This window comes from Coregonus clupeaformis, unplaced genomic scaffold (assembly GCF_020615455.1).
Source record: "Coregonus clupeaformis isolate EN_2021a unplaced genomic scaffold, ASM2061545v1 scaf1894, whole genome shotgun sequence".
Classification (NCBI taxonomy): domain Eukaryota; kingdom Metazoa; phylum Chordata; class Actinopteri; order Salmoniformes; family Salmonidae; genus Coregonus; species Coregonus clupeaformis.
The window spans coordinates 16,395-88,483 of record NW_025535348.1 but is presented as its reverse complement, the minus strand read 5'-3'; the positions used below and the strand labels follow the sequence as shown (position 1 = coordinate 88,483).

Below are 72,089 nucleotides of genomic sequence, written 5' to 3'. Positions count from 1 at the left end.
TTAAAGAAGAAGTTACAGGTCTGTGAGAGCCAGAAATCTTGCTTGTTTGTAGGTGACCAAATACTTATTTTCCACCATAATTTGCTAATAAATTCATAAAAAATCCTACAATGTGATTTTCAGGATTTTTTAAAATCAATTTGTCTGTCATAGTTGATGTGTACCTATGATGAAAATTACAGGCCTCTCTCATCTTTTTAAGTGGGAGAACTTGCACAATTGGTGGCTGACTAAAAACTTTTTTCCCCCACTGTATACAGTAGTATATGGTAGAAAGAGTTCTGTATGTGGCCTTTTCTTTAGCCTACAGGCTGGAGATAAAATGTATGACAATGTAATGAGCCTGAAACTTTTTACATCATGCAGGTTTCTCAGATCAAATAGCCTAACCTAAATGTTAACAAACAAAATATCCTAAAAACAGGTCAGGTGAAAGTAAAATTGACAATATGGAATGGACAATCATGCAACTGCTGTCCAGGAGTTTCATCCCATGGGCTAAATTGTCATGATCAGTGGTTTCAAGTTTGTATCCGTAAATATTTTACGAGCTGATCATAGCGAAAAAATAAAATACTTCTGCATGTCCCGCTGTGTAAACACATTGCAAATAGGCTCAGGATAACCTAATAAAGTTGGGTAGCTGATATTCAGAGCTGAAATAGACAAATTGATTAATCTCAGGAATCAGGAAAAATAAAGCCAATGCAACGGCGTGTTTTACAAACGGTGGGCCTACCACATAGATGGGCATTCCCCAAATTGTATTTCAGGCAACGCTGTAGACCAGGGATGGGCAACTACCATGCTCTGGGGCCTGATTTTGCCTCAGAACCCAGCTAACACATCTGACATCAATAATCAACTAATCATGATCTTCAGTTTAGAATGCAATTAGTTTCATCAGCTGTGTTGACTAGGATGGGGGAAAGGTGTGACACCACTCCGGCCCCTGAGGACTGGAATTGCCCATCCCTTTTGTAGGCTATACCTCAGTAAGCATGGACCGATGCTGACGCCTTTTGGAACTCTTTTTTTTGGTGCAGTTCAGACCAGCCTTGATTTCCACGTCCATGGACGTTGTTTTTTGGTCTGGTCCGGACGAAATCTGAAGCAATCATAGACATCTATGTTTGGTTCAGATTTTGTCCGCTCTGGACGAGCCTTGATTTGGCCCAAACATAGACGTCTATTAATTACATATTTTCAACTTTCATTCAGAACCAAAAATGAACCTGATATCAACATCCCGAAAATACGTATTTTCAACGCCAGGAAAATACGTATTTTCAACATCCGGAAAACACATATTTTCAACTTTCATTGAGAACCAAAAATTAACCTGATTTCAACGTCCGGAAAATACGTATTTTCACCTTTCATTCAGAACCTAAATTGAACCTAACTTCAACGTCTGGAAAAAATACCTATTTTAGATGTCTTTTCAACGTCATTTTGCTTACTAGGACTATTCTTGTAGGGGCGGCAATATTTTGGTCTCGCCTAGGGCGGCAGAACAGTCAGGACCGGCCCTGTTACTTAGGAGCCCATTCCCAACAATGCAGAGTTAAAAAGTAAGAAAAATATTTGCTAAATAAAAAAGGAAATAGTAACACAATAAAATAACAATAAGGCTATATACAAGGAGTACCAGTACTGAGTCAATGTGCAGGGCTACGAGGTAGGTGAGGTAATTGAGGTAATACAGTATGTACATGTAGGTAGGGTCAAAAGTGACAAGGCAATCAGGATATATATAATAAACAGAGTAGCAGCAGTGTATGCTAAGAGTTTGAAAGTGTGTCTGTGTGTGTGTGTGTGTGTGTGTGTATTGTGTGTTGGAGTGTCAGTGTAGTATGTGCGAGTGTGTGGATATTGAGTGTGCATAGAGCCAGTGCAAAAAATAAAAAATTAAAATAATATGCCATTTAGCAGACGCTTTTATCCAAAGCGACTTACAGTCATGCGTGCATACATTTTTGTGTATGGGTGGTCCCGGGGATCGAACCCACTACCTTGGCGTTACAAGCGCCGTGCTCTACCAGCTGAGCTACAGAGGACCACAGGGTATTAAGATAAAAAATTATAATAAAGGGGGTAAATGTAAATAGTCCGGGTAGCCATTTGATTAGGTGTTCAGCAGTCTTATGGCTTGGGGGTAGAAGCTGTTCAGGATCCTTTTAGTCCCAGACTTGGCGCTCCGGTACCGCTCGTTGTGCGGTAGCAGAGAGATCAGTCTATGAATTGGGTGGCTGGAGTCTTTGACCATATTTAGGGCCTTCCTCTGACACCGCCTGGTATAGAGGTCCTGGATGGCAGGGAGTTCGGCCCCAGTGATGTACCTGGCCATACGCTCTTGCTGTAGCGCCTTGCTGTCGGATGCCGAGAAGTTACCATACCAAGCGGTGATGCAGCCAGTCAAGATGCTCTCAATGGTGCAGCTGTATAACTTTTTGAGGATCTGAGGGCACATGCCCATTGTACCCCTGCACATCGACTCTGTAATGGTACTCCGTGTGTATAGCCAAGTTATCGTTACCCATTGTGTATTTATATCAAGTTTTTTTAATTTTAATAATTTTTCTGTCTGCATCAATGGGAAGGGCCCGTAAGTAAGCATGTCATTGTTAATCTACACCGGGTGTTTACGAAGCATATGTGACAAATAAAATGTGATGTGATTTGAAGGGAACGTTCTGTAAAGTTGTGGGAACATTTGTTGTTAGCTGGGTAGAGCTTGGCTAGAAATCGGTTGGAGTAAAAGGCTATTGAGCACACTTACTTACTGTCATTGTGGCCTACACAGTGCACAGCCCTGGTAAATGATGACTTTCATTTTGTGTGCAAGGGGAAAGGGCGAGCTTCGGAGGCTCAAGCAAGGATACACATTCACACCAGTCACAGCGCAGAAGACTATTGTTTTCCTCCATATCATACTAACTGTATACAGCAACATAGTCTTCCTCCCTCCAGGCCTGTGGTTGGCCTGAGGCAGCTGTAGGGAGGATAGACGTATGGGATAGACCAGAGAGCCTTGTGCAGATCCTGAGTGGTTATCTCATTCTCAGGCAGTGAGGCGCACGGCCTCTGAGCGAGAGGCCGCATTAAATCCACAGTTTTGTTTAACGAATGTTTATTTCCTGCCCAATCGCTATACGTTAATGAGCCTGGTATGAGTATTCCCCGACCGCTGCTTTCTAGTAAGACAAACACTGTCAACACACAGTAGCTTGCTGCCGGGGAAAATACACAGCTAAAGGGGTGGCTAGCAGCCAGCCAAATGGCCAAGGTCACCATATTCAAATAGATTTAAAAAACGATATACTATATATTATTTGTATTATTATTATTTATTTATTTTGCTATTCTAATGATTATTACGGTGACCACGATCATTTGGCTGGCCAATTACCTTCATCCAAAATTATTTTTTAGAAGCACATTTTCTCTCTCCGACTGCTGCCATAGATAGAATCAATAGAACGGGCATCCCCTTTTAAGGTTGGTTAGTGCTGTCCAGGATCTTTGGGACATCCCTACCCTAAACCCTAACCCTAACCTTAACCTTAACCCATACCCTTAGGAAACCGAACACTCGTTTGCTTCTTTCAGCAAGGAGCAAAAGGAGAAACAAAGTTTAATCCCGTTGTTAAGAGTTCATGATACACTGTATATACAGTGCATTCGGAAAGTATTCAGTCCCTTCACTTTTTCCAAAATATGTTATGTTACAGCCTTTTTCTAAAATTGATTAAATCGTTTTTTTCCGTCATCAATCTACACACAATACCCCATAATGACAAGTCCGGGCTCTGGCTGGGCCACTCAAGGACATTCAGAGACTTGTCCCGAAGCCACTCCTGCATTGTCTCGGCTGTGTGCTTAGGGTGGTTGTGCTGTTGGAAGGTGAATCTTCGCCCCAGTCTGAGGTCCTGAGCGATCTGGAGCAGGTTTTCATCAAGGAGCTCTCTGTACTTTTCTCCTTTCATCTTTCCCTCGATCCTGACTAGTCTCCCAGTCCCTGCCACTGTAAAACATCCCCACAGCATGATGCTGCCATCACCATGCTTCACCGTAGGGATGGTGCCAGGTTTCCTCCAGATGAGACGCTTGGCATTCATGCCAAAGAGTTCAATTTTGGTTTAATCAGACCAGAGAATCTTGTTTCTCATGGTCTGAGTGTCTTTAGGTGCCTTTTGGCAAACTCCAAGCGGGCTGTCATGTGCCTTTTACTGAGGAGTGGCTTCCATCTGGCCACTCTACCATAAAGGCCTGATTGGTGGAGTGCTACAGAGATGGTTGTCCTTCTGGAAAGTTCTCCCATCTCCACAAAGACACTCTGGAGCTCTGTCAGAGTGACCCGATATCGGGTTCTTGGTCACCTCCTTCACCAAGGCCCTTCCCCGCCGATTGCTCAGTTTGGCCGGGCGGCCAGCTCTAGGAAGAGCCTTGGTGGTTCCAAACTTCTTCCATTTAAGAATGATGGAGGCCACTGTATTCTTGGGGACCTTCAATGCTGCAGACATTTTTTGTTACCCTTCTCCAGTTCTGTGCCTCAACACAATCCTGTCTCGGAGCTCTATTGACAATTCCTTCGACCTTATGGCTTGGTTTTTGTTCTGACATGCACTGTAAACTGTGGGACCTTATATAGACAGGTGTGTGCCTTTCCAAATCATGTCCAATCAATTGAATTTACCACAGGTGGACTCCAATCAAGTTGTAGAAACATCTCAAGGATGATCAATGGAAACAGGATGCAATTTCGAGTCTCATAGCAAAGAGTCTGAATACTTATGTAAATAAGGTATTTCTGGGGGGAGAATACCAAGAAGTGTGCAAAGCTGTCATCAAGGCAAAGGGTGGCTATTTGAAGAATCTCAAATATAAAATAGATTTTGATTTGTTTAACACTTTTTTGTTTACTACATAATTCCATATGTGTTATTTCATAGTTTTGATGTCTTCACTATTATACTACAATGTAGAAAATAGTAAAAATAAAGAAAAACCCTGGAATGAGTTGGTGTGTCCACACTTTTGACTGGTAGTGTATATTAAACGGTTATGGCGGTTATTTTATTTTCATGACGGTCTTCATTTACACGGATATAAGGTAATTGTGCCAGCCTATGTAGCAGTACACTGAAGCATGGGAATCAGAAGCAAACCTGTACACCTGAGTAATGATGACAGATAGACTACAGGGATGGATGTTTTCATAGAAATGTCATGCATTAAATCCAAGGCCTCCTTCAATGTTACGTTACATAAAGCCTTGCATCATAGTTAGCCGTATAGCCTGTCAGGCTGTCAACATCATGTTCTGCTGAGGACTTGTTACATGATTATTTTTTTTTTTTTACACATACAGTGACTCTTTGCTGACCTCTTTACACCACACGTGATTTTATCCACAAACTTGTTATGGACATGTTATATAAGATAAGACCTACATAATGTTATCTAGCAAAACTATTGTCAATTCCCAAAGGCCAGGCTTTGAATAAGACAAAGGAGACTGGAATGCAGGACGGATGAAAGAAGACAATCAGGCACTATAGGAAAGGATCAATACCTCTGATATTATCTATCTGCCTCACAATGGTCTTGATCAAGAAATACATAATGGTAGTAGGGAGGGATCACAAACACATCTCATCCCTTCTGTGTGTGTGTGTGTGTGTGTGTGTGAGAGAGAGAGTGTCTGTGTGTGAGAGTGTCTGTGTGTGTGTGTGTGTGTGTGTGTGAGAGAGAGTGTGTCTGTGTGTGAGAGTGTCTGTGTGTGTGTGTGTGCGTGCGTGCGTGCGTGAGTGTGGAGGGATCACAAACACGCGACCATCTGATCGCTTCTCTCCCGGTAACAAATCATGTTAGTGTAATACGCTGCAGGAATTGTATCCTGCTCCATGCAGCCCACGAGACACTGAGAAGGGGGCACAGAGATGAAGCAGTTCATATTTCATCCGTTTTCCTTTGCATGTGTCCCCTCGGAGGTAATATGAAATGGGCTATGAAATAGAATAAAATTAATTATCGTTTGATCAAATGTTAAATGGCTGTGCACATCGGAGCACAATACATCATGTAGAATGAGGAGGTTGGTAGATAAAATGCCACAGATGGTCGGATTGTAAATGTGTTCTGAGTAGCTGGAATAAGGTAACATCTACAGGATTTAGTTAAGTAGCAGTGGTTTCTCTGTTGTGATTTGTAGTGATGGAGTGAAATAAGGGTATTTTACTGAATAGAGGTCTTAGCTACAGTAGGAATCGATCGCCCCAAATAAATCCCATTTCACTTACTGTAGTTCAATAAGCAAAATATATTTTTTCAAACCCAAGGTGTCCTATCATAGCTGACATCCCATTCTTTTTGCAGACATATTTGAATCCCATTCTATCTCTCGAAGCCTTTTAACCCCCATTCATGTAGGATAAAGAGAGATGAGCCCGTGTGTGAGTAAACACAGGTTCCCTGAGTGAGAGAAGAGAGTGATGGAAACAGCCAGGGATGAAGGAGGATTCACTGAGATGGGGGGATGAAGGGAAGGTAGCATGGAGGACAGCTGCACTGATGATGTATGGCGTGGTTTAATCAATAAAGATCTAACGTTAGAGCTTGGTTGGAAATGGGTTGTAGTGAAAGTCTGTTGAGCACACATACTTACTGTCATTGTGGCCTGCACAATGCACAGCCCTGGTAAATGATGACTTTCATTTTGTGTGCAGTGTGTAAAGGGATTGTGGGGGGAAAGGCGAGCATCGGAGGCTCAAGCAAGGATACACATTCATATCAGTCACAGTGCAGAAGATGACTGGTGTTCATTTCCCCCATACCATACTAACTGTATACATCCACATCCTAGAGAGAGAGAGAGCGAGAGAGATAATTCGAAAACAAATCCAATTTTGAGAAACTCCCATATCTATTGGGTGAAATACCACAGTGTGCAATCACATCAGCAAGATTTGTGACCTGTTGCCACAAGAAAAGGGCAACTAGTGAAGAACAAACACCATTGTAAATACAACCCGTATTTATGTTTATTTATTTTCCCTTTTGTACTTTTCTATTTGCACATCGTTACAACACTGTATATATACATAATATGACATTTGAAATGTCTTTATTCTTTTGGAACTTATGTGAGTGTAATATTTACTGTTCACTTTTTATTGTTTATTTCACTTTGTTTATCCATTTCACTTGCTTTGGCAATGTGAACATATGTTTCCCATGCTAATAAAGCCCCTTGAATTGAGAGAGAGAGAGAGAGAGACAGGGATGCAGTTTAAGCCCCACCCTCTTCAACATATATATCAACGAATTGGCGAGGGCACTAGAACAGTCTGCAGCACCCGGCCTCACCCTACTAGAATCTGAAGTCAAATGTCTACTGTTTGCTGATGATCTGGTGCTTCTGTCACCAACCAAGGAGGGCCTACAGCAGCACCTAGATCTTCTGCACAGATTCTGTCAGACCTGGGCCCTGACAGTAATCTCAGTAAGACAAAAATAATGGTGTTCCAAAAAAGGTCCAGTTGCCAGGACCATAAATATTAATTCCATCTAGACACCGTTGCCCTAGAGCACACAAAAAACTATACATACCTCGGCCTAAACATCAGCGCCACAGGTAACTTCCACAAAGCTGTGAACGATCTGAGAGACAAGGCAAGAAGGGCCTTCTATGCTGTTATAGCCAGAGCCCTGAGACTCTGATAAAAGCTATTGAATGGGGATGTGAGGGATCTGTGTTTGCTGTACAGTGGTGTGTTGATATAACCATGTCTATGTTACCTGGTGAATGTGTTGATAAAAACAATTAATAGTCTTATGTTCTCTGTCTCCTCAAAGGTGAATACATACTGTACATTCTCAGTTCTGTATAAAAAAATTGTATGAAGAAAAAAAAACATGTTCTTAGCTTATATCCTGTTGAGGAAGAGGAGCAGGTTTTTCCTGTAGCAAAGAACTGTCCTTTATCAATAGCCAGTGTGTATCTGGGTCAGGGTCGCATTGCCCCTGCCTGTCTCTCCTTCAATGTTGGAAGCAGATTGGAGCACACCTAACACTGTGAGACTAGGCTGCCATAGTGGTGTGCAATTTCCCTGCCTCCTGTCGCCCCATTGAATTCCCCTCTCCTTATTTGTAGGCAGTGAGATTGGCATTGTTGCCGCACTCTTTGTCTGCCTGTTCCTGTGTCTCCAAGTCATCTCTGACTGCTCTTCAACTTCCCCACTCTGCTTTAAACAGTCACTCATTCATCCTTTATCTATCACCTTTGTTCTTCTGAATAAATGCATTGCTGGTCTTGGGATGCACCAGGCGTATCTCCGCTCACGGAATGCTTATTTGGAGAAACATGACAAATTAAATCTCTCAATCGCTCAGTTAAAGAATTCAAATGCACATCATTGTCAATGCACACCATCAGTGTGATTCGTAAGAGCTTTGTAAAGGCCTTGTCTTTTGAGAGTCAGAGTCCTCTTTAAACCCATTTTCTCTTTTCTATGTACTTTTGAAACGGCATACTTACTATCAAAAGAAGGCCCTTGAACATTTCAAAAGGAGTTACGCAATGAAAGGAAGGACACAGTTAGTCAAATGGAAGTGAAATTGTTCTACCTTTTGTATTTATACCTTTTTACCTCTTTCTACCGTTGTATTGTATCAACTGCTGCATAAAGGTTGTGATGGGGATGGTCAGTGTGAGGTCTGTTGTCTCTCTGGTGCTCACTTGGGTCAGTGCTGTGTCATTAGACACAGGGAGGGAAATTAGCGATCTCCCTCTCTTTCTTTCTCTCTCACTCACTCTCTCTCTCTCTCTCTCTCTCACTCTCCCTCTCTCTCTCTCTCTCTCTCTCTCTCTCTGCAAATTTCTTCCCTTAGGCCTAATTTTGCGTGGCTAAACCATGAGATGCACCCTGGCCTTTTCTCTCTGTCTTTTTTATAGCAGGGAAACTTTTTGTTGTTGTTGTTTTTTTACTTTTTATTATCGTCAGGGAAGACCTGTGGTTTATATCGCCATGAATCCTTTATTATAGAAAGGAATAATTAGTTTGATAAATTGCACCTGAACTGATAGTACAGCTTCAAACTCTTTGTTCTGTTTCCTCTGTTTTCCGAGGGTTGTCTTCTCCAGGGCAGGTTAGTCTATCGCTTGTCACCTGGTGACTGTCACACCTGACACACTACCATTGTTTCACTCAGTGCTCAAAGACATTAAAGGCACAGTCTGTGATTTCAATAGCCTGGGCCACTATGTTTGGTAAGCTGAAGGATATGTCACGGTTAATGTAAATACTTTCAAATTCATAGAGCTATGGATGCAAGGACTTGATCCATGAGATCAACATGATCATTTTATTGATTCTTATAAATGATATTCCCCGTCTTAGTACAACTATCTGTTTTACCCTATCATAACCCAGAATCCAAGGTTGTATTATTCCATCCGTTGTTTATCAATCAATCACATTTTATCACTACAACCCTTTTTAAATCAACAGTTGTTCCAAGTTGTTCCAAGTTCTTTACAGTAGGTTTTTGTCATTTTAGTCGTTAAACAATAATTTTTGTTGTTTAAAAATATGTTTAATTAATGACCATTGAACTGCATTAAATATTACAGATTGTGTATTTAAAGAACAAAATAATCAAATGCACCTTATCTCTGATTCTGTCTGACATTTATTGCTAGGAGCGATGAGTTAGTGTGTGGTTTGTTCTTCTTTGGCTTTGAAATAATGTTCTTCATGAGTTTTTAATGTGTTTTTCTTGTTTCCCTCCTTTAGATAACAAATCAACACTATAATCTATCCCACGGCTATATTTTCACTTTACTTCTCCTCTTCTGTGGCCCTCAAGTGTAAAAGCTCCCTCTTAGAACCACATCAGGAGCAGAGTGACTTCTCAAATTATTTGCTCGTTGCTGTGGAAAGTTGCCATATGGCTTCTTTCAGAGTTGGAGGGACTATAGAGAGACTCATAAATAGAGATATGGATGGTTGGATGGCTGAAAGGGTGATCACCTTTAGAGTGTAGAGAAAGGGAATAACAACAGTGGGAAGAGGCAGGATGGTGGAATGAATAAGAGATGGGTAATTTGGCAGCAGATAGAAGAAAGGAGGAGGGGGGGTTGGGAGAGGGAAGGTAAATAAAACAGATGAATGTGTGGAAAACAGGGACAGGTGCCAGAAAGCAGAGCACTCAACGTTTTTACTTTGTTTACCTAAATTTAATTTAGGGGCTGATACTGTACAGAAAGTTCCAGATTGTGCTTCATAGTACTGACTGTGTAGGAGACTTTTCCATTACAAAGTGGACCATTTTCTAGAGCTAATGCTTTGATCTTATCAGCGTTAATGTAGGAGTCAGTACGGACCCAGTTCAAATACACTGCCACAATACCATACCATCTAAACCCCAGCCTGCCTAATGTACCATGGCTTTAGCTCTGTATCTGGTGATAATGAGGTCATTCAATCATTTAAAGTATGGCACACACTGTTCCCAGATAAGCCATATTCTTTAACTGTAATGACCCTGTTACCAATTTACGTATATTGTAGTATAGAAGGCAATTATGTGTACTTTAAGATGTTAATGAAGGGTAGAGCCTACAGTAGGTATGTTATTGGACATGGGTGTTTAATGGTAATGGTTGTCCGCAGATAGGAGTAATCAATCAATCTCTTTAGCCTCCCCTACTGCCACTTTTATGGTAAGTGCATTGCGTAAAGTTTTCTCTGCATTCGGTTGCAAATACGTTTCTTATCCAATGGTGCATTTTACTCTCCTTGGTTTTTTCAGCATTTTATCCAGCATGTTCATGTATACAAAGAGATGGCTGACAGATCTACAGTTCCTACAGTGTATGTGTGTGTGTGTGTGTGTTGTGTGTGTGTGCGTACATGCAAAAATGAGCGTGTGAGAGAGAAATATCGACAGAGAGAAAGATGCTGCGTCACCATAGCAACAAAGAGCAAAGTTTCCCATGTGCTAAGAGTGTGTGGTTGCTATTGGGGTGTGTTTGTGTGTGTGTGTGTGTGTGTGTGTGTGTGTGTGTGTGTGTGTGTGTGTGTGTGTGTGTGTGTGTGTGTGTGTGTGTGTGTGTGTGTGTGTGTGTGTGTGTGTGCGACTGACTGAGGGACCACTATGTGGGGTCCTGGTTTTCAGCTACAGTATTAAAACACTGTGAAGACCCCCACCAGTCAGGAGATTAGATTGTGGCCTTTCAGTTTCATCTGTGTACATGTGACAGAGCACCTGTGTGTGCTGGGCCTCTGTTTTCATCCTGTGTCTGAGTCATCCAGCGCTGCCTCCCTCTACCTCACTTTCTAGAGGATGAAAGAACAGAAGAAGTGGCCAATCTCTAATGACGGGGTCTAGCAGGAAATTAGATTTCTTGAAGACAGTGTGTGTGCGTGCGTGCGTGCGTGCATGCCGGCCTACATGCGTGCGTGTACGAATATGTGTGTGTGTGTGTGTTCGTGTGCATGCATCCGTGTGCACTCGCTACTCTTGTGTTTGTTTTGCATTTTATCTCATGTGACTGAGTTCCTTCCTGTGTCCATGTGTGAATAGTATGTGTGCATATACCAATATAGGATCTTAATGACATATGGAGGTGTGTATTTCAGGCGTTGGCTATGTGTGTAATATGTGGTCTTGTCTGTCTGGCAATAGGGACTGAGGGGGGTGAGGGATGAGAGAGCAGTAATTATGGACTCTTCATATTCAGCAGAACATCAGAGGGAAGTCATTTGTTGCTCTATATTTAATCAGCAGAGATAACGAGGCTGACTGCAGCCGCCATGCAGACTGACTGACTGGGGAAGAGACACAGCAACATAATTTCCTCCCGTCTTTAATATAACCTAACCACACTGTTATTTATTTCCCAACTTATTGCTGCTGTTCATATAACCATTATCACCTCTCTCTATGTTTCTCTCTCTCCACCTCTATTCTCTCCCTCCACTCTCCTCTTTTCCAATCTCGCTCTCTGTTGTCTAATTTCTTTCCTTTTATTTTCTCATATCTATCTACCTCTCCCTCAATCTCCACCACTACCCCTCTCTTCACTTCGGCATTCTTTGGCATTCACCTGTTACCAACTTCCTCTTCTCTGCTCTTTCTCCATCCCTCCCTCTCAGGGTGCAGGTAGAATTCTATGTGAATGAAAACACTTTCAAGGAGCGCCTCAAGCTGTTCTTCATCAAAAACCAAAGATCCAGTGAGTTGTCAATGTTCAGACAGGGAGTTCCTACTCATTGTCCTATTAGTTGGCTGTCATTCCATAATCCTTTCTTTTTGGGTTTTCCTTCACACGTTTGGTTGATTCGTTAGGTGCTCTGTCCTATCAGTGGTGTTCCCTAAGTGGTTTTGACTGTGTGTGACATGTTGTCCCCTTGCTCCTGTATGTCTATATGTTATGTATGTCCCATCAATGTTCACGGTGTCCCATTGATGTTCTCAATAACCTATGGTTGCGTTTACACAGGCAGCCCAATTCTGATCTTTTGCCCAATTATTTGCAAAAGATCTGATCGGATTGGTCAAAAGACCAATTAGTGGCAAAATATCAGAATTGGGTTCCTGATTCATGATAATTCATGATAATGTATTATGTTTAATTGATTAATTTATTGACTTCATTGATTAAGTCATTGACTTGCTGTGGTTGGTTTATGTGCTGCAGGTCTGAGGGTGAGGCTGTTCAACTTCTCTCTGAAGGTGTTGAGCTGTCTCCTCTACATGGTCAGAGTCCTACTGGATGACCCACAGGAGGAGAGACAGGACTGGTGAGGAAGGGGAGGGGGGGGGGGGGGTAGATAAGAGGGGCTTTAGTATTGGAGAGTGAGTGAAGAGCATCAGTGGAGAGGGAGTGAGGAGTATTGGTGGAGAGGGAGTGAGGAGTATCAATGGAGAGTGGTCAGTCAGTACTTACCATGGAGCAAGAGGGATAGGTAAAGACGAGATGTAAGGGTTATGTTTAAGGTAGTCTCGCTTGGCCAGCGGCTGGGAGATGGAGACCAGATGTAGGGAAGGACGGTGGAAAGGGAAAGAGTAGAGGGGAGAGACATGGGTAATGTTGAGAACACTGTGGTTACAATGCTGGAGGTCACACAGAGAGAGACATGGGTAATGTTGAGAACACTGTGGTTACAATGCTGGAGGTCACACAGAGAGAGACATGGGTAATGTTGAGAACACCGGGGTTACAATGCTGGAGGTCACAGAGAGAGAGACATGGGTAATGTTGAGAACACCGGAGTTACAATGTTGGAGGTCACAGAGAGAGAGACATGGGTAATGTTCAGAACACCGGAGTTACAATGCTGGAGGTCACAGAGAGAGAGACATGGGTAATGTTGAGAACACCATTGTTACAATGCTGGAGGTCACAGAGAGAGAGACATGGGTAATGTTGAGAACACCGGCATTACAATGCTGGAGGTCACAGAGAGAGACATGGGTAATGTTGAGAACACCAGAGTTACAATGTTGGAGGTCACAGAGAGAGAGACATGGGTAATGTTGAGAACACCGGAGTTACAATGCTGGAGGTCACAGAGAGAGAGACATGGGTAATGTTGAGAACACCGTTGTTACAATGCTGGAGGTCACAGAGAGAGAGACATGGGTAATGTTGAGAACACCGGGGTTACAATGCTGGAGGTCACAGAGAGAGAGAAATGGGTAATGTTGAGAACACCGGGGTTACAATGCTATAGGTCACAGAGAGAGAGAAATGGGTAATGTTGAGAACACCGTGGTTACAATGCTGGAGGTCACAGAGAGAGAGACATGGGTAATGTTGAAAACACTGGGGTTACAATGCTGGAGGTCACAGAGAGAGAGAGACATGGGTAATGTTGAGATCACCGGGGTTACAATGCTGGAGGTCACAGAGAGAGAGACATGGGTAATGTTGAGAACACCGGGGGTTACAATGCTGGAGGTCATAGAGAGAAAGACATGGGTAATGTTGAGAACACCGGAGTTACAATGCTGGAGGACACAGAGAGAGAGACATGGGTAATGTTGAGAACACCGGAGTTACAATGCTGGAGGTCACAGAGAGAGAGACATGGGTAATGTTGAGAACACTGGGTTACAATGCTGGAGGTCACAGAGAGAGAGACATGGGTAATGTTGAGAACACTGTGGTTACAATGCTGGAGGTCACAGAGAGAGAGACATGGGTAATGTTGAGAACACCAGGGTTACAATGCTGGAGGTCACAGAGAGAGAGACATGGGTAATGTTGAGAACACCGGGGTTACAATGCTGGAGGTCACAGAGAGAGAGAAATGGGTAATGTTGAGAACACTGGGGTTACAATGCTGGAGGTCACAGAGGGAGAGAAATGGGTAATGTTGAGAACACTTGGGTTACAATGCTGGAGGTCACAGAGAGAGAGAAATGGATAATGTTGAGAACACTGGGGTTACAATGCTGGAGGTCACAGAGAGAGAGAAAGTTAAAGTCATATAGGATGTGGTTGAGGAACACAGGAAGCTATAACTCTTTGACTGTTCAAACATGACATGTTTCAGTCCTCTTTTTGTTTATGTTTCCCCCTGTAGTCTGGACTGTTCCAAACAGAATGCATCGGTCCACCCCAACAGGACCCAGTTTGACTGGTAAGTATACTGTACATGACTGTGTCCCATTCATCTTTAATGAGGAGCCATGACTGGCCTGGGAGTCTAACAATAATAATAATAATAATAATACAGAGGGTCACAGCGATGTTAATCCTGTGTCCACCACAGAGCACTGTAATGAGACCATGTACAACAGACAATCAATGATACTTGGAGTAATAGAGAGGTTGGAGATGTAGATATGGAACATTACGCAGCTTGACATTTAATGTCATGAATCTTGCCCTGGAGGGAGAACTGAGCGATTTCCACTAGATGGGCCAACTGCAAAGTCAAAATTGGCTATATCCAAACAATTCATGAAAACAAAAATGTGCTTTTGGTCTTAATTTAAGGTTATGGTTAGGCATTAGGGTTAGCAGTGTGGTTAAGGTTATGGATAAGGTTAGGGTTAGGTTTGTATGACTTTGCGGCTCAATCTGCAGAGCTGGCTCCAGGGCAAAATTCATGACAATAAATGCCAACCTGCAAACATTACAGTATTATAGTAGCACGTTAGTTTGTCTCAATGTTACTTGTATGGATTTCATGCCAACATAATACGTACTGTATGTAGTGTCCATATAACCTAATTAACAGCTGCTGTCTGTAAACAAGTCAAAGACTGATATAAGAAATGTATTGGGGCTGCTGTGAGCGTCTGCACTAGACCAGAGCCTGAAGGGTAAGAAAACAGAAAGTATTGGAATTAGGACTGATGATTTGCACTTATAAGTGAACTTAGTTTTCACTCATCCAAAATGTACTTACTAGGAGTGGAATGTCCAGTAGTGTGGACTGAGAGTCAAAGGCATGAGTGAATGAGTGAGTGAGGGAGTGAGTGAGTAAGTGACCGACAAACCGACCGTCCGACTGACTGAGTCTGTCCCAGATGTGACGGGGTCCTTGGGCTCTGCCTCCAGTCCTGCTCAGGGACATATTTATTTAATTGCCGGCTGGTGACACTGTAAACTCTGGCTCTAAATGAATAAGGAGCATGACAGAGTGAGTTTAATAACGACTTTGGCTGGCTGCTGCTCCAAGCAGCACACTAAGAGGACACACACACACAAACACACACAAAATCACACACACACACACACACACACACACACACACTCCAGGCAGCATACTCAGAAGGCAGCACTCAGGCAGCCATGATAAGCCCCGAGCGGCCTCTGGATAGAGCCTCTTTCTTACAACAAAGCTGTAAATCTGCATTAATGTTATCTGCGAATATTGCTTGTGATGCTTTTTCACAGTAGTCTAATGGCAGCTGTAGTTCAGAACCACTCGCTTGTAAACAACATAATTACAAGAAGTGTTATGTCATTGGATGGATGGTATCTGAAAGGGAGTCCTTTTAATATTTGCCCCTGTTACACCTTTTTATTTTCTTCTCCCTCCCTCTTTCTTTCTTTTTCCCACTCCCTTATTTTCTCTCCTCCCTCTGTGTCATGTATCATGTGCTCTCTTTGTTCTGTGTCTGCAGGTCTCTCATAATCTGGGTGAATAGGCCTCTGCCTCTGTGGGCTCTACAGGTCAGACACAATGTTGAACCCTCATATTAACAAGGCTGTCTGCACACACACACACACACACACACACACACACACAGACACACGAACACACAGACGTGTGAGCACACACACACATTCTCTGGTTTATTGCTTCACTTTAACTTCTTATCAATGGAGTTCAATCATCAAAATGAAGATTCCACCCACTCACTGTCTCTCTCACTCTCTATTGCTGTTACTACTCCAATCTTTCTCTCTCTCTTTCTTTCTCTCGCTCTCTCCTTTCATCTCTCTCCAGGTGCTTGTAGCTTTCATCAGCTTTTTTGAGACAATGTTGCTGGTGTACCTCAGCTACAAGGTGAGTACACTGTAAAACTCTTCCCTGTAAATTTACAACATTATACTGGCACCAGAGTTGCCAACTTAATACTGTAATTTTGCTTTACAGCAAAGATGCTGTAATATATTTTACAGTACTATTTTCCTTACAGTAATACAGATTACAGCATCCCTGCTGTAAAGCAAAATTACAGTATTACGCTGGTAACTCTGGTGCCAGGTCAATGCTGTACATTTACAGTGGAATTCTCACTGAAATCTAAAAGTAAGAAAAACAATACATTTGTACATAAAATACATGTATTTAAATTGGTAACAACATTAACAACAAAAAAGTCTCGAGGTTTTGCTCGCCTGAGGTAGAGTATCTTATGATAAGCTGTAGACCACACTATTTACCAAGAGAGTTTTCATCTATATTTTTCATAGCTGTCTATTTACCACCATAAACCAATGCTGGCATTAAGATTGCACTGAATGAGTTGTACAAGGCCATTAATCAACAGGAAAACGCTCATCCAGATGCAGCGCTCCTAGTGGCCGGGGACTTTAATGCAGGGAAACTTAAATCCGTTCTACCTAATTTCTACCAGCATGTTAAATGTGCAACCAGAGGGAAAAAAACTCTAGACCACCTTTACTCCACACACAGAGACGCATACAAAGCTCTCCCTCGCCCTCCATTTGGCAAATCTGACCATAACTCTATCCTCCTGATTCCTGCTTATAAGCAAAAACTAAAGCAGGAAGCACCAGTGACTTGGTTAATAAAAAAGTGGTCAGATGACGCAGATGCTAAGCTACAGGACTGTTTTGCTAGCACAGACTGGAACATGTTCCGGGATTCTTCAGACAGCATTGAGGAGTACACCACATCAGTCACTGGCTTCATCAATAAGTGCATCGATGATGTCGTCCCCCACAGTGACCGTATGTACATACCCCAACCAGAAGCCATGGATTACAGGAAACATCCGCACTGAGCTAAAGGGTAGAGCTGCCGCTTTCAAGGAACGGGACTCTAACCCGGACGCTTATAAGAAATCCCGCTATGACCTCCGACGAACCATCAAACAGGCAAAGAGTCAATACAGGTCTAAGATTGAATCGTACTACACTGGCTCTGACGCTCGTCGGATGTGGCAGGGCTTGAAAACTATTACAGACTACAAAGGGAAGCACAGCCGCGAGCTGCCCAGTGACACAAGCCTACCAGACGAGCTAAACCACTTCTATGCTCGCTTCGAGGCAAGCAACACTGAAGCATGCATGAGAGCACCAGCTGTTCCGGATGACTATGTGATCACGCTCTCCGTAGCCGATGTGAGTAAGACTTTTAAGCAGGTCAACATTCACAAGGCCGCAGGGCCAGACGGATTACCAGGACGTGTACTCCGAGCATGTGCTGACCAACTGGCAAGTGTCTTCACTGACATTTTCAACATGTCCCTGACTGAGTCTGTAATACCAACATGTTTCAAGCAGACCACCATAGTCCCCGTGCCCAAGGACTCTAAGATAACCTGCCTAAATGACTACCGACCCGTAGCACTGACGTCTGTAGCCATGAAGTGCTTTGAAAGGCTGGTCATGGCTCACATCAACACCATTATCCCAGAAACCCTAGACCCACTCCAATTTGCATACCGCCCCAACAGATCCACAGATGATGCAATCTCTATTGCACTCCACACTGCCCTTTCCCACCTGGACAAGAGGAACACCTACGTGAGAATGCTATTCATTGACTACAGCTCAGCATTCAACACCATAGTGCCCTCTAAGCTCATCACTAAGCTAAGGATCCTGGGACTAAACACCTCCCTCTGCAACTGGATCCTGGACTTCCTGACGGGCCGCCCCCAGGTGGTAAGGGTAGGTAACAACACATCTGCCACACTGATCCTCAACACGGGGGCCCCTCAGGGGTGCGTGCTCAGTCCCCTCCTGTACTCTCTGTTCACCCATGACTGCATGGCCAGGCACGACTCCAACACCATCATTAAGTTTGCTGACGACACAACAGTGGTAGGCCTGATCACCGACAACGATGAGACAGCCTATAGGGAGGAGGTCAGAGATCTGGCCGTGTGGTGCCAGGACAACAACCTCTCCCCTCAACGTGACCAAGACAAAGGAGATGATTGTGGACTACAGGAAAAAAAGAGGACTGAGCACGCCCCATTCTCATCGACGGGCTGTAGTGGAACAGGTTGAGAGCTTCAAGTTCCTTGGTGTCCACATCACCAACGAACTATCATGGTCCAAACACACCAAGACAGTCGTGAAGAGGGCACGACAAAGCCTATTCCTCCTCAGGAGACTAAAAAGATTTGGCATGGGTCCTCAGATCCTCAAAAAATTCTACAGCTGCACCATCGAGAGCATCCTGACTCGTTGCATCACCGCCTGGTATGGCAACTGCTTGGCCTCCGACCGCAAGGCACTACAGAGGGTAGTGCGTACGGCCCAGTACATCACTGGGGCAAAGCGTCCTGCCATCCAGGACCTCTATACCAGGCGGTGTCAGAGGAAGGCCCTCAAAATTGTCAAAGACTCCAGCCACCCTAGTCATAGACTGTTCTCTCTGCTACCGCACGGCAAGCGGTACCGGAGTGCCAAGTCTAGGTCCAAAAGATTTCTCAACAGCTTCTACCCCAAGCCATAAGACTCCTGAACAGCTAATCATGGCTACCCGGACTATTTGCACTGGCCCCCCACCCCATCCTTTTACGCTGCTGCTACTCTGTTAAGTATTTATGCATAGTCACTTTAACTCTACCCACATGTACATATTACCTCAACTACCTCAACTAGCTCGGTGCCCCCGCACATTGACTCTGCAACGGTACCCCCCTGTATAATATAGCCTCCCTACTGTCACTTTATTTTACTTCTGCTCTTTTTTTTCTCAACACTTTTTTTTGTTGTTGTTGTTTTATTTTTTACTTTTTTTGTTTAAAATAAATGCACTGTTGGTTAAGGGCTGTAAGTAAGCATTTCACTGTAATGTCTGCACCTGTTGTATTCGGCGCATGTGACCAATAAAATTTGATTTGATTTGATTTGAAACAACATATTTGACAATAGAACTAACAACAGTTAACACATATGGAACCAAATAAGCACATCAATACAACACCAATTTAAAAACAATATTGTTTGCCTGTGTGTGGGGTGGGGGAGACAGAGACAAAGAGAGAGGGGAAGTTCAAATTGGGATTGGGTACAATCCTAGACCTATGATCAGGGGCAACTCTATTCGGGGTAAGGATGTTCAGAGGCGTTGAAACACACTATGGGACAGTTTGGGCAGGAGAGCATCCAGGAGAGAGAAGTCAGCGCAGCGCAGCTTCAGGTGTTCATCATGGGGCTCCGTAACAATCCTCCTCAGTTCTGATTGGTCTGCTCTTCTCACCCCTGGGACAAGCATAGAAAAATAAATGATAGAATGAGAGACAGAGAGCACCAGGGATGTTACTCTGTGGGTAAAAAGACAGGTGACAAGGGACATATCAAGCTGATGTTGTGTGTGTGTGTGTGTGTGTGTGTGTGTGTGTGTGTGTGTGTGTGTGTGTGTGTGTGTGTGTGTGTGTGTGTGTTTTCTGTGCCACCAAACATTTGCATACTGTAAAGTGAACAGGTTTAGCTAATACTGTAATATTATGGAACAATGTTGTTTAAATTAAACAAATGGTTAGGGCAGATGGTGACGTATGTTGCGCAGCTGAGAGCCTAGTGAACCGAATCACATAGGGTTGTGACAGCTAAGGAGGACACCGTGTCCCTATGTTGTTGCCGTTCATGCTCTCCCCATTGAGTAGACTGTATCAAGGTGACATCTAGATGGCTACCAATATTAGTTATTTATTGTGTAGGCTGCTATCCCACTTGAAATATAATCCTGGGAGGGACAAAATTGGCCACGTTACTAGCTACCGCCTGCGATACTTTGTTACAGCTGCTCAGTGGCCAGCAACTTAGGTCGGCAAACACCTCGATACAACACTGGTGCACTGCTCATTCAAATCCGTTTTGGTGCCTCGCTACTAGTTTAATGGCCCACGACGTGGTTTATGTTTAAAATGCGGCCCGTCAATCCGAAAAAATAAACGCTGCGCCGGTAATAATATGGATAATATCTTTTGAACTGCTAGAAACAAGCCATTTTCTCTGTAGTAACGGTGAAAACATAACGGTCATGAATCTGTGCTCAGTTTATTCTCTAGATAACTAGCAAATGTTGGTCAGCTAGCTAGCTAGGTTAGCTAAGAAAACATGCAGTAGTTCAACGTTGGCTAGCAATAAAGATACTTATAAACAAGTCAAGGTACCTACCCAGAAGCTACTGAAAATGTTCTTCCACTTCACAGCCGCTTCAAGAAGATATTTACTAAAATAGTCTGTGCTTCATGTGTCTCACCTGACAGGTTGGCGCCTGAAACTGATCATTTGAATTTACAGTAGGCATAAGCTATTAGTGTAAAGAAATACAGTAGGTTAGAGTAATTTTTACAGGAGGCTTCTAATTACAGTTAATAACAGTATTTTTCAGCATTTTACCACAATGCAGTGCTATCTACAGCATTAATGCTGTAAAACACATGTACTGTATTTTACTGTGAATTCTACAGTGTTTTACTGTTGAGATTACAGAAACGTCTTACAGTGTAGTACAGAACTGAGTCCCTTCGCAGACACTGCTGGAGATGGATAGCTATTTTTGTGCCCCACAAAACAACAAGCCTCAGTCTGTGTATGTCTATGTAGCTAAATGTGACATGTTCTGGGGGAATGTACTTTACATCTAATCTTTTGATCCTTTGATATATCCTTTGATATACAGTCTAGATTACGCATATATCTGAGCAGGGCCATCTCCAGGCATAAGCGACATAAGCGGTTGCTTAGGATCCCCGGTACCTACATTATTTTATTTATTTTTTTGGGGGGGGACTCAGTCGGGGCCTCAACTTACTGTTGAGAGTTAGAATAGTAGAATACACAAGGTGCAATTTCGAAATTTGGTTGTGCATCAACAGTTTTTCTCTTGTTATGTCAGTTACTGACAGTCACTCAATTAGACATGTCAGCTAACAATTTTTAGATTGGTAAGTTAGTCTAGCCAGCATTCTACACTTGTAGTAGGCCTAATAATGGCAGAATACTGACCAGGCACGCTGAAACCAAATCTTGCTTAGGGCTCCCAAAAGGCTAGGGCCGGCCTTGTATTTGAGTCTCAACAGGTGCTCCCTATTGAATGATGCATGATGCATGAGAGTGACTGGGATAAAGGAATCACCCCCTCAGAGAGAGGCAGCATGTGATCTGATCCCTTCCCATGGAGGGTTACCCAGCATCGCTGCTCTTTGATGTACGTAGCAGACTGGCGGTGTGTCTATTAGTCTGTGGAGCCGTCACACCATGGCCAACATAGCCTAGCCTGCTACAGTGTCAGCCAGAGGGCGAGGAGGAGGTGGAGGTTTTTATGCTTAAACCTCAATCAATATTTCTGTGGACATACACAAGGCCTGGCTTTGGCTGTCCACCCACACCAACCAGGTCTCCGGTCAGCTATAAGCAAGCTGCGGCTGAACACATAAAAAAGCGACATGATATTTGACATCTTAATTGTACAAGAAGCTCACAGACTGAAACCTGAGTAATGCCTCCTTTTTAAGTGGAAGTGAGCAGGCAGCACAGGAGAGTCACCCTTGTCCGTGTCCTTGTTCAACGGGGTAAACGTAGCCATTTCATTCACAAATCCAGTCAAAGGGACACTTTATCTGCTAATCCCCGAGGTTGCCATGACAATGGAGTTTCTCTGACCTCCATGTGTTGTTGTGTTTCCAGGGCAACGTTTGGGAGCAAGTGTTGCGTGTTCCCTTCATCCTGGAGATGATCAGTGCGGTTCCCTTTGTGATCACTGTGAGTCCAATCAAACGCATGCATTATGGAACACTGCTAGTGGAGTTATGCCTAGTGAGCAATTTGTTCTGTGATCGTGTTGTACAGTAGTTGTAACCCCCTACTGGGAATACATTTCACACAACATATAGGATGTTGCATGTCTGTGCTCAATAAGATACTCTAACCTATATTGCTGCAAAATGCTTCTTCCCCCACTGGCTATTTTTCCCTTCAATCTCTCACTGAACTAACGAAAGATGTGGACATTTGATGAGGCACGATGATGAATAAATGCCGCTAGTACTCACCAAAACACAGACTAAATCTCTTTCTCCTTCAGGTGATTTTGCCGTCTCTCAGAAATCTGTTCATCCCTGTGTTTCTCAACTGCTGGCTGGCCAAACATGCCTTGGAGAACATGATAGTGAGAAAATACATGTTTATTGCTCAGTTTATGTCACCCCATCTCTCCATCTCACAACCGTTCTCTCTCTGCAGGTGTCCCTTTATCTCATCTCTTCCATTGTTTTAGCTTTATCTTAATTACACTTTTCTATGGATGCCTATCTGTGTTTCTTTCAGATTAAATCTCTGCACCTCTTTCTCTTTATACCACAAGTTTTGACTCCCAATCATTCTTACAGATGTAAGTGCATGTACAGTGCATTCGGAAAGCATTCAGACTCCTTGACTTTTTCCACATTTTGTTATGTTACAGCCGTATTCAAAAATTGATTAAATTGTTTTTTTCCTCATCAATCTACACACAATAACCCATAATGACAAAGCAAAAACTGGTTTCCAGACATTCTAGCAAATTTATAAAAATAAAAAAAACTTAAATATCATATTTACATAAGTATTCAGACCCTTTACTCAGTACATTGTTGAAAAACCTTTTGCAGTGATTACAGCCACGAGTCTTCTTGGGTTTGACGTTACCAGCTTGGCACACCTGTATTTGGGGAGTTTCTCTCATTCTTCTCTGCAGATCCGCTCAAGCTTTGTCAGGTTGGATGGGGAGCATCGCTGCACAGCTATTTTCAGGTCTCTCCAGAGATGTTCGATCGGGTTCAAGTCCGGGCTCTGGCTGGGCCACTCAAGGACATTCAGAGACTTGTCCCAAAGCCACTCCTGCGTTGTCTTGGCTGTGTGCTTAGGGTCGTTGTCCTGTTGGAAGGTGAACCTTTGCCCCAGTCTGAGGTCCTGAGTGCTCTGGAGCAGGTTTTCATCAAGGATCTCTCTGTACTTTGCTCCGTTCATCTTTCCCTCGATCCTGACTAGTCTCCCAGTCCCTGCTGCTGAAAAACATCCCCACAGCATGAAGCTGCTACCACCATGCTTCACCGTAGGGATGGTGCCAGGTTTCCTCCAGACATGATGCTTGGCATTCAGGCCAAAGAGTTTAATCTTGGTTTCATCAGACCAGAGAATCTTGTTTCTCATGGTCTGAGAGTCCTTTAGGTGCCTTTTGGCAAACTCCAAGTGGGTTGTCATGTGCCTTTTACTGAGGAGTGGCTTCCATCTGGCCACTCTACCATAAAGGCCTGATTGGTGGAGTGCTGCAGAGATGGTGTCCTTCTGGAAGGTTCTCCCATCTCCACAGAGGAACTCTGGAGCTCATTCAGAGTGACCATCGGGTTCTTGGTCACCTCCCTAAACAAAGGCCCTTCTCCCCCGATTGCTCAGTTTGTCTAGGCGGCCAGCTCTAGGAAGAGTGTTGGTGGTTCCAAACTTCATCAATTTAAGAATGATGGAGGCCACTGTGTTCTTGGGGACCTTCAATGCTGCAGAAATTTTTTGGTACCCTTCCCCAGATCTGTGCCTCGACACAATCCTGTCTCGGAGTTCTACTGACAATTCCTTAGATCTCATGGCTTGTTTTTTGCTCTGACATGCACTGTCAACTGTGGGACCTTATATAGACAGGTGTTTGCCTTTCCAAATCATGTCCAATCAATTGAATTTACCACAGGTGGACTCCAATCAAGTTGCAGAAACATCTCAAGGATGATCAATGGAAACAGGATGCACCTGAGCTCAATTTCAAGTCTCACAGCAAAGGGTCTGAATACTTATGTAAATGTGATTTTGCAGTTTTTAATTTTTAATACATTTGCAAACATTTCTAAAAACCTGTTTTCACTTTGTCATTATGAGGTATTGTGCATAGATTGATGACTAAAAATGTGTATTTAATCAATTTTAGAATAAGGCTGTAACGTAACAAAATGTGGAAAAATTCAAGGAGTCTGAATATTTTGCGAATACACTGTATTCTCTATTATTTTATTATATTATACCCATCATATTCCTTTTGTCCTTGTCCCTCAATTATCTTTGTTTTCTTCTCTGGTTTTTGGGACATTATGCAGATGCAATGGCTTTACATTTATCCTCCCCACGTCACAACACTATCTCTTTCTTATCACCCTTCTCTCTCACTCTCCGCCCATGATTCTCTCTCTCTCTCTCTCTCTCTCTCTCTCTCTCTCTCTCTCTCTCTCTATATATATATATATATATATATATATATATATATATACATATATATATCTGTCTCCTATCTATCTATCTATCTATCTATCTATCTATCTATCTATCTATCTATCTATCTATCTATCTATCTATCTATCTATCTATCTATCTATCTATCTATCTATCTATCTATCTATCTATCTATCTATCTATCTATCTATCTATCTATCTATCTATCTATCTATCTATCTATCTATCTCTCATCTCGCTCGTCTCGCTCTCTCTCTCTCTCTCTCTCTCTCTCTCACACTCTCTCTCTCTCTCTCTCTCTCACTCTCTCTCTCTCTCTCTCTCTCACACTCTCTCTCTCTCTCTCTCTCTCTCTCACTCTCTCTCTCTCTCTCTCTCTCTCTCTCTCTCTCTCTCTCTCTCTCTCTCTCTCTCTCTCTCTCTCTCTCTCTCTCTCTCTCTCTCTCTCTCTCTCTCTCTCTCTCCCTGTGTTTCAGAATGATCTGCACCGGGCCATCCAGCGTACCCACTCAGCTATGTTCAACCAGGTCCTCATCCTCATCTGCACCCTGGTCTGCCTCATGTTCACATGGTGGGTCACCACAATCACTGTAAGCAATCACTGGGAGGAAGAGGGGGGTTTTCCTCTACTTGAGCCCAATGGCAGGTATAGGTGTGGTGTAGCAGTATTGAGTGGTTGGTAGAGGTTAGCTTTGAGTAATAGCCCAGGCTGATATAGAGTAACCTGGAGGTCTGAAAAGCTTCCTGGATGAGACTGGCTGACCTTATCACTACTGACAGCACAATGTTGACTCAACTGGCCCTTCAGCTCTGGGTAAACACACACTAGTCATATACACACAGTGCACATACACTTTGTACACACACCGTCAACAGATTTGCATGCCCGCACACACTACACACACGCACACAAACACACACACGCACACACACACACACGCACATTAGTTCCCTCTTGTCTTCTCATGCTCAATTCCTCCTTCCCACCTGTCCTTCTCTCTCTCCTCTTGTTCCTCCCCTCCTCCTCTGACTCACCTCTCAATCCCCATCATAATTGGCTTTCTTCCTCTCCTTAATATCTTTCCCTTCAAATCAAACTCTCTTTACCTCTCTTCCCCTTCTACATCAACCTCTCTTCACCTCTCTTCCCCTTCAACATCAACCTCTCTTCACCTCTCTTCCCCTTCAACATCAACCTCTCTTCACATCTCTTCCCCTTCAACATCAACCTCTCTTCACCTCTCTTCCCCTTCTACATCAACCTCTCTTCACCTCTCTTCCCCTTCTACATCAACCTCTCTTCACCTCTCTTCCCCTTCTACATCAACCTCTCTTCACCTTCTACATCAACCTCTCTTCACCTCTCTCTCCCCTTCAACATCAACCTCTCTTCATCTCTCTTCCACTTCAACATCAACCTCTCTTCACCTCTCTTTCCCTTCAACATCAATATATTTTCACCTCTCCATCACCTCCATCCTTCTCTTCTTCTCTCTTCAACATCTTTCCTTCCTACTGTCCCTCTTCTCCTCTACCTCCTCCTCCTCCTCCTCCTCCTCCTCCTCCTCCTCCTCCTCCTCCTCCTCCTCCTCCTCATCTACCTCCACCCCCCTCCTCTCTTCCTCCTCCTCCTCCTCCTCCTCCTCCTCCTCCTCCTCCACCTCCTTCTACTCCTCCTCCTCCATCTCCTCCATCTCCTCCTCCTCCTCCTCCACCACCTCCTCCCCCTCCTCCTCCTCCTCCACCTCCACCTCCTCCTCCTCTACCTCCTCCTCCTCTCCGTCCTCCTCCCCCTCCTCCTCCTCCTCTTCCTCCACCTCCTCCTCCTCCTCCTCCTCTCCCTCCTACTCTACCTCCTCCTCCACCTCCTCCTCCTCCTCCTCATCCACTTCCTCCTCCTCCTCCTCCTCCACCTCTTCCTCCTCTTCCTCCTCCTCCTCCTCCTCCACTTCTTCCTCCTCTTCCTCCTCCTCCTCCACCTCCTCCTCCTCTACCACCTCCTTCTCTCCTCAGTATATGTGGGATCCAGCACCTAGAACGAGCAGGAAACAATCTGACTCTGTTTGACTCGCTCTACTTCTGCGTGGTCACCTTCTCTACCGTGGGCTTTGGTGATGTCACGCCCCAGATCTGGCCTTCTCAGCTGCTAGTGGTCATCATGATCTGTGTGGCGCTCATTGTGCTTCCCATACAGGTGAGGGGAGAATCCCAATGTTGTTGTTGTTGTTATTGATGTTGTTGTTGTTGTTTTTTTGTTTTTTGAAATAATTTTTTTATGGATAATTTAGCTTGGGCAATTTACCAGTATTTGTCCCTGATGTATTCCCCACACATACGGCTGAGGGGAGAATCCAATTGAACAATAATATTCTACATCAGATATTCCAACTACAGAGAAGGAGTGTCACTGTGTCAGGGGACACTATTACAGTGAATCTGTCATATCCTGCCCATAGTAGTATCACTCTCCTCTCCCCATGTCCCATTACTGTCATTTCAGTTGTGATAATAGGAACCTTTTATGTGTGTGTGTGTGTGTGTGTGTGTGTGTGTGTGTGTGTGTGTGTGTGTGTGTGTGTGTGTGTGCGTGCGTGCGTGCGAGCGAGCGTGCGTGCGTGTGTGTGTGTGTTTGTGTTTGTGTGTACGGTCTGAGCCGATGTACTGCTGTGCTCTGGGAGGCATGTTTGAGCAGGACAGGAAATGACACACAGAGCCATGTAGCCCTCTCACTCCCTCTCCATGTCTTTCATCCATAAATACCCCCTGACATTTACTGGCTGCCCCACACCTCCTCACCCCCTCTGAGTGTGTGGGTTTCAGCCATGTCTGCTGTCAGGGAGAGGAGAGCCTCCCGTCTGCCTCCCTGCCACCCAGCCTGTCTGATGCACATGGGGATGCCACAGATTACATTAACATGCAGCCAGCCTCCTGGTTCAAATATAACCAACTGTTTATCACTATTATCACTACCTACCTACTGTCTGTCTATCACTACCTCAACCCACCTACTGTCTGTCTATCACTACCTCAACCCACCTACTGTCTGTCTATCACTACCTCAACCCACCTACTGTCTGTCTATCACTACCTCAACCCACCTACTGTCTGTCTATCACTACCTCAACCCACCTACTGTCTGTCTATCACTACCTCAACCCACCTACTGTCTGTCTATCACTACCTCAACCCACCTACTGTCTGTCTATCACTACCTCAACCCACCTACTGTCTGTCTATCACTACCTCAACCCACCTACTGTCTGTCTATCACTACCTCAACCCACCTACTGTCTGTCTATCACTACCTCAACCCACCTACTGTCTGTCTATCACTACCTCAACCCACCTACTGTCTATCACTACCTCAACCCACCTACTGTCTGTCTATCACTACCTCAACCTACCTACTGTCTGTCTATCACTACCTCAACCTACCTACTGTCTGTCTATCACTACCTCAACCCACCTACTGTCTGTCTATCACTACCTCAACCCACCTACTGTCTATCACTACCTCAACCCACCTACTGTCTATCACTACCTCAACCCACCTACTGTCTGTCTATCACTACCTCAACCCACCTACTGTCTGTCTATCACTACCTCAACCCACCTACTGTCTGTCTATCACTACCTCAACCCACCTACTGTCTATCACTACCTCAACCCAGCTATTATCTGTCTATCACCACCTCAACCAACCTACTATCTGTCTATCACTACCTCAACCCAGCTATTATCTGTCTATCACTACCTCAACCCAGCTATTATCTGTCTATCACTACCTCCACCCACCTACTGTCTATCACTACCTCAACCCAGCTATTATCTGTCTATCACTACCTCCACCCACCTACTGTCTATCACTACCTCAAACCATCTACTGTCTGTCCATCACTAATTACACTAATATAATTCTTCCCATCTGTAGTTTGAGCAGCTGGCCTTCCTGTGGATGGAGCGCCAGAAGTCTGGGGGGAACTACAGCCGCTACCGGGCCCAGACGGAGAAACATGTGGTGCTGTGTGTCAGCTGCCTCAAGATAGACCTCCTCATGGACTTCCTCAACGAGTTCTTTGCTCACCCCAGACTGCAGGTCTCTCCAAAAACCATTATCTAGGGCAGGCATGGGCAACTTTGATGGGGATGGGGGCCACAAAAAATCTGAACTCATCATGAGGGGCCGCAGCGGCTCGCTGGTCTGTATACCCACATCCATATCCACACATGCAGACATGCAGTCAGAGCCGGCCCCACCCACCTTGGGAGAACAATATTTTAGCGGCCCCCCTCTTGACACTGGAGAGAAAAAAAACTATGTTTTAGAGTTAATTTCCTGCAATTCTGCATATTTTTCTACAGGGAAGATGAGATACGGTGTGACTAATGTGTGTGTGCGTATGCACGCATGCGTGTATTCATGTGTGTGTGCGTGTGTGTACATCTCTGTAATCCTCTCCAGGAGCTGAAGCAGCTGAGGTAAAATAGGGGATTCAATCAGCATTAGCATAGTTCAAGCCACATTTTTTATTTTCATGAGCAGCTGGGTGAGGGTGTGTATGTGTCTTCATAATTGACTGAGTGTGTGAGAGAATATTTGTGTGAGACCCTCCCTACCCTCCCATTAACTCCAGTGTGTGTGTGTGTGTGTGTGTGTGTGTGTGTGTGTGTGTGTGTGTGTGTGTGTGTGTGTGTGTGTGTGTGTGTGTGTGTGTGTGTGTGTGTGTGTGTGTGTGTGTGTGTGTGTGCGTGCGTGCGTGCGTGCATGCATCTATAGGACTACTACGTGGTGATCCTGTGCCCGGCAGAGATGGATGTCCAGGTGCGGAGGGTCCTCCACGTGCCCCTGTGGGCACAGAGGGTCATCTACCTGCAGGGCTCCGCCCTCAAGGACCAAGACCTCATGAGGGCCAAGTGAGTCCCCTGCATCGGGCCCCCACCCATGGGCCCCAAATCACAGCCATGCTACAGGGGCCCCAAACCAAGACATGCTACATATCTCATAGGCTATGTTTGACAGTTATCAGTGCAGATAGCAGTTACAGTACACTGGCTCTGTTAAATAAAGACAGCCCAATAAAATGATTGGGTTTTGTCCTCCTTGTCTCTTCTGCTCCCCTGATAGTAACTCCCAGTGAAGTAGTGTGGGTTTGAAGGACAAATGTATTGTTCTATTGTCCTGTTCCTCCTTTGTTCTCTCTCAAAAACATGACAACAACTAAATCTACCCCCCCCCTCTCCTCTCATCCTTTCATCCCCTGTTCCTCTCTCCTCCTCCTGCCTCTATCTAACCTGTGTCCTGTCTTGGCCTGACCCCTCCTGCTGCTCTACTAACTGGCTGTAGGATGGACGATGCTGAGGCCTGTTTTATCCTCAGTAACCGATTCGAGGTGGACCGCTTCGCTGCTGTACGTTCCTCATTCTCCTTTTAATACTTTTAATCTCCACAACGCCACCCTCCTTCTTTTCCTGTCCTCCACTCTTCTTTCCCTCCTTTACAGCGTTCTCTCTCTACCTCTACTTTATTTTTATAAAAATGTCAATGATCATCCTGGGGCTCCCGAGTGGCGCAGCGGTCTAAGGTGCTGCATCTCAGTGCTTGAGGCGTCACTACAGACCCCCGGGTTTGATTCCAGGCTGTATCACAACCAGCCGTGATTGGGAGTCCCTTAGGGCGGCGCACAATTGGCCCAGCGTCGTCCGGGTTTGGCCGGTGTAGGCTGTCATTGTAAATAAGAATTTGTTCTTAACTGACTTGCCTAGTTAAATAAAGGTAAAATAAAATCCTAAGAACTATTTCACAGCAATTATTTTCCTCTCTGCTTTGCCGTTCTTACCACACTATTTCACACCTGTGACATAATTACTGGCATTTGAGGGAATTTTCCTTTCTGGTGTGGCTATAGGCGGTTAATTCTGTTGAAAGCTCTGTGCCCTAGTTGAAGAGGCTTATCAGGGGGATTCTACAGAGAGGAGATAACCTCTGAGACTGTGGTGGAGCTGCTGTTGCTGCTAATGATTTGAGTCTCTTTTTTACCTCCCTCTCTCTTTCTTGCAACTCTCTCCCATCCTCCCTTCCTCCCTCTCTCTTTCTCTCTATTCTCTCTCGCTATATATATCTCCCCCCCTCTCTCTCTCTCTCTCTCTCTCTCTCTCTCTCTCTCTCTCTCTCTATTTATATATATATCTCCTCTCTCTCTCTCTCTTTTCCACCACCAGGATCACCAGACCATTCTAAGAGCCTGGGCGGTGAAAGACTTTGCCCCAAACTGCCCCCTGTATGTCCAGATCCTCAAACCTGAGAACAAGTTCCACGTCAAGTTTGCAGGTCAGATTCAGAGCATTGAGTGTGGGATTCGTTGGGATGGCTGAGCGTGTGTGCATGTGTGTGCGTCCGTACGCATATGTGTGTGCAGTTGTGTGCATATGGGTATTTTATAAATATGTGGTCCTCTGTAGCTCAGCTGGTAGAGCACGGCGCTTGTAACGCCAAGGTAGTGGGTTCGATCCCCGGGACCACTCATACACAAAAAAAAAATGTATGCACGCATGATTGTAAGTCGCTTTGGATAAAAGCTGCTAAATGGCATATTATTATTATTATAAATAATGGGGCCAATGTGTGACATTGGGATAAATATTTTCAAATGGTTTAAAAATAATAATAATGCAGTACCACATTTGTACTTAGAGGAATAAAAGTGAATATATGCAACTTGGCCCATAACTCCACCTATACAGCAACATAGGCCTAGGACTATACATCCTTTAAGCAGGGTTCATACAGACATTGGCAAGTCAAATTCAAGGACTTTCAGGGACTTTTTCAAGTACTTAATTATAATTTTCAAGGACCTCAATGTTATACAATTGTATAATTTATATAATTGTACATACAGTGGGGAGAACAAGTATTTGATACACTGCCGATTTTACAGGTTTTCCTACTTACAAAGCATGTAGAGGTCTGTAATATTTATCATAGGTACACTTCAACTGTGAGAGACGGAATTTAAAAACAAAAATCCAGAAAATCACATTGTATGATTTTTAAGTAATTAATTTGCATTTTATTGCATGACATAAGTATTTGATCACCTACCAACCAGTAAGAATTCCGGCTCTCACAGACCTGTTAGTTTTTCTTTAAGAAGCCCTCCTGTTCTCCACTCATTACCTGTATTAACTGCACCTGTTTGAACTCGTTACCTGTATAAAAGACACCTGTCCAAACACTCAATCAAACAGACTCCAACCTCTCCACAATGGCCAAGACCAGAGAGCTGTGTAAGGACATCAGGGATACAATTGTAGACCTGCACAAGGCTGGGATGGGCTACAGGACAATAGGCAAGCAGCTTGGTGAGAAGACAACATCTGTTGGCCCAATTATTAGAAAATAGAAGAAGTTCAAGATGATGGTCAATCAACCTCGGCCTGGGGCTCCATGCAAGATCTCACCTCGTGGGGCATCAATGATCATGAGGAAGGTGAAGGATCAGCCCAGAACTACATGGCAGGACCTGGTCAATGACCTGAAGAGAGCTGGGACCACAGTCTCAAAGAAAACCATTAGTAACACACTACGCCGTCATGGATTAAAATCCTGCAGCGCACGCAAGGTCCCCCTGCTCAAGCCAGCGCATGTCCAGGCCCTAGTCTGAAGTTTGCCAATGACCATCTGGATGATCCAGAGGAGAAATGGGAGAAGGTCATGTGGTCTGATGAGACAAAAATAGAGCTTTTTGGTCTAAACTCCACTCGCCGTGTTTGGAGGAAGAAGAAGGATGAGTACAACCCCAAGAACACCATCCCAACCGTGAAGCATGGAGGTGGAAACATCATTCTTTGGGGATGCTTTTCTGCAAAGGGGACAGGACGACTGCACCGTATTGAGGGGAGGATGGATGGGGCCATGTATCGCGAGATCTTGGCCAACAACCTCCTTCCCTCAGTAAGAGCATTGAAGATTGGTCGTGGCTGGGTCTTCCAGCATGACAACGACCTGAAACACACAGCCAGGGCAACTAAGGAGTGGCTCCGTAGGAAGCATCTCAAGGTCCTGGAGTGGCCTAGCCAGTCTCCAGACCTGAACCCAATAGAAAATCTTTGGAGGGAGCTGATAGTCCGTATTGCCCAGCGACAGCCCCGAAACCTGAAGGATCTGGAGAAGGTCTGAATGGAGGAGTGGGCCAAAATCCCTGCTGCAGTGTTTGCAAACCTGGTCAAGACCTACAGGAAACGTATGATCTCTATAATTGCAAACAAAGGTTTCTGTACCAAATATTAAGTTCTGTTTTTCTGACGTATCAAATACTTATGTCATGCAATAAAATGCAAATGAATTACTTAAAAATCATACAATGTGATTTTCTGGATTTTTGTTTTAGATTCCGTCTCTCACAGTTGAAGTGTACCTATGATAAAAATTACAGACCTCTACATGCTTTGTAAGTAGGAAAACCTGCAAAATTGGCAGTGTATCAAATACTTGTTCTCCCCACTGTATACCCCCTTGCCAATGCATTGATATTGAAATTATTATTATTATTGTAAAATATGTGAGAATAATGTGGAAATTGCCTAACAAAATATATTGGATGCATGCATGCCGTTTTTTCTGTAGCCTATGTGGCCAACGCATGCACACATAATAAAGCCATGAATAGCGGTAGCATTAAAATCTCACCATCGCTTTTTTTATAATGACAAAGTGACCAATAACCAGGTTCCTTTTTTAATGGAAGGATTTGTATGTAAAGTCAAGTTGAAGCCAACATTAGATGTTGTCGTCCTCATAATAACCGTACGTGGTTTTACCGCAACAGAGTAGTGCAACACCAACAGAGTAGTGCAACACCCTTCCATTGAAGTGGCGGGAAACAAACGAAAGTGAACACATCTCTCACAAAAATGGATCAAATATGAAATCACAGATAATTAATTATAAGGAAGCAGGAGAACTTATAAATTCTCTACAATAATTACGAGGACTTTTCAAGCACCAAATTGAAGAAATGTCAGATTTTCAAGGTAGGCCTATTACATCAAGCCCCTTGTATTGTGTAAAATTGCAGGTCTAACATGGAAACCAATATGTATTTGTCATGTTATTTCATTACCAGATCATATGGTAAATAAGCCCACTAGGCTTTGTAATTTGTTGTCATTATATACAGAATAATTAATAGGAAGAGCGTTGGGTGTTGCGCAACAGTCTATCCTACACAATTGCGGACAATAGGCTGAGTGTCCAATCCGAGGCACAAAAAACATCTGAAAACATTAACTCATTACCTTGATGCTTTCTCTGTTAAATCTAATGAGACCCTGCTGTAAATCAAGCGGACAACAACAGATGATGAACATCAATTCGCTAGGGATATTAGATCCAACATGATTCAACAGGGGCGGCAGGTAGCTTAGTGGGTAAGAGCGTTGTGCCAGTAACCGAAAGGTCGCTGGTTCTAATCCCCGAGCCGACTAGGTGAAAAATCTGCCGATGTGCCCTTGAGCAAGGCACTTAACCCTAATTGCTCCTGTAAATCGCTCTGCATAAGAGCGTCTGCTAAATGACTAAACATTTAAATGAAGCCAGGCACAACTGTCTTGAATGAGACACCAAAATATTATTGACATTTCTCGCAAACAATTTTTTTTCCAGCACTTGGGCTGTTGTTGCATTGCATGCACTATCACAACAGCTGTTCATCACTTGACTGTCATTCAGAACATTCCTTCCTGGATCAGATGATGATGTGTGAAAATATCGCAGCGTAACTAATCAGCTGGACACTAAATGTGCATCCAACAAGTGTTATGCATCATTATTGAAGAACCACATTAATGACAGTATCGATTTAGGTTTTAAGTATCAAGGTAATATGAGTTTCGGTTAGCAATAGCATACATCATTTTGGATTTGTGTGCCCATGAAAACTGTTTCCACCCCCTGACATAAGGAGACACAAAATGTTACATAGTTACACTGCATTTCTGAGATCTCTATAAAAAACTGTCCGACAGCTAGATCCAGGATTCTTACAGGGTTCAAGTTCAATGTTTAACTGATTAATGCTTAATATATAATATAATGACAATTTACACTGCCATAAATGCAAGGACATAAAAGTAATGTTTTATGTCACATGATTTCGGACAAAAAAAAGACACCAACCATGATAAAGGTTTAAACAAGTTTTAAATCAACTGGTGAATTTGATTGAATATAGCTATGATCCCCCTTATATCTTAATGTAATGACTTGAAAAAAATTGGCAGATTATTATCAATGACTTATCAACAGCTGTAACAAGTTGTCCAGAGTAGGAAATCCTCACTGGTATCCTAGCTTAGAGAAAGACCCATATGTGTCTTTCTCTGTTCCAGCATACTATGAACTGACAGCCATTTCCCCAGAGTTTCTGATCTGCTTGATTAAAGTCCTGTCTCATTTTCAACCTGAGCACCTCCTGTGATTTATGAGACTCTTTGCAGGTGTATTCAATGCATTTCCTATCAGACGAGATAGTATAAAGCTGTATACCCCATTCCATTCTCTCCGGCTCTCCCGTGATGGACAGATTGTGTTGGCAGCGTGTCTGGGAGGAGTAATTTTATTAGCATGGACACTTTGCCTCCTGGGAAACAAAGCCTTCTCCTGTTCAGCAGACCCTCATAAAGCACCAATCAAGCAGCACTTGTTAGGAATAGGAGGAGAGAGAATGATGAGCAGGCAGAGACTTGACTTTTCTCCTTCTGTGTCTCTCTCAATTCAATTCAAAGTGGCTTTACTGCTCTTAAACACTAGTAAAACTAAATGCATGCTCTTCAACCGAACGCTGCTTGCACCCGCCCACCCGACTAGAATCACTACTCTCGACGGGTCTGACCTAGAGTATGTGGACAACTACAAATATCTAGGTGTCTGGTTAGACTGTAAACTCTCCTTCCAGACTCACATTAAGAATCTCCAATCCAAAGTTAACTCTAGAATCGGTTTCCTATTTCGCAACAAAGCCTCCTTCACTCATGCTGCCAAACATGCCCTCGTAAAACTGACTATCCTACCGATCCTTGACTTCGGCGATGTCATTTACAAAATAGCCTCCAACACTCTACTCAGCAAATTGGATATAGTCTATCACAGTGCCATCCGTTTTGTCTCCAAAGCCCCATATAATACCCACCACTGTGACCTGTACGCGCTTGTTGGCTGGTCCTCACTACATATTCGTCGCCAAACCCACTGGCTCCAGGCCATCTATAAATCACTGCTAGGCAAATCCCCACCTTATCTTAGCTCATTGGTCACCATAGCAACACCCACCCGTAGTCTGCGCTCCAGCAGGTATATCTCACTGGTCATCCCCAAAGCCAACACCTCCTTTGGCCGCAATTCCTTCCAGTTCTCTGCTGCCAATGACTGGAACAAATTGCAAAAATCTCTGAAGCTGGAGACACTTATCTCCCTCACTAACTTTAAGCATCAGTTGTCAGAGCACCTTACCGATCACTGCACCTGTACACAGCCCATCTGAAATTAGCCCGCCCAACTACCTCATCCCTATATTGTTATTTATTTTGCTCATTTGTACCCCAGTATCTCTATTTGCACATCATCTCTTGCACATCTATCATTCCAGTGTTCATACTAATTGTAATTATTTTGCACTATAGCCTATTTATTGCCTTACCTCCATAACTTGCTACATTTGCACACACTGTATATATATGTATTTCTGTTGTATTTTTGACTTTGTTTTGTTTTACCCCATATGTAACTCTGTGTTGTTGTTTTTATCGCACTGCTTTGCTTTATCTTGGCCAGGTCGCAGTTGTAAATGAGAACTTGTTCTCAACTGGTTTACCTGGTTAAATAAAGGTTAAATAAAAAAAATAAAAAATATAAAAAATGGGAAACATATGTTTACATTGCCAAAGCAAGTGAAATAAGCAATAAACAAACGTGAGAAGAAACAAAAAAAAACATAAACCAAAAAATATTTGAATTTAACAGTAAACATTGCACTCACAAAGGTTTCAAAAATATAAAGGCATTTCAAGTGTTATATTATCAGCTATGTAGAGTGTTTTAACAATTATAGTATGAATAGTAGGGGAAGATAAATAAACATAGAAATATTGGTGGTATTTACAATGCTCTCAAAAGCAAGGCCATGCTCACTGAGTCTGTACATAGTCAAAGCTTTCCATAATTCTGGGTCAGTCACAGTGGTCAGTTATTCTGCCACTGGGTACTCTCTGTTTAGGGCCAAATAGCATTCCAGTTTGCTCTGTTTTTTGGTAAATTCTTTCCAATGTGTCAAGTAATTATATATTTTTTGTTTTCTCATGATTTGGTTGGGTCTAATTGTGTTGCTGTCCTGGGGCTCTGTGGGGACTGTTTGTGTTTGTGAACAGAGCCCAAGTGTCACGCCCTGGCTCTAGGGACTCTTTTATGTTGAGCCAGGGTGTGTAGAGTCTATGTTTTGTGTTCTTTGTTTCAGTTTCTAGTTCATGTGTATCTATGTTGGCCGGGGTGGTTCTCAATCAGAGGCAACGAGAATCAGCTGTTGCTTGTTGTCTACTTAGGCAGCCTGTTTGGCACAGTGTATTGTGGGATCTTGTTCCGTGTATGGTTTGTGTTTTGTTACCAAGGACTTCACGTATCGTTTTGTTGTTTTGTTCGTGTGGTGAATTAAATAATAAAGTATGTTCGCATTCCACGCTGCGCATTGGTCCAATCCTTTCGACGATCGTGACAGAAGATCCCACCTATACTGGACCAAGCAGCGTGTTTCGGAGCTAACGCCGGGTAAGGAGATGGAGAAGTTGGCGATGGCCCAGGTGGGCCAATGGTGGTCCTGGGAGGACATGTTCGAGGGCAGAGGACCATGGGCAAAGGTTAAAGCCTTGGCGAGAGAGGAGGTACGGAGCCAACAGTGTCGTCGTCGGACAGGCGAGAGGCAACCCCAATACATTTTTAGGGGGGGGCACATGGCATGGACGACGGGGCTGCTGGAGGCAGATAAGGGGCGAGTTTGTGGACGAGGAGAGAAGGCCACCGGGTTACGGGAGCCATTGGTGATTAGAGGGAGGGAAAGTGTAGAGGCACGGCGAGAGGTACTGAAGTGTGTTGCCAGTCCGGTCCGGCCCGTTCCTGATCCCCGTATAAGGCCAGTGGTGTGTGTTCCCAGTGCGGTCCGGCCTGTTCCTGTCCCTCGCACCAAGCCGGCCTGTTCCTGCTCCCCGCACCAAGCCTGTGGTGCGCATCGTCAGCCCGGCCCGGCCCGTTCCTGCTCCCCGCACCAAGCCAGGGGTGCGCGTCGTCAGCCCGGTCCGGCCCGTTCCTGCTCCCCGCACCAAGCCTGTGGTGCGCGTCGTCAGCCCGGTCCGGCCCATTCCTGCTCCCCGCACCAAGCCTGTGGTGCGCGTCGCCAGCCCGCCCGGCCTGTTCCTGATCCCCGTATAAGGCCAGTGGTGTGTGTTCCCAGTGCGGTCCAGCCTGTTCCTGTCCCTCGCACCAAGCCGGCCTGTTCCTGCTCCCCGCACCAAGCCTGTGGTGCGCATCGTCAGCCCGGCCCGGCCCGTTCCTGCTCCCCGCACCAAGCCAGGGGTGCGCGTCGTCAGCCCGGTCCGGCCCGTTCCTGCTCCCCGCACCAAGCCTGTGGTGCGCGTCGTCAGCCCGGTCCGGCCCATTCCTGCTCCCCGCACCAAGCCTGTGGTGCGCGTCGCCAGCCCGCCCGGCCTGTTCCTGCTCCCCGCACCAAGCCTGTGGTGCGCATCGTCAGCCCGGCTCGTTCCTGCTCCCCGCACCAAGCCAGGGGTGCGCATCGTCAGCCCGGTCCGGCCCATTCCTGCTCCCCGCACCAAGCCTGTGGTGCGCGTCGTCAGCCCGGTCCGGCCCATTCCTGCTCCCCGCACCAAGCCTGTGGTGCGCATCGTCAGCCCGGTCCGGCCCGTTCCTGCTCCCCGCACCAAGCCAGGGGTGCGCGTCATCAGCCCGGTCCGGCCCATTCCTGCTTCCCACACCAAGCCTGGGGTGCGTGTCGTCAGTCCGGCACAGCCCGTGCCCGGTTCACCGGTGCCTGGTCAGGTACCGGTCAGCTGCTCCACACCGGAGCCTAAGCAATCCGCTCCACCGATGTCCAGTCCAGCTCCACCGATGTCCAGTCCGGGGGGGTTATTAGAGGGTGGTGGTCACGCCCGGAGCCGGATCCGCCTCCGAGGAGGAATGCCCACCCGGCCCTCCCCTGTTCGGTTTATGTTTGGCGCGGTCGCGCGCCTTTGGGGGGGGGTACTGTCACGCCCTGGCTCTAGGGACTCTTTTATGTTGAGCCAGGGTGTGTAGAGTCTATGTTTTGTGTTCTTTGTTTCAGTTTCTAGTTCATGTGTATCTATGTTGGCCGGGGTGGTTCTCAATCAGAGGCAACGAGAATCAGCTGTTGCTTGTTGTCTCTGATTGGGAACCATACTTAGGCAGCCTGTTTGGCACAGTGTATTGTGGGATCTTGTTCCGTGTATGGTTTGTGTTTTGTTACCAAGGACTTCACGTATCGTTTTGTTGTTTTGTTCGTGTGGGGAATTAAATAATAAAGTATGTTCGCATTCCACGCTGCGCATTGGTCCAATCCTTTCGACGATCGTGACACCAAGGACCAGCTTGCTTAGGGGACTCTTTTCTAGGTTAATCTCTCTGTAGGTGATGGCTTTGTTATGGAAGGTTTGGGAATCACTTCCTTTTAGGTGGTTATAGAATTTAACGGTTATTTTCTGGATTTTGATAATTAGCAGGTATTGGCCTAATTCTGCTCTGCATGCATTATTTGGTGTTTTTACGTTGTACATGGACAGAAGATGTTTTTGCAGAATTCTGCATGCAGAGAAGATGACGGCGGAGAAGATGTCTGCCGTTTTACAGCCCTCTAACCAATTGTACTATTATGTGTTTTTTTTTCGCGTTATTTGTAATTTATTCTGTACATAATGTTTTTGCCACCGACTCTTATGACCAAAAAGAGCTTCTGGATATCAGGACAGCGATTACTCACCTCGTATTGGACGAATATTTTTTCTTCAACGAGTCGGACGCAAAGGATATTCTACAGACACCCGACAAGGCCCAAATCCCCGTCATTCGCATGAGAAAGAGACTGAGATATCGTGGACGTAGGTCGGGGTGCCTTGTAAGGATCCGACGGCGAGCGAGTAATCTGCCTCTTCCATCAATCCTATTAGCCAATGTTCAATCATTTGAGAACAAATTGGATGACCTAAGACTAAGGTTATCCTACCAACGGGACATTAAAAACTGTAATATCTTATGTTTCACCGAACGGCTGACTCCGGTAAGACAAGGGGTGGCGGTCTGTGTATATTTTTAAACAACAGCTGGTGCATAAAATCTAATACTAAGGAAGTCTCTAGGTTTTGCTCGCCTGAGGTAGAGAATCTCATGATAAACTGTAGACCACACTATTTACCAAGAGAGTTTTCATCTATATTTTTTGTAGCTGTCTACCTACCCCCACAAACCGATGCTGGCACTACGATTGCACTCAATGAGCTGTACAAGGTCATAAGCAGACAGGAAAACGCTCATCCAGAGGCAGCGCTCCTAGTGGCCGGGGACTTTAATGCAGGGAAACTTAAATCAGTTCTGCCTAATTTCTATCAGCATGTTAAATGTGCAACCAGAGGGAAAAAAACTCTAGACCACCTTTACTCCACACAGAGAGACGCATACAAAGCTCTCCCTCGCCCTCCATTTGGCAAGTCTGACCATAACTCTATCCTCCTGATTCCTGCTTATAAGCAAAAACTAAAGCAGGAATCACCAGTGACTCGGTGAATAAAAAAGTGGTCAGATGACGCAGGACTGTTTTGCTAGCACAGACTGGAATATGTTCAGAGATTCTTCAGATAGCATTGAGGAGAACACCCCATCAGTCACCGGCTTCATCAATAAGTGCATCGATGACGTCGTCCCCACAGTGACCGTACGTACATACCCCAACCAGAAGCCATGGATTACAGGCAACATCCGCACTGACCTAAAGGGTAGAGCTGCCACTTTGAAGGAGCGGGACTTTAACCCGGAAGCTTATAAGAAATCCTGCTATGCCCTCCGACGAACCATCAAACAGGCAAAGAGTCAATACAGGACTAAGATCGAATCATACTACACCGGCTCTGATGCTCGTCAGATGTGACAGGGCTTGAAAACTATTACAGACTACAAAGGGAAGCATAGCCACGAACTGCCCAGTGACACAAGCCTACCAGACGAGCTAAATCACTTCTATGCTCGCTTCGAGGCAAGCAACACTGAAGCATGCATGAGAGCATCAGCTGTTCCGGATGACTATGTGATCATGCTCTCCGTAGCCGATGTGAGTAAGACTTTTAAGCAGGTCAACATTCACAAGGCCGCAGGGCCAGATGGATTACCAGGACGTGTACTCCGAGCATGTGCTGACCAACTGGCAAGTGTCTTCACTGACATTTTCAACATGTCCCTGACTGAGTCTGTAATACCAACATGTTTCAAGCAGACCACCCTGTGCCCAAGGACAGTAAGATAACCTGCCTAAATGACTACCGACCCGTAGCACTCACGTCTGTAGCCATGAAGTGCTTTGAAAGGCTGGTCATGGTTCACATCAACACCATTATCCCAGAAACCCTAGACCCACTCCAATTTGCATACCGCCCCAACAGATCCACAGATGATGCAATCTCTATTGCACTCCACACTGCCCTTTCCCACCTGGACAAGAGGAACACCTACGTGAGAATGCTATTCATTGACTACAGCTCAGCGTTCAACACCATAGTGCCCTCAAAGCTCATCACTAAGCTAAGGATCCTGGGACTAAACACCTCCCTCTGCAACTGGATCCTGGACTTCCTGACGGGCCACCCCCAGGTGGTAAGGGTACGTAACAACACGTCTGCCACGCTGATCCTCAACATGGGGGCCCCTCACGGGTGCGTGCTCAGTCTCCTCCTGTACTCCCTGTTCACCCATGACTGCATGGCCAGGCACGACTCCAACACCATCATTAAGTTTGCTGACGACACAACAGTGGTAGGACTGATCACCGACAACGATGAGACAGCCTATAGGGAGGAGGTCAGAGACCTGGTCGTGTGGTGCCAGGATAACAACCTCTCCCTTAACGTGATCAAGACAAAGGAGATGATTGTGGACTACAGGAAAAAAAAGAGGACTGAGCACGTCCCCACTCATCGACGGGCTGTAGTGGAACAGGTTGAGAGCTTCAAGTTCCTTGGTGTCCACATCACCAACGAACTATCATGGTCCAAACACACCGAGACAGTCGTGAAGAGGGCACAACAAAACCTATTCCCCATCAGGAGACTGAAAAGATTTTGCATGGGTCCTCAGATCCTCAAAAAGTTATACAGCTGCACCATCGAGAGCTTCCTGACTGGTTGCATCACCGCCTGGTATGGCAACTGCTCGGCCTCCGACCGCAAGGCACTACAGAGGGTAGTGCGTACGGCCCAGTACATCACTGGGGTCAAGCTTCCTGCCATCCAGGACCTCTATACCAGGCGGTGTCAGAGGAAGGCCCTAAAAATTTCAAAGACTCCAGCCACCCTAGTCATAGACTGTTCTCTCTGCTACCGCACGGCAAGCGGTACCGGAGCGCCAAGTCTAGGTCCAAAAGGCTTCTCAACAGCTTCTACCCCCAAGCCATAAGACTCCTGAACAGCTAATCATGGCTACCTGGACTATTTGCACCCCCAAGTATTTTTAGCCAGATCCTAATTGGTATGTCGAATTTTATGTTCCTTTTGATGCCGTAGAAGTCCCTTCTTGCCTTGTCTCTCAGAACGTTCACAGCTTTGTAGAAGTTACCTGTGGTGCTGATGTTTAGGCCGAGGTAGGTATCGTTTTTTGTGTGCCCTAGGGCAACGGTGACTAGATGGAATTTGTATTTGTGGTCCTGGCAACTGGGCTTTTTTTGGAACATCATTATTTTTGTCTTACTGAGATTACTGTCAGGGCCCAGGTCTGACAGAATCTGTGCAGAAGATCTAGGTGCTGCTGAAGGCCCTCCTTGGTTGGGGACAGAAGCACCAGATCATCAGCAAACAGTAGACATTTGACTTCAGATTCTAGTAGGGTGAGGCCGGGTGCTGCAGACTGTTCTAGTGCCCTCGCCAATTCGTTGATATATATGTTGAAGAGGGTGGGGCTTAAGCTGCATCCCTATCTCACCCCACGGCCCTGTGAAAAGAAATGTGTGTGTTATTTGCCCATTTTAACTGCACACTTGTTGTTTGTGTAAATGGATTTTACAATGTCGTATGTATTTCCCCCAACACCACTTTCCATCAATTTGTGTAGAAGAACCTCATGCAAAATTGATTCAAAAGCTTTTTTGAAATCAACAAAGCATGAGAAGACTTTGCCTTTGTTTTGGTTTGTTTGTATGTCAATTAGGGTGTGCAGGGTGAATACGTGGTCTGTCGTACGGTAATTTGGTAAAAAGCCAATTTGACATTTGCTCAGTGCTTTGTTTTCACTGAGGAAATGTACAAGTCTGCTGTTAATGATAATTCAGAGGATTTTCCCAAGGTTGCTGTGGACGCATATCCCACGGTAGTTATTGGGGTCAAATTTGTCTCCACTTTTGTGGATTGGGGTGATCAGTCCTTGGTTTCAAATATTGGGGAAGATGCCAGAGCTGAGGATGATGTTAAAGAGTTTAAGTATAGCCAATTTAAATTTGTGTTCTGTATATTTTATCATTTAATTTAGGATACCATCAACACCACAGGCCTTTTTGGGTTGGGTTTGTATTTTGCACTATAGTTCATTGTAGCTCTCTCTCACTCTGTCTCTCTCTCTCTCTCCACTATCGCACTTATCTCACTGCAGCCTCGGGGACGTCAAACTCAATCCTATTTTCCGGCTTTCATCCAAGCTTTCTCGATTCATGATTAATATTTTATCCCATTACCTTTGTCAAGGAAATCCAGTTTATATCACTACTGCAGAGTATCTGCCTACTTAATATGCTTCCTGTAGGCAGGATGTCATCTATCAGCCTTGCTTTACCTTTTTACAGTCTGAATTCCATCGGAATACATTGGTTTGTTATTAGTTTAGGCTGGGGCATTACCAATGAGATGGAATAGCATGAAGCTGCTTTTTCTCTTCTCCTATGTCTGCCTATCTACTCTACTCTGCTGCTTATCTCAGTCACACGCCAGTCCTGGAGGTCTGAGGAGAGCTCTGTGGCGAGGTGATTTCTGCTTGGTGTTGTAGGGCAGAATGTTGAATATTATGATATTGGCTAGCCAAAATTACATGGTCCGAGGCAAATGTTGGTGTTTAAGGGGTACTTGAAATGTCTAATTTGCATATCTTTGATGTGATTGGGGAAGGACTGCATGTGCAGTACTGTGAACACTAAATCAAACACCTTTGTGCAAGGTTTTAATTCCTTTCATTGTGTTTCTTCGTACGTTTTCTTTTCAGATAAATCAATTTAGTTGTGAAAAGAAATGTTGAATGTGTTCCAGTCTGGATCTCTTAGTATTAAGTGGAGGAATGTGTCGTAGATAGAAAATCTACTAGTGCTTCTACAGTTAGCTTGCATAGGGGATAGTAGCTACATTAAATAGAGCTGAAATGCTACCTGAATCACAATGAAGCCAATATCACAGAGAGGAATGGTTTCGCAACATTTCAATTTACCCCAAAATTCGATAAATTAATACACGTGAGTCAATTCAACAGACACAGCCAATCTCTTCATATTAAGACAATAAAGCCACTACATAATACAGTGTCCTTCCTGTCAGTGGTCATGTAACCAGAGTGGAGGAAACTGGAGGAATCACTCAATATGCAGCAATGGGCTTTTAGTGGCGTGAACAGGCATGTTGTGACAGGGTGCTGAATCCCCTCGCTAAGTGCCAGTGTGGGTGGCACTAATGAGACGCAGTGGAGCCTTATTTAATTTGTTTGATGTTTTTTTTTGTGTATTATTAACCCGTCCACTTTGGAAGACACATCAATTTTTATTTGTTTTGCTTTTCTGCTACATATACATACATTTTACATAAACATTTTACATATACATTTTACATACACATTTTGCATACACATTTTACATACATGGTACTTTTATATAAAGCAATCACATAACAATAATACATTACCAGACATAAACTCTTTAATCCCATCCTTTAGCCACTCTCAGCCCATCCCACCTATCACCATAGACCACCCTCGTTTGGTTCCATGTGCCATATATTTTTCAATTGTGCTGTGATCTTTTACATACATTTTGAACCTTTCTAATCGTATAGTATCCACAGATTGTTAGCTAAAGATTAAAACTTTTCCTACGAGTATTATTATATTATTTATTGACTGACTATGGCTTACCAAATCGCCCAACACTGCTATTTGTAAGGTTCATTTTAAGTGAATGTTGTGATTTTTTAACCATTCCTGAACCTGTGACCAGAAACAAGCTACATAGGGGCAATACCAGAATAAATGATCTAGTGATTCTGTCTGTTCGCAGCAAAATCTACAGAGCTGAGATTGTTGTATGCCCCATATATATAGCATTCTGTTGGTGGCAAGAATTTTGTACTCGAAGTGTTGAATCAAGTGTTGTTTTTTGTACCAGTTCATCGAAAATCTCTTCCCATTTATTTTGCAACCTGTATGGGGCAGCTGTCAACATTTTTGTCCTCAAATGAAACTGCTATGTGTTTCTATTTATGCCAATTCCTTTCAGCCAATTTGTATCTTTAATATATGGCAGGTAAACAAGTTCCCTACCTTCTCCCTTTTCCACTTGCCTCCTCCATTTTTGTGGTAATGCTGCAATCAGTTGGTTATAAGTTTGGATTGAGCAGACATTCCCATATATTTTCAATAGCTGCATATATGACATAACCCCACCATTTATATTCATACCATATAAAAATAAAAATAAACATTAAGAATGGTTTTTTATTAATCAGTATATTTGAATTTAACCATAACATTTGTTGTAATATTTGTTCTATCTTTTCTGGAGGATAAATCTGAAATTGTAACCAGCTTTGTATGGCTTGTTTAAGAAAGGGTGATACTTTAAACAAAATTTCATTTTCAATTAGTTGGAAATGAGAAGTTGTAATCTGTATAAAGGCAAAAAGGCCATTTTTGAACAAAAGATGAGCCTTTCTTAATAATCTACTGGAGAACAATTTTGGGTTTAAGTATAATTTATGTATGAGTGAAGCTTTTAATGAGAGGCTTAAAGCTTTAATATTTAAACTCATATTCATTATATAAATAGGCACGTTTAATTTTGTCTGGCTTAGCATTCCAAATAAAATTTAATATTTTTTGCTCATATGATTTAAAAAACGAGTCGTCTGGAGTAGGCAGCGCCATTAGTAAGTAAGTAAACTATGATAGGACCAAAGAGTAAATCAATGTGATTTTTCCATAAATAGTGTGACACTCTGGCTCCACGGACCTTGATATTTGAGCCAGGGTTGTTTAGTTTCATTGTTTGGGTGTATTTCTATGTTGGGGATTTCTGGTTGTGCATTTTCTATGTTTGGTTAATTGTTCTTGATTAGTCGTATGACTCCCAATCGGAGGTAACGAGTGTCAGCTGTCGGCTCGTTATCTCTGATTGGGAGCCATATTTATACTGTGTGAGTTCACTTTGTGTTGTGGGTTATTGTTTCTTTGTTGCTGTTAGTAGTATTCAGTATAGAACTTCACGGATCGTCATTTGTTGTTTTCTTCGTGGTTGCTTTAAGTTAATAAAGTCATCATGTTCACTCGCAACGCTGCGCATTGGTCCGCTTCCTTAGACGATCGTGACAGAATAACCCACCAAAAAAGGACCAAGCAGCGCGTCCAGGAGCAAGGGGTCTGGACACAGGAGTTATGGATGCCTCCTAAGGACTTTTGGACATGGGAGGAGATTCGGGCTGGAAAGGGTCCTTGGGCACAACCGGAGGAACATCATCGCCCTCGTGAAGAGCTGGAGGCAGCTGCAGCCGAGAGGAGGTGGTCTGAGGAGGAATATCACCGCCCTCGTGAAGAGCTGGAGGCAGCTGCAGCCGAGAGGAGGTGGTATGAAGAGGAAGCGCGGAGTCGAGGCTGGAAGCCCGTGGTTACTCCCCAAAACATTTTTGGGGGGGGGCACATGGCTTGGGCGCCTGGGCAGCAGGAGGCTGCCACAGGGAGAAAAGGAGAGAGGGCTATCGGATTACGGGAGCCATTGGCGAGTAGAGGGAGGGAAGTTGTTGTGGCACGGCATGAGAGACTGAAGTGTGTTCCCAGTCTGGTCCGGTCCGTTCTTGATCCCCAGTTAAGGCCAGTGGTGGGTGTTCCCGGTACGGTCCGGCCTGTTCCTACTCCACGCACCAGGTCCACGATGTGCGTCGCCAGCCGGCCTGAACTGGCCGTCTGCCCAACGGCGCCTGAACTGCCCGTCTGCCCAACGCCGTCTGAACTGCCCGTCTGCCCAACGCCGTCTGAACTGCCCGTCTGCCCAACGGCGCCTGAACTGCCCGGCTGCCCAACGCCGTCTGAACTGCCCGTCTGCCCAACGCCGTCTGAACTGCCCGTCTGCCCAACGCCGTCTGAACTGTCCGTCTGCCCAACGCCGTCTGAACTGCCCGTCTGTACTGAGCCTGCAAAGCCGCCCGTCTGCCATGAGCCTTCAGAGCCGTCCGCCAGACCGGAGCCGCTAGAGCTCTCCGCCAGACAGGATCAGCCAGAGCCTTCCGCCAGACAGGATCAGCCAGAGCCTTCCGGCCAGACAGGAGCAGCCAGAGCCTTCCGCCAGACAGGAGCAGCCAGAGCCTTCCGCCAGACAGGAGCAGCCAGAGCCTTCCGTCAGACCGGATCAGCCAGAGCCTTCCGCCAGACAGGATCAGCCAGAGCCTTCCGCCAGCCATGAGCAGCCAGACCCGTCAGCCAGCCATGAGCAGCCAGATCCGTCAGCCAGCCATGAGCAACCAGATCCGTCAGCCAGCCATGAGCAGCCAGACCCGTCAGCCAGCCATGAGCAGCCAGACCCGTCAGCCAGCCATGAGCAGCCAGATCCTCAGCCAGCCGCGAGCAGCCAGATCCGTCAGCCAGCCACGAGCAGCCAGATCCGTCAGCCAGCCATGAGCAGCCAGATCCGTCAGCCAGCCACGAGCAGCCAGATCCGTCAGCCCGCCAGGATCCGCCAGATCCGTCAGCCAGCCAGGATCCGCCAGAGCCGTCCTGCCAGGATCCGCCAGAGCCGTCCCAGCCAGGATCCGCCAGAGCTGTCCAGCCAGGATCCGCCAGAACCGTCTAGCCAGGATCCGCCAGAGCCGTCCAGCCAGGATCCGCCAGAGCCGTCCAGCAAGGATCCGCCAGAGCCGTCCAGCCAGGATCCGCCAGAGCCGTCCAGCCAGGATCCGCCAGAGCCGTCCAGCCAGGATCCGCCAGAGCCGTCCAGCCAGGATCCGCCAGAGCCGTCCAGCCTGGATCCGCCAGAGCCGTCCCGCCAGGATCCGCCAGAGCCGTCCCGCCAGGATCCGCCAGAGCCGTCCCGCCAGGATCCGCCAGAGCCAGCCAGCCAGGATCCGCCATCTGGTCAGGTACTGCCCCTTAGTCCGGTACTGCCCCGTAGTCCGGTGCCGCCCTATAATCCAGTGGGGTTTAGTTGGGGGTGGTCATGAGGAAGGGAATACGGAAGCGGATAGTGACTAAGGTGGGGTGGGGACCACGACCTGGGCCAGAGCCGCCACCAGGGACAGACGCCCTACCCAGACCCTCCCCGAGACTGTATGCTGGTGCGCCCGGAGGTCGCACCTTTAGGGGGGTAATGTGACACTCTGGCTCCACGGACCTTGATATTTGAGCCAGGGTTGTTTAGTTTCATTGTTTGGGTGTATTTCTATGTTGGGGATTTCTGGTTGTGCATTTTCTATGTTTGGTTAATTGTTCTTGATTAGTCGTATGACTCCCAATCGGAGGTAACGAGTGTCAGCTGTCGGCTCGTTATCTCTGATTGGGAGCCATATTTATACTGTGTGAGTTCACTTTGTGTTGTGGGTTATTGTTTCTTTGTTGCTGTTAGTAGTATTCAGTATAGAACTTCACGGATCGTCATTTGTTGTTTTCTTCGTGGTTGCTTTTAGTTAATAAAGTCATCATGTTCACTCGCAACGCTGCGCATTGGTCTCCTCCTTCCGACGATCGTGACAAATAGACAAGTATTTACCTCTCCATGGTTGCAGAATCTTATCTATTTTTGCAAATTTTCTATTGAAATTGATTGTGGTAAGTTCATTTATATTTTTTGAGATGTGAATACCAAGTATGTCTACTTCACCACCCGCCCATTTTATTGGTAAACTACAAGGTAGTGTAAACACTGTGTCTTTTAACGATCCAATACGTAATATGGTACACTTGTCATAATTAGGTTTTAGTCCAGAGAGGAGACTTTATTTGATCCCCACAAATAGCTTAACAACTGCCTAATGTCTATTATAATAGATCATATACACTGACTGTACAAAACATTAGGAACACCTTCCTAATATATTGAGTTGCACCCCCCCCCTGCCCCCCCTCACCCCTTTTGCTCTCAGAACAGCCTCAATTCGTGGGGGCATGGACTCATTCCACAGGGATGCTGGCCCATGTTGACTCCAACGCTTCCCACAGTCGTGTCAAGTTGGCTGGATGTCCTTTGGATGGTGGACCATTCTTGATACACACAGGAAACTGTTGAGCGTGAAAAAACCCAGCAGCGTTGCAGTTCTTGACACACTCAAACCGGTGTGCCTGGCACCTCCTACCATACCCCATTCAAAGGCACTTAAACCTTTTGTCTTGCCCATTCACCCTCTGAATGACCCACATACACAATCCATGTCTCAATTGTCTCAAGGCTTAAAAATCCTTCTTTAACCTGTCTCCTCCCCTTCATGACTGAAGGGGATTTAACAAGTGACACCAATAAGCGATCATAGCTTTCACCTGGATTCACCTGGTCAGTCTATGTCATGGAAAGAGCAGGTGTTCACTCAGTGTATGTTGGGATGGCTCTATGCAGAGACGCAGAGAGAGCAGACTGCCACTCAGGCGCTCTCTCTGTGTGGGAAGGATCAGAGGGGGTTTATATGAATCAGAATTGGCTTGTGGGTTGACTGGGTTGCATGGTGTTAATTGATTTTCCATGACCACATGTTGAACATCAATCACCTGGTGTGTTCCTGGTGGGCTGAGCTATATTAACCTGGTCACTCACAAACACCATCACACAATAACTGCATGCTGATTTAACTAGGGTTGCTGTTTGGGCAGACCTGCAGTAATTACTATCTGCTACCAGCAAGGGAGTTCACCTCACACAGAGACACACACACACACACGTTTAGCACACACAGAGCCATACACACAGAACCACACACATACACCTCTCACACACACACTGACCAACACTCCATACCAAATGTCTTTAAGATTGTCAGTGCCTAAATTGGAACATAGTGGCTGTACAGTAACATTCTATTCATGACGCCAGAGCTTTGGCTCTGCGCTTCACAGCTCTGAATGGGATTTTTACTGACATCCGTTCTGAACTTGAGCATTGCGCGTGACAAGATGTTGCCCCGATCCCTCCCGCTAATTGGGCAACTTTTGCACATTTCTTGTTGACTGAGTAAGGGAAATGCTGTAAATTACGATGACTCTATCTATTTTGAAAGATGAGACGTTGAGGATTATAATAAATACTGCTTTGATGTCAAGCCAAACACTTGTGAGTCCAAATGTGCACTTCACATTTCCATATCATAGAACTCATGTAATATTCAGTGTCAATGTTTATGATCAATATGTTTGATATACAGTTACAAGATGACATGATGTTATACCCTGGATTGTCCTGAACAGAATGAGCCTATGTTTGTTGTATTGTGAAGAAAATTTGCCGCGGACCACGCATCTGAATGCACTCATGATTCTCATAACACTATAAGATCGTATTTTATAATTTAGCTAGTCATGTTGGCAATAGAACAGGCTTTTAAATTATGCCCACCTGACCCAGATTGCGATTTATAAATGACCGTTTTTGGATTGCGTAAACAACAACAGTAATTGTGTAAAGGCAGGGATGCAGTTCTGTGTTCCAACGTGCTCCAGTTCCTCAACTGCACAGCTAGGAGAGCTAAAAAAAAAGCACCTTATAGTTGAAGACTCTTCTTTGAGTGCATTGAAATTACTTAGGAACTGTTCACACACTGGAGAGGTGTGTGGCCACTTGAAGACAGCAGTTAGTCCTCTCACTCAAACCCTTGTAATTATTTTGTCTTACAGTACCAGTCAAAAGTTTGGACACACCTACTCATTCAAGGGTTTTTCTTTATTTTTACTATTTTCTACATTGTAGAATAACAGTGAAGACATCACAACTATGAAATAACACATATGGAATCATGTAGTAACCAAAAAAGTGTTAAAAAAATCAAAATATATTTGAGATTTGCGATTTTTCAAATAGCCACCCTTCGCCTTGATGACAGCTTTGCACACTCTTGGCATTCTCTCAACCAGCTTCACCTGGAATGCTTTTCCAACAGTCTTGAAGGAGTTCCCACGTATGCTGAGCACTTGTTGGCTGCTTTTCATTCACTCTGCCATCCGACTCATCCCAAACCATCTCAATTGGGTTGAGGTCAGGGGATTGTGAAAGCCAGGTCATCTGATGCAGCACTCCATCACTCTCCTTCTTGGTAAAATAGCCCTTACACAGCCTGGAGGTGTGTTGGGTCATTGTCCTGTTGAAAAGCAAATTATAGTCCCACTAAGCCCAAACCAGATGGGATGGGGTATCGCTGCAGAATGCTGTGGTAGCCATGCTGGTTAAGTGTGCCTTGAATTTTTTTGGGTTGGAAACAAAAATCTCCAATTTGGACTCCAGACCAAAGGACATTTCCGTGGTCCATTGCTCATGTTTCTTGGCCCAAGCAGGTCTCTTCTTATTATTGGTGTCCTTTAATAGTGGTTTCTTTGGAGCAATTCGACCATGAAGGCCTGATTCACACAGTCCCTCCCCTCTGAACAGTTGATGTTGAGATGTGTCTGTGACTTGAACTCTGTGAAGTATTTATTTGGGCTGCAATTTCTGAGGCTGGTAACTCTAATGAACTTATCCTCTGCAGCAGAGGTAACTCTGGGTCTTCCATTCCTGTGGCGGTCCTCATGAGAGCCAGTTTCATCATAGCACTTGATGGTTTTTGCAACTGCACTTGAAGAAACCTTCAACGTTTTTGAAATTTTCCGTATTGACTGTCCTTTATGTCTTAAAATAATGATGGACATTCGTTTGTCTTTGCTTATCTGCTAAATGACTCAAATGTAAATATAAATGTTATTTGAGCTGTTCTTGCCATAATATGGACTTGGTCTTTTACCAAATAGGACTATCTTCTGTATACCCCCCTACCACAACTGATTGGCTCAAACGCATTAAGAAGGAAAGAAATTCCACAAATTAACTTTTTACAAGGCACACCTGTTAATTGAAATGCATTCCAGGTGACTACCTCATGAAGCTGGTTGAGAGAATGCCAAGAGTGTGCAAAGCTGTCATCAAGGCAAATGGTGGCTATTTGAAGAATCTCAAATATAAAATATATTTTGATTTGTTTAACACTTTTTTGGTTACTACATGATTCCATATGTGTTATTTCATAGTTTTGATGTCTTCACTATTATTCAAAAATGTAAAAAATAGTAAAAATAAAGAAAAACCCTTTAATCAGGAGGTGTGTCCAAACTTTTGACTGGTAGTGTATGTTGCACATACCCCACATTTTCCAGAAAAAGTATTATCATGTTACTGAATGTATCCAGAGTTTTTTTTATATTTTGTTATCAACAAATGTAGTAAATGTAAAATGCACATAAAATGAACAGTGCAATGTTTAGATTCAGTCTTGTGTCAGGTGAACTGTAGTGTCCTCACCTTTAGCCTAATAATTTTCCCATAATATCCAAACTGTTCCCTTTTAATTGCTACCATGGTTATGCATTTCCATATTTCTTCTGTAAGAAACATTTCAATTTAGCCCTATCCATATAGGCCAATTCCCACGAGTGTAAGGGGTTTTAATAATGATAATAATAATAATAATAATAATAATAATAATAATAATAATAATACATGGTATTTATAGAGTGCTTTTCAAGGACCCAAAGTCATTTTACATTAATTAAAACAAGAAACAAAAATCTAAAACAATACCATACTAACCAGAAATAAACAAGAACGATGAAACAAAGAGTAAGGAGAAGGGCTGAAGGAAAGGGAATAGTTTGATGTGTTGTGTGAGTTTGTCTATGTGGGAGAGAGTGTGGGTGTTTGTGAGGAGAGTGTGTGGGTGTTTGTGAGGAGAGTGTGTGGGTGTTTGTGAGGAGAGTGTGTGGGTGTTTGTGAGGAGTGTGTGGGTGTGTGTGTGAGTTGTGTGTGTGTGTGTGTGTGTGTGTGTGTGTGTGTGTGTGTGTGTGTGTGTGTGTGTGTGTGTGTGTCACAGGAGGTTGGTGGCACCTTAATTGGGTAGAATGGGCTTGTGGTAATAGCTGGAGCGGAATTGGTGGAATGGTACCAAACACATCAAACACATGCCATTCCATTGACTCCATTCCAGCCATTATTATGAGCCGTCCTCCCCTCAGCAGCCTCCACTGGTGTGTGTGTGTATTGGGGAGGGGGGGTAGGTAGTGGTAGGCCATGGTGAAGAGGTGGGTTTTTAGGTGGAACTGATAGATGGTGAAGACTCCGTCAGGGATGGTTGTGGAGTTCTAGAGCCTCAGCACAACCCTGGAGAAGGTCTTGTTATCAAAGCTCTGGCCCTTGGGAAGAAAAGGTGACCTGTTATGATCGGGGCCGGTTCCAGGCATTAGAGACATAACATCAGTCGGGGTCTCAACTTACTATTGCGAGTAAGAATAGTAGAATACACAAGGTGCAATTTCGAAATTTGGTTGTACATCAGCAGTTTTCCTCTTGTTACAGTGAGGGAAAAAAGTATTTGCTGATTTTGTACGTTTGCCCACTGACGAAGACATGATCAATCTATAATTTTAATGGTAGGTTTATTTGAACAGTGAGAGACAGAAAAACAAAACAAAAATCCAGACAAATGCATGTCAAAAATTTTATAAATTGATTTGCATTTTAATGAGGGAAATAAGTATTTGACCCCTCTGCAAAACATGACTTAGTACTTGGTGGCAAAACCCTTGTTGGCAATCACAGAGGTCAGACGTTTCTTGTAGTTGGCCACCAGGTTTGCACACATCTCAGGAGGGATTTTGTCCCACTCCTCTTTGCAGATCTTCTCCAAGTCATTAAGGTTTCGAGGCTGACGTTTGGCAACTCGAACCTTCAGCTCCCTCCACAGATTTTCTATGGGATTAAGGTCTGGAGACTGGCTAGGCCACTCCAGGACCTTAATGTGCTTCTTCTTGAGCCACTCCTTTGTTGCCTTGGCCGTGTGTTTTGGGTCATTGTCATGCTGGAATACCCATCCACGACCCATTTTCAATGGTTCTCACCCAAGATTTGACGGTACATGGCCCCGTCCATCGTCCCTTTGATGCGGTGAAGTTGTCCTGTCCCCTTAGCAGAAAAACACCCCCAAAGCATAATGTTTCCACCTCCATGTTTGACGGTGGGGATGGTGTTCTTGGGGTCATAGGCAGCATTCCTCCTCCTCCAAACACGGCGAATTGAGTTGATGCCAAAGAGCTTGATTTTGGTCTCATCTGACCACAACACTTTCACCCAGTTCTCCTCTGAATCATTCAGATGTTCATTGGCAAACTTCAGACGGGCATGTATATGTGCTTTCTTGAGCAGGGGGACCTTGCGGGCGCTGCAGGATTTCAGTCCTTCACGGCGTAGTGTGTTACCAATTGTTTTCTTGGTGACTATGGTCCCAGCTGCCTTGAGATCATTGACAAGATCCTCCCGTGTAGTTTTGGGCTGATTCCTCACCGTTCTCATGATCATTGCAACTTCACGAGGTTATATCTTTGTTGTTATTCTGTCTCCTGAGTGGCGCAGTGGTCTAAGTACTAAGTACTTGTTATCCTGTACTCCTGAGTGGCGCAGTGGTCTAAGGCACTGCATCGCAGTGCTAACTGTGCCACTAGAGATCCTGGTTCGAATCCAGGCTCTGTCGCAGCTGGCCGCGACCGGGAGACTCATGGGCGGCGCACAATTGGTCCAGGGTAGGGGAGGGAATGGCCGGCAGGGATGTAGCTCAGTTGATAGAGCATGGTGTTTGCAACGCCAGGGTTGTGGGTTCGATTCCTCTAACTGTAAGTCGCTCTGGATAAGAGCGTCTGCTAAATGACTAAAAATGTAAATGTCTCTCACTGTTAAAAAAAACCTACCATTAAAATTATAGACTGATCATGTCTTTGTCAGTGGGCAAATGTACAAAATCAGCAGGGGATCAAATACTTTTTCCCCTCACTGTATGTCTGTCAGTGACAGTCACTCAATTAGCCATGTCAGCTAATAATTTTTTGAGTGGTAGTTAGTCTTGCCAGATATCTAAACTTGTAGTAATCATGGCCAAATACCGACCGGGCACACAGGGCACATTCCCAGAGGCCCTGACCTCCAGGAGGCCCCCATTGGTTTTGTTAGTCTCACTCACTCAGATATCATATTAACATGGCATAAGTCATTACAAAATGTGTAGAATTGTAGGAAATTAGCTTTAAAACCTCAAAAATGTCTCTCCACCCCATGGCAAAAATGGTAGAATTGCAGAAAATCTGCTGTTAAACTGCAAAATAACATCTCTGCCCCATGGAAAAAGAATTGCATGAAATGTTTTATAAAATTGCAAAGTTTTACTTTAAAATGTAAATTTCTCTCCAACGTTAAGGGAGGGGCCACTAAAATGTTTTGCTGCGAGGCGGGCGGCCCCCCAACCAAATCTCGCTCAGGACCCACAAAAGGCTAGAGCCTTTAGGGGGCTGTGATTGATCAATGATCTGAGTCATTTTCTTCTATTCTCTGCTGTAGGAGCATTGATAGGAACACAAAGCTAACAGGGTACCGATGATTTGATCTGAAAGAAAATAAGCTGTCATGATTTATTACCCAGAATACTACAGTACTTACTATAGAATTCTGTAGAAAACTGTAGTATACTGTAGAATACTATACTAGACACAGTAGTATACCTCGATCATGTATAGTACTTACTATAGAATGTTGTAGTATACTGTAGAATACTATAGTAATTACTATAGTATTCTACAGTCCACAAAAACACTACAGTAATTACTATAATAATAACCACAATTTTTTTCATACTACAGTATTTATACTATACTAAACTGTAAATACTACAGTATACTACAGTCATATCTGCAAAACTATAGTAAATACTAGTGTTCACTGCAGTATTTATTATATTGAATACCACAGTAAAGTCTGCAAAAACACTACAGTGAATACTATAGTATTTTTTCATTTGGGTACATATTACGATCCATACATTCTTTCTATCCCGCTATGCCTATCATTTATAAAAAATATTATCATCATCAACAACAGTTTCCTCTCTGTTGGTGAGTCTAATGGAAGTAAAGCTTCTAGACAGAAACAATCTGTGTCCCATTGCTTTTAAGTGTTTACTAGCTACTAACATCCTCCTGAGGCACGAGAGGCGGGGCTGGCCAATTCTAGCTACTGACGTTTCTGTCGACTATCAACATGCAAAGCGCATCTAGGCATTTAAGGCCAAGATCTCATTTGTACCAAACACTGTACCCCTAATCATGTTTGTCCACTGATCACAGCATATAATGTAATCAAGAATTACACAGCATGGAAAATGGCTGCTCCCTGAGCCTCATTTCATTGGCCGTAACTCTATCGTCACAAAGAGATGAGAGAGAAGGTAGCAGAAAAACAAGAGAAACAGACAAGGCAGGAGCAGTGAAGGAGGAGTGATGGGTGTTATCTGTGTTTGTTCAGACTCATTCCGTTTTCTCCCTCCCTCCCAGGCCTTTGTTAAGTGTGTGAGAGTGTGAAAGGTCCTTTAATAAGACACTGCACTGCAGGGGTGTTGCCAGGTCCCCTTAACCCCAAAATAAGATATAGAACAAAGAAATACAAAAACAACCCAGAATATAAACTGAAGGGAAAAACAACCCAGAATATAAACTGAAGAGGTAAAAACAACCCAGAATGAAGGGGTAAAAACAACCCATAATATAAAGTGAAGGGGTTAAAAACAACCCATAATATAAAGTGAAGGGGTAAAAAGAGACAATGCCCCGAGGAGGAGAAGAGAAGATAATCTGACATGACAGGTAGTTGACTGTCTATTTGAAGAATGCATATTTATTTATCTCTGCTAATTGCATCCTGTTGTGCCATTGAGTTAATAATAATAATAATAATAATAATATGTCTGATTAAATCATAGTGTAGATTCACCTGATGCAGCCATCTTGATAGACGGAGGGAGGGAGCATCTGGGTGTGCTATGTTGAGATTAATGAAGATGTTTTAATTCCATCAGACTTAATTAGTGTTCTGCATAAACCACTGCGTTTACACTGAGCTAACAGGCCTGACTTCATCTCAGTCTCTGACTAACATATCAATTACCAAAGCCTTTGGGATGCACCTGCACTAATAGGGTGGCTTTAGGGGCTGACAAAAATCCATACACACACATTCTAGATGCCACACACACATGCACATATGCACACACACACACTCACACACACACACACACACACACACACACACACACACACACACACACACATTCACATGGACTTACACACCTACATTCTCACAGGCACACACAAAGGCACACACACAGACACATTATCAGACAGACACATTATCAGACAGACACATTATCAGACAGACACATTATCAGACAGACACACAAAGACATGCAGTCACTCTTGCACACAGGTACAGCAGAACCTATTTACTCCGGATTCCATCCTAGTCCATGTGCATTATTCAATGCACTGAGACTTGGATCAAGGAGGCAAGGAGACAGAGCATGTTTGTCCCACTACCTACAGTGGGGAAAAAAAGTATTTAGTCAGCCACCAATTGTGCAAGTTCTCCCACTTAAAAAGATGAGAGAGGCCTGTAATTTTCATCATAGGTACACGTCAACTATGACAGGCAAAATGAGAAAAAATTATCCAGAAAATCACATTGTAGGATTTTTAATGAATTTATTTGCAAATGATGGTGGAAAATAAGTATTTGGTCAATAACAAAAGTTTCTCAATACTTTGTTATATACCCTTTGTTGGCAATGACACAGGTCAAACGTTTTCTGTAAATCTTCACAAGGTTTTCACACACTGTTTCTGGTATTTTGGCCCATTCCTCCATGCAGATCTCCTCTAGAGCAGTGATGTTTTGAGGCTGTCGCTGGGCAACACAGACTTTCAACTCCCTCCAAAGATTTTCTATGGGGTTGAGATCTGGAGACTGGCTAGGCCACTCCAGGACCTTGAAATGCTTCTTACGAAGCCACTCCTTCGTTGCCCGGGCGGTGTGTTTGGGATCATTGTCATGCTGAAAGACTCAGCCACATTTCATCTTCAATGCCCTTGCTGATGGAAGGAGGTTTTCACTCAAAATCTCACGATACATGGCCCCATTCATTCTTTCCTTTACACGGATCAGTCGTCCTGGTCCCTTTGCAGAAAAACAGCCCCAAAGCATGATGTTTCCACCCCCATGCTTCACAGTAGGTATGGTGTTCTTTGGATGCAACTCAGCATTCTTTGTCCTCCAAACACAACGAGTTGAGTTTTTACCAAAAAGTTATATTTTGGTTTCATCTGACCATATGACATTCTCCCAATCCTCTTCTGGATCATCCAAATGCACTTCAGACGGGCCTGGACATGTACTGGCTTAAGCAGGGGGACACGTCTTGCACTGCAGGATTTGAGTCCCTGGCGGCGTAGTGTGTTACTGATGGTAGGCTTTGTTACTTTGGTCCCAGCTCTCTGCAGGTCATTCACTAGGTCCCCCGTGTGGTTCTGGGATTTTTGCTCACCGTTCTTGTGATCATTTTGACCCCAAGGGGTGAGATCTTGCGTGGAGCCCCAGATCGAGGGAGATTATCAGTGGTCTTGTATGTCTTCCATTTCCTAATAATTGCTCCCACAGTTGATTTCTTCAAACCAAGCTGCTTACCTATTGCAGATTCAGTCTTCCCAGCCTGGTGCAGGTCTACAATTTTGTTTCTGGTGTCCTTTGACAGCTCTTTGGTCTTGGCCATAGTGGAGTTTGGAGTGTGACTGTTTGAGGTTGTGGACAGGTGTCTTTTAAACTGATAACAAGTTCAAACAGGTGCCATTAATACAGGTAACGAGTGGAGGACAGAGGAGCCTCTTAAAGAAGAAGTTACAGGTCTGTGAGAGCCAGAAATCTTGCTTGTTTGTAGGTGACCAAATACTTATTTTCCACCATAATTTGCAAATAAATTCATTAAAAATCCTACGATGTGATTTTCTGGATTTTTTTCCCTCAATTTGTCTGTCATAGTTGACGTGTACCTATGATGAAAATTACAGGCATCTCTCATCTTTTTAAGTGGGAGAACTTGCACAATTGGTGGCTGACTAAATACTTTTTTTCCCCACTGTACCTGTGAAGACACATCCACTACAGTATACTGAGTGTTACTGCTTTGTGTCCCTTGCTGCCTGTGTCTGCAGATCATGTGGTTTGTGAAGAGGAGTTTAAGTATGCCATGCTGGCCCTGAACTGTGTGTGTCCTGCTACCTCCACCCTCATCACCCTATTGATCCACTCCTCTAGAGGACAGTGAGTACACACACACACACACACACACACACACTTTCTCCCATGGGCGTGGGTGGTACCAGACAGAGGCAGTGAAGTATGTCCTTTGACCTAACAGATGCTGTGTACATTGACCTGTACACAGCAGATTAATCATGGTAGATAGACTACTGACCTAAAGTAAAACCAGACCAGTCATGAGCCTCTATCTGCTGCCCCCCCACCCCCCCTCCTTTCAGAACAGCGTCCCCAGAGGCCTTCAGGCAACGTGCAGGAGCCTTCCAGCCCCTCAACAGGTCAGTGTGTGTCACTGTCCTCCTAAACCACCGACAACCCCCTCCCCCTCCTTCCGTATCCCTGATGTGCGGTGACATTAACTCAGTCAGTCATGCTGTCCCCATGTAACTGTCCATTTATTATTTACAGCCGACAGTTGTTTCTGTAATGCAGTCCTTCTCACATCACCGCCCACGCACAGCCACACTCTCCGTTCCGCCCCGCACCCTTCTATTTTCTCACCTCCTGTCTCTCAACTCATCCTTTCTAAAGGCTGTCAAAGTGAACACAGCCCATGTGTATTGCTCTGATAGTGTCTGTGTCCCTGCATGTGTCTGAGTACTGGCTAAACTTGATTGGTTTCTGACACGGTTGTAAAGCGTTAACACTGCAGCCTTGAGGGGAAGTGTCTTTGATGTAAGGTTGATGCTGAAAGGAAAGCTGTGTGCACCACTGTTTAAAAGGTCAACTCTGTCCCCTCATGACCAATTAATTCCCTGATCGTGTCTCAGGGAGGGCGGGGCCTGCTCGGCTGACCAGTGGCAGCGCACCTACCGCCGCTGCTCGGCCAATGAGGTGCATCACATTTGTCTGGAGGAGAGTAAGTTCTTTGGGGAGTACCAGGGAAAGAGTTTCACCTTCGCCTCCTTCCACGCACACAAGAAGTGAGTCAATAAGCAGACACACACAAGCATACGCACGCACACAGACACACACACACACACACCACACACATTTTACATTTTAGTCATTTAGCAGATGCTCTTAACCACACACACCTACACACACACACACTTCCTGTGTCTGATCCTCTCCTCCTCGGTCAGGTATGGTGTGTGTCTGATCGGAGTGCGGAGGTTGGACAATGCCAACATCCTGCTGAACCCAGGTCCCTGCCACATCATGGGCGGCTCTGACACCTGCTTCTACATCAACATCTCCAAGGAGGAGAACTCAGCTTTCGTCAGGGGCCACAGAGAGCCCACGCGGGGGGGGCCCAAGGGCAGTGACAGGGGGGTGGGGCCCCAGACCATCTACCATGGACTCACCAGACTGCCTGTCCACAGCATCATCGCCAGCATGGGTCAGTCAGTCTCACTGAGACACAGTTAAACTCAGATCCTTTGTCTAGCATAATGTTTCTTAATATACAATTCTGACTCACTGTCATCACCACTATGAAGATTTCCTGATCCATGTACATGGCACAGATTAGGCACAGATATGTTTTACATTTAGATCCACAATAGGCAGATGTAAGAAGCCTAACAGTTGTATGAGGAATAAAACAGTATATGATTGTATGTCTCTGGTGATAAGAGCATCTGCCAACTGAGTGAAATGTCAGTTGTAAATGTATCTGGCATTTAGGTTTCCTTTTGTTTTAGAGATGTTTTACAACCACACCACCTGGTGGGGAGCACTGGGACTTCTGGTTCTCAAAGATTGAAAGTAAAAACGTGCCCTAGAACAAACACAGACAAGGATGCAAACATAGCACAAAGGGCAAGCACAGATCCAGAATCAGTACTATTTGGCTTTGTGAGAGAACAATGATACTCCCAGTCACAGCACATTGGTACTCTCACAAAGCCAAATAGTACTGATTCTGGATCTGTGCTTGCCCTTTGTGCTTAATTTGCATCTGTATCTGTGTTTGTTATAGGGCACATTTTCACTTTAGCCTGTGCTTGTATGGACAGGACAGTGCTATAACTGTTTTCTACTAAGGGTGTGGACTGGTCATTGACAGTATGTGTGATTGTATGTGTCCTCTGTCCCCCGTAGGCACAGTGGCCATTGACCTGCAGGACTCCAGTGATAGCAGCCCAGAGGGCCAGGGCCCGGGGGGTATGACCATGGGCAGTGGGGGAGGTGGCAGGGCCAGCCGGGTAGAGGGGGGGCTGGGGGGCGCTAACACCCTGGCCCTCCCAGCCACAGCAGACTCTGCTGAGGAGAGACGCCACAGCATCGCCCCTGTCCTGGAGCTGGTGGACGGGGTCAACTCAGCAACCTTCGACCTGCTGGGGGACCAATCAGAGGACGAGGGCGGGGACGAAGGGAAGGAGGAGGGGGACGGAGATGAGAAGGGCCAGTGGGGGGTTGGACACTGCCAGTAAGTGTTTAGGAATTGCCGGAGGTCTAATGTGTGTTTGAATTAGTTTATTTGAGTCCTGCTATGTTGTGTCCTCAGACCCAGGTGTAAATGTGTTTGTGTGTTTCTGTCTGTCTTTGTGTGTGTGTGTGTGTGTGTGTGTGTGTGTGTGTGTGTGTGTGTGTGTGTGTGTGTGTGTGTGTGTGTGTGTGTGTGTGTGTGTGTGTGTGTGTGTGTGTGTGTGTGTGTGTGTGTGTGTGCGTGCATGCGCGTGCGTGCGTGCGTGCATGTGGCAGGTGGGTGAAGGGGTACCCGCTGAACTCTCCGTACATTGGCAGTTCCCCTGCCTTGTGTCACCTGCTGCAGGAAAAAATGGCCTTCTGCTGCCTGCGCCTGGACAAGGTGGGAATCAGTCTACTTCTGGCTTACTTACCCTCAACTAGAACCATCCTACCTCTCTACCTACCTCCTCTTTGATGATGATGATGATGATGATGAACTTCATGTAATCCATTACAATTCATTTTCGGTGATATCTCCCTCTCCTATAGGCCTGCCACCACATCCCGTTCGAGGACGCTCGGTCCTACGGCTTTAAGAACAAGCTGATCATCGTGTCGGCGGAGAGTGCAGGAAACGGCCTATACAACTTTATCGCGCCCCTGAGGGCTTACTACCGCCCCAGGAAAGAGCTCAACCCCATTGTGCTGCTACTGGAGACCATGTGAGTGGAAACAGACACACTGCAGGAAACCATAGAATAATAGATCTAGAACATTGTAAGTCTCTATGGTGTGATCACACTGCAGGTGGAGCATAAAGAAGGGGCCGTCTCATTGGTCTCATTTTAAGATTTCCATTAACAGAATTTACTGTATGAAAATGTCTATGTTTCAAGAGTTTATGTGCACTCTGCAGTGCACTGTGCGCATAATATGAAATATAACTGTGGTTTCTCCAGGTGCGCAACCCCAATATGGGCATATTAAAGTGGAATCCAATAAAAGGCCAATAAAAAGCTGAGTCATGGCCGTGTAGTGGTTTGCAATCCCACTGTTCTCTGCACACAGCAGCCAGACTTTATATTTCTCTTGCTGATTGGGGGTTCTCTAGTAGCCTGTGTCACAGATCTGTTTGTGCTGTCTTGCCAACTCCTATGGTGATTGGCGCATGACAATAATAATAAAAATAATAGCATAGGACCATCATAAGAGATAATGGGAGTTACAGGAGTTGGCAAGACAGCACAAACAGATCTGGGACTCAGGCTACTTCTCTATCTCTTCCATTGCAGGGAGCCTGTCTGTTTGTTATGGTAGCTATACGTTTGTGCTGTATGTAATCCATATGTGTTGTGATTGATTCAGACCTGAGCCAGACTTCCTGGAGGCTATCTGCTGGTTCCCCATGGTGTTCTACACAGTGGGCTCCATTGACAAGTAAGATAATCCTCCTCAGTACCCTCATGGCATCACTCTGCTTTGCTTTTCACTCCTACTTATTTTTCTCTGCTGCTAATTCATATGTAGCAGCTACATTCCCCTGACGCTGTATATGGATTGACTTTGTTTTGTACTGTGTATTGCATTAGTTTGTCATTCCCGCTCTCTGCTCACTGCTATTTCTCTGTATATCCACAGCATCAGTTCTGTTCCAATCTTTCTCTATCTCTCTCTCTCTCTTTCTCTCTCCCCTTCTCTCTCTCCCCCTCTAGCCTGGACAGTCTGCTGCGTTGTGGAGTGACGTTTGCTGACACCATGGTGGTGGTTGACAAAGAGAGCTCCATGATTGCTGAGGAGGACTACATGGCAGACGCCAAGACCATAGTCAACGTCCAGACCCTCTTTAGGTTGGCTGCTCAATCATACACAACCATTACACAACCATTACACATCCTTCACACAACCATACCCAACCATACCATCTTGCAGAATCCAACATTCCTGTGTACAGTCTACACACGGTTAAGTTGTTCGTGTGCATTCATAGATATATGCATTCAGAAAGCATTCTTGATTGTGTCTCTTTCCTCTGTCCTCCCAGACTGTTCCCAGCCCTCAGCATCATTACTGAGCTCACCCATCCAGCCAACATGCGCTTCATGCAGTTCAAAGTCAAAGACCATTACTCCCTGGCTCTCTCCAAGCTGGAGAAGGTAACATTGTATTATCGTACTCTCTCTGATGAGTCGGACCATCCTAGTCAGACCATCTAATGATGGGTCATGTTGGAAAGTCAAAAGGAAGTGGTACTCCATTATTGTAATGCTTTTCCATTTCCCCCTCTCTCTCCCTGTCTCTCTCTCCCTGTCTCTCTCTCCCTGTCTCTCTCTCTCCCTGTCTCTCTCTCTCCCTGTCTCTCTCTCCCTGTCTCTCTCTCTCCCTGTCTCTCGCTCCCTGTCTCTCTCTCGCCCTTTCACTCTCTCTCCCTGTCTCTCTCTCTCCCTGTCTCTCTCTCTCCCTGTCTCTCTCTCTCCCCGTCTCTCTCTCTCCCTGTCGCTCTCTCTCCCTGTCTCTCTCTCCTTGTCTCTCTCTCCCTGTCTTTCTCTCTCCCTGTCTCTCTCTCTCCCTGTCTCTCTCTCCCTGTCTCTCTCTCCCCGCGTCTCTCTCTCTCTCCCTGTCGCTCTCTCGTCTCTCTCTCTCCCTGTCTCTCTCTCTCCCTGTCTCTCTCTCTCTCTCCCTGTCCCTCTCTCCCTGTCTCTCTCTCCCTGTCTCTCTCTCTCCTTGTCGCTCTCTCTCCCTGTCGCTCTCTCTCGTCTCTCTCCCTGTCTCTCTCTCTCCCTGTCTCTCTCTCCCTGTCTCTCTCTCTCCCTGTCACTCTCTCTCGTCTCTCTCTCTCCCTTTCTCTCTCTCTCCCTTTCTCTCTCTCTCCCTTTCTCTCTCTCTCCCTGTCTCTCTCTCTCTCCCTTTCTCTTTCTCTCCCTGTCTCTCTCTCTCTCCCTGTCTCTCTCTCCCTGTCTCTCTCTCTCCCTGTCTCTCTCTCTCCCTGTCTCTCTCTCTCACTGTCTCTCTCTCTCCCTGTCTCTCTCTCTCTCTGTCTCTCTCCCTGTCTCTCTCTCTCCCTGTCTCTCTCTCCATGTCTCTCTCTCCCTGTCTCTCTCTCTCCCTGTCTCTCTCTCCCTGTTTCTCTCTCTCCCTGTCTCTCTCTCTCCATGTCTCTCTCTCCCTGTCTCTCTCTCCCTGTCTCTCTCTCTCCCTGTCTCTCTCTCTCCCTGTCTCTCTCTCTCCCTGTCTCTCTCTCCGTGTCTCTCTCTCCCTGTCTCTCTCTCTCCCTGTCACTCTCTCTCCCTGTCTCTCTCTCCCTGTCTCTCTCTCTCCCTGTCTCTCTCTCCCTGTCTCTCTCTCTCCCTGTCTCTCTCTCCCTGTCTCTCTCTCTCCCTGTCTCTCTCTCCCTGTCTCTCTCGCTCCCTGTCTCTCTCGCTCCCTGTTTCTCTCGCTCCCTGTCTCTCTCTCTCACTGTCTCGCTCTCTCCCTGTCTCTCTCTCCCTGTCTCTCTCTCCCTGTCTCTCTCTTTCCCTGTCTCTCTCTCTCTTCCTGTCTCTCTCTCTCCCTGTCTGTCTCTCCCTGTTTCTCTGTTTCTCTCTCTCCCTGTCTCTCTCTTTCCCTGTCTCTCTCTCTCTTCCTGGCGCTCTCTCTCGTCTCTCTCTCTCTCCCTGTCTCTCTCTCTCCCTGTCTCTCTCTCTCTTCCTGTCACTCTCTCTCTCTCTCCCTGTCACTCTCTCCCTGTCTCTTTCTCTCCCTGTCTCTTTCTCTCCCTGTCTCTCTCTCTCCCTGTCACTCTCTCTCGTCTCTCTCTCTCCCTTTCTCTCTCTCTCCCTTTCTCTCTCTCTCCCTGTCTCTCTCTCTCCCTGTCTCTCTCTCCCTGTCTCTCTCTCCCCCTGTCTCTCTCTCTCCCTGTCTCTCTCTCTCCCTGTCTCTCTCTCTCTCTGTCTCTCTCCCTGTCTCTCTCTCTCCCTATCTCTCTCTCCATGTCTCTCTCTCCCTGTCTCTCTCTCTCCCTGTCTCTCTCTCCCTGTTTCTCTCTCTACCTGTCTCTCTCTCTCCCTGTCTCTCTCTCCCTGTCTCTCTCTCCCTGTCTCTCTCTCTCTCCCTGTCTCTCTCTCTCCCTGTCTCTCTCTCTCCCTGTCTCTCTCTCCGTGTCTCTCTCTCCCTGTCTCTCTCTCTCCCTGTCTCTCTCTCCCTGTCTCTCTCTCTCTCCCTGTCTCTCTCTCTCCCTGTCTTTCTCTCTCTCTCCCTGTCTCTCTTTCTCCCTGTCTCTCTCTCCCTGTCTCTCTCGCTCCCTGTCTCTCTCTCTCCCTGTCTCTCTCGCTCCCTGTCTCTCTCGTTCCCTGTCTCTCTCTCTCCCTGTCTCTCTCTCTCCCTGTCTCTCTCTCCCTGTCTCTCTCTCCCTATCGCTCGCTCTCCCTGTTTCCTTCTTCCTGTGTATGGAAATCTTATAGAAAGAGAGAGAGGGGGGCTCCAACCTGGTCTTCATGTTTCGTCTACCCTTCGCTGCGGGGAAGGTGTTCAGTGTCAGCATGCTGGATACTCTACTGTATCAGGTTAGTCCAAATTCTCACGCCAGCACAGCAACGCTCCATATCTCAAAACTCAGTCTACAATATTTGTATTGCCCCTTTATTGATCAATGACCCTCTGTTGTTTGTTCCCACCAGTCCTTTGTGAAGGATTACATGATTTCCATCACAAGACTGTTGCTGGGACTAGACTCCATGCCTGGCTCAGGCTTCCTCTGTGCTGTGAGTATACAGTATACAGCCCTGCTTAGATGGTACTGAGGTTGAAGGGACATTAGTGTTGCTGCCTGGTACTGAGGTTGAAGGGACATTAGTGTAGCTGCCTGGTACTGAGGTTGAAGGGACATTAGTGTAGCTGCCTGGGACTGAGGTTGAAGGGACATTAGTGTAGCTGCCTGGTACTGAGGTTGAAGGGACATTAGTGTTGCTGCCTGGAACTGAGGTTGAAGGGACATTAGTGTTGCTGCCTGATACTGAGGTTGAAGGGACATTAGTGTTGCTGCCTAGTACTGAGGTTGAAGGGACATTAGTGTTGCTGCCTGGTACTGAGGTTGAAGGGACATTAGTGTAGCTGCCTGGGACTGAGGTTGAAGGGTCATTAGTGTAGCTGCCTGGTACTGAGGTTGAAGGGACATTAGTGTTGCTGCCTGATACTGAGGTTGAAGGGACATTAGTGTTGCTGCCTGGTACTGAGGTTGAAGGGACATTAGTGTTGCTGCCTGATACTGAGGTTGAAGGGACATTAATGTAGCTGCCTGGTACTGAGGTTGAAGGGTTATTAGTGTAGCTGCCTGGTACTGAGGTTGAAGGGTTATTAGTGTAGCTGCCTGGTACGGAAGATGATGAAGGTGGGGTGTTTGGGCTCTCATAGATGAAGATCACTGAGGAGGACCTGTGGATCCGCACCTATGGTCGACTCTACCAGAAACTGTGCTCCTCCACTGGTGACATCCCCATCGGCATCTACCGCACTGAAGCACAAAAGCTACCAGTCTCTGAGGTACCTGTCTGGAAAGAAAGATCATAATTTACAGGAATCAATGACACCAAGCAGTACATCATCATGACGTTTTAGTGATAAAACATCAACACCCAAAATAAAAACTCAACTCACTCAATAACAACTCACAATAGAAACAGCTGCTGCTTGATATTGGTCTGAGCTGTGTGTGTGTGTCTCTCTCAGTCCCAGGTGTCCATCACAGTGGAGGACTATGAGGACACCAGAGAGCCCAGGGAGCCCCTGCTGTCCCGGAGGGGTCCCCACCGCAACTCCACCTCCTCCGAGCCCCCCTCCTCTTCCTCCCACTCCTCGGACCACCCCCTCCTCCGGCGGAAGAGTATGCAGTGGGCCAGAAGGCTGAGCAGGAAGGGGGGTCGGGGGCCCAGTGGGTCGAAGGGGGGCACAGGGAGCGCTGCGGAGAGGATCAGCCAGCAGAGATTAACCCTGTTCAGACGCTCTGAGAGACAGGAGCTCAACGCTCTGGTCCGCACGCGTATGAAACACCTAGGCCTCTCACCCACCGGATTCAGTGAGTACTGTTGGATATGTTCTGAGGGGTGGATGTGTGGTCATGTAGCACTGCACTGCGCCTGCCTAATGCAATAGAACAGTTTGCTCATAGCTTTGTGTTTTCCTCCACAATTTATTTATCAACATTACTAAGAAACAACTTAATTGGTATCATTTGAGTTCTTGTGACATGGCATGTTTATTTCCTGTCTTGTGGTGTGTACTTCCTGTGTCAGACGGGATGACGGACCAGGGCAACAGGTTGTCTTACATCCTCATCAACCCCTCTCCTGACACCAGGCTGGAGCTGCATGATGTGGTGTGAGTACACAATATCCTGATGGCTCAGTCAAATCACACATCATCAGCAATCAATTTCACACAATTTCCCTCAATATACTGGTCCAACTTAAATTAAGTCTTGCACATTCACTCAGGAGGAAATCATTAAAGATAAGTGGGTAACACTTCCTAAAAAAGCCTGCAGGTATAATGGTTTATAATGGTGTATAACTTAATATAAGAATTTATAAGCATTTCTTAAATGTATTATTCATCTGTCTTGGTGTGTGTCCCATGTCCAGGTACCTGATCAGGCCAGACCCTCTGTCTCTGTTGCCTAACCAGGGGGGCGGTAGGAAGACTAGCAACAGCCGCTCCGAGGGCCACAGGTTCGACACACAGAACAGCACCCATTTGTGAGCGTAGACAACGGAACTCAGCAGCATAGTGGGAGGGGGGAGAGAGAGAGAGAGAGAGAGAGAGAGAGAGAGGAGAGAGAGAGAGAGAGGAGAGAGAGAGAGAGAGAGAGAGAGAGAGAGAGAGAGAGAGATACTATATGGAAGGACACATCTACTCTGAACATACAGTCACAGCTATCACTTAATTGTTTATTTCCGAAGACTCTCAGATGCATGGACCTTTTCTACAAGCTGATTTGTTTTATTTATGCCCCATTTCATTTTTGAAGTGGAGAGCTGAGGACACAGAAGTGCATTTAATGAACTTGTATTTGTATTTATGTATGTGCATGTACTGTATGTATGTTATGAGCCAGACACTGCCAATTTCTATCTGGACAGCCAAAGGAACACATTTCCAAATGACTGTTATTTTTCTGTCTCTATGTGGTTGTGTGTGTCGAGTCACACTTGAGGTCATTCGAGGTGATTGCAGCCGAGCCAACAGTATGCTGATCTGTGGTTTCATAAATATTTTTTGTACCTTTTTATCTGATCGAACTGTTACTTTATCTCTCAGTCAGTTCCCACATTCATCTTTTAGCTCACCAGCAGCAGAGGAAGCCAAAGAGCAGTGGATCACCTGTCAATTGGCACAATTAGAAAGCTAGCAGGCATGCACTAATGCTGGATAATCTATAACACCATTTACTGTCTTCAGAAAGAAAGGGATAAGCCTTGAAGGAGTGACCCAGTCGATGAGTATCCCTTGAACAAAGCTAATATTAGTTTACTGATTCATGTATCTTTATGGAGAGTTCTAAGTATCCAAGGCCAGCCTTTCTGTCTCTGTTAGTTAGTTAGTTAGTTAGTTAGTTAGTTAGTTAGTTAGTTAGTTAGTTAGTTAGCGTTTACCCTTCCCCACATCTCCTCAACCAGCTCGCTATTCTATTATTGTCATGCATGTTGGAGAGTCATGCATGTGGAGACCAAGGACTTGAAAGCCTTGTGAATCTTTGTCTAAAACCCCACAGAGGTTTAGCAGAAATGGTGGCGCCACCGTGTGGTGAGAATGCTGCTCAGCATCCCTGCACTACAGTACCCTCATCCAGTGCCGTTTCAACAGATATGGAAATATGTATATATTAAAGTCGCTATACATCTACTCTTTCAATGGCTCAGTTTGATTTCCAATGAATTTTCAAAGCTATTCGGTGCCAGTGTTCCTTGTTCCCCCAGTTATCGCTTGCTGTGATCATATGTTTATATTGGAGCCAGTCTGCTCTGAAGGTTATGCATATCAATAGAGGTGTTTGCCTATCCATATTAATCACCTAATGGTCTGACACAGTGTGCCTTTCACCTGGTTAATTCACCTCACACAGCCCTCTATTGTCCAGACTCATATTTCATATTTCTGCCTTAGCACAAAGTGTTATAGTGTAATCCATCATAAAGGCTGTAAATGGTCTCTCATGCATTATGCTGTAGCCATTTCCACACCTGCACTGCTGAACCATTTATTAAAATGTACCTCAATTGTATGCCCTCACGGAAGACCCCCCCGTCATGTGTGTGTGAGCGCGCATGTGTACATGTGCGCCTGTGAGTGGTGCAAGGTTATTAGACCCCCTCTGTGTGTGTGTGTGTGTGTGTGTGTGTGTGTGTGTGTGTGTGTGTGTGTGTGTGTGTGTGTGTGTGTGTATGTGTGTGTGTGTGTGTGTGTGTGTGTGATGTGTGTGTGTGTATGTGTGTGCGTGTGTGTGTGTGTGTGTGAGAGAGTGAGAGTGAGAGAGAGAGAGAGAGAGAGAGAGAGAGAGAGAGAGAGAGAGAGAGAGCGTGACTGTGGCTGTGTGTGCATGCAAATGTCCACCTTTGTGTGTGAGCATGTAAGTGGTGCAAGGTTATTAGAGTTTTGTGTTTTCATATTTTTAGTTTAGTTTCAGGTAGTTTTTATTTAGTTTTAAAATCTAGTTAGTTTTTAAATTATTTAGTTTAAGTTTTAGTGTTAGGGACAGACAGTAACCTATGTGTGGAAGGCTAGTAGCCATTTATGTGTTATATAGTTTTTGTGTTTTTGGAGATGTCACTTCTTGCCACTGTGGGGCAGTAATGTATAATGTGATGGGTCAGGTCATAGGTTAGGTTAGGTTTAAAGGTAGACTCAGGGAGATGACGTAGATGCACCAAGTAAACAGTAGTGGTGGGTCAATTTCCTCAACAACCAGGAGCGTTCAAGCACTAGGCTAAACTTCTCCACTGTTTTGGTCCCATAGTTACCACATTGTAGCAACGTGAAGCACACCCGTGCACATGCGCAGATATTCTGTGTCACCGTGTGAGAGCAAAGTCTTGCATCACGCTCATCTCAATATCTGCTGTGCTGCTTGTGGCAACATCATCTCGCTGAGTCTACCTTTAAATGATGAAGTAAATCTCAATGTGACCTGCCAGATACAGAAGCTTGAAAACCCCAAAATCTAGAGAATAAACACCTAACACTGAACATAATTCATGATGCTTTTTATTATTGTAGTTTGTTTTGGAGTCAAAGATAATAGTTTCAGTATAGTTTTAGTTTTTCAAACGGGTTTGTTAATTATTTTATTTCAGTTGACTAAATAGTTTTTTCATAATTAGTTTCAGTTCTAGTTTACTATGATAACCTTGGAGTGGTGTCTGGTCCATAAAAGGCCAGGTCACGATGAACACACTATCATGACTCATATTAACTATGTATATGGGTGCTATTCAATCTGTATCGCTGAAATGTTACAGATTGCGCGATAGAAATGTAAAGGTCATTTCCGATTGAGCCGACATACTGTATGCAGCATTTACCTTGAATGCAGCCTCCGATAACGTGGGAACGTTGCCTTTAAATTTCAACCGCGCTGTAATGCTGAACTTCAGCGATACAGATTGAATACAGCCCTATGTGTTTTATAAACATACAGAATATATATATATATATATATATATATATACAGTGGGGAAAAAAAGTATTTAGTCAGCCACCAATTGTGCAAGTTCTCCCACTTAAAAAGATGAGAGAGGCCTGTAATTTTCATCATAGGTACATGTCAACTATGACAGACAAATTGAGGAAATAAAATCCAGAAAATCACATTGTAGGATTTTTTATGAATTTATTTGCAAATGATGGTGGAAAATAAGTATTTG

General features: G+C 45.0%; 1 protein-coding gene across 1 annotated transcript; it reads left to right on the top strand.

The window, feature by feature from the left end:
- Nucleotides 1-12,164: 12,164 nt before the first annotated feature.
- On the top strand, nucleotides 12,165-70,229 carry LOC121551807 (potassium channel subfamily T member 2-like; the record flags this gene model as incomplete). The annotated part of the gene is made up of 29 exons (XM_045218904.1): nucleotides 12,165-12,244; nucleotides 12,710-12,812; nucleotides 14,601-14,657; nucleotides 16,153-16,201; nucleotides 16,479-16,538; nucleotides 22,373-22,447; nucleotides 22,770-22,853; nucleotides 25,414-25,508; nucleotides 26,951-27,131; nucleotides 28,869-29,033; nucleotides 29,715-29,851; nucleotides 30,282-30,345; nucleotides 31,157-31,265; nucleotides 59,739-59,847; nucleotides 60,066-60,122; nucleotides 60,615-60,767; nucleotides 60,930-61,186; nucleotides 61,891-62,218; nucleotides 62,494-62,599; nucleotides 62,749-62,921; nucleotides 63,565-63,636; nucleotides 63,912-64,046; nucleotides 64,241-64,352; nucleotides 66,636-66,737; nucleotides 66,852-66,935; nucleotides 67,585-67,713; nucleotides 67,900-68,245; nucleotides 68,463-68,547; nucleotides 68,811-70,229. Coding segments are annotated over 29 exons (3,625 nt in total), but the record flags the coding sequence as incomplete, so codon positions are not given.
- Nucleotides 70,230-72,089: the final 1,860 nt, after the last annotated feature.